General features: G+C 37.3%; 1 protein-coding gene across 2 annotated transcripts; it reads left to right on the top strand.

Moving 5' to 3' along the window:
* The first annotated feature begins 10679 nt into the window (after window positions 1-10679).
* On the top strand, window positions 10680-34841 carry LOC105061396 (DExH-box ATP-dependent RNA helicase DExH6). Of its 2 annotated transcripts, XM_073251536.1 has the most exons (15): window positions 10680-10954; window positions 16195-16285; window positions 19111-19426; window positions 19553-19627; window positions 20395-20439; window positions 24414-24504; window positions 24600-24658; window positions 26197-26358; window positions 28875-28927; window positions 30474-30507; window positions 30635-30724; window positions 30816-31820; window positions 31904-32980; window positions 33640-34043; window positions 34532-34841. In XM_073251536.1, the coding sequence occupies exons 1-15, from the start codon at window positions 10834-10836 to the stop codon at window positions 34608-34610; spliced, it is 3702 nt and encodes a 1233-aa protein (XP_073107637.1). In that variant the 5' UTR covers window positions 10680-10833; the 3' UTR covers window positions 34611-34841. The 2 variants fall into 2 exon arrangements, with proteins under 2 accessions (XP_073107637.1, XP_073107636.1); XM_073251535.1 differs by lacking the exon at window positions 34532-34841 and having other exon boundaries at window positions 33640-34271.
* Window positions 34842-59205: the final 24364 nt, after the last annotated feature.

The following is a 59205-nucleotide window of genomic DNA, read 5'->3' as shown; positions in this document are numbered from 1 at the left end:
TACCTTGCCATCAAAAAAAAAAAATCTCCATACTCGAGATCCTACCCCCCCCACTCCCGATCCCCAAACCCTAGCCCCCTTCGTTCCTCCATCTGCCGCTCCCTAGCAGCACGGCCCACTCTCTCCAGCCTCCTCCCACAATCTCTCCTCCCCATTCCTCTCCCACGGGCCCTAATCCCCTCTCACCCATCCACCACCGCTGTCGCTCCCAAAACCTTCCCTCCCCCTCCCCCTCCTATTCCCCTACCAGCGCTCCTCCTCCCAGCTCTACCCCTCCGACATCCATCGGCCTCTCTTGGCTTTAACCTGTTGAAAATTGTGTCCCAAAATCAATCGTCAGCCTGTTGACGGTTGTACTAATTGATGCAAATATATATGAATTAATCATTAATAAAATATTATTTGATAATTTTTCATCATAAGCTTGTTCATCTTCTATATCGAACTCCTGTGTTATGATGAAAGTCCTTAGGACTATTTTAAATCGATAAAATAGGATTTATCATTTAGTCCTTAAATGAATTCGCAACCAAACGATATGCTATTACTAGGACGATAGCTGTATCAAGTGTAAGTCGTTATGTGCCATATGGGTTAGTTGTCCTCTTAATCAAGGAGTGTGGAGATACTGATATGGCAAGCGGATGAGAAGTAGGAGTACACCTCACTGAACCTGACCAACTCTAGAGCACTCTGCTTTCAAGAGTTACTCTAAAGGGATATGGGTATAAGTGTTCTTCTAATCTGAGATCACCATAGTGACTTACAAGCTACTCACTGTGCTTTGGTGCTAGACTACCTGAATTTTTAATCAAGATCGAAAGATTTTTGGATACAGTTAAATATTTGTGAAGTCAGTGTGTGAGTCAAGATGGGATTGACCACTCCAAAAGATTGGAGAGAATATTTTTTGTTTCAATTAAGTAAGACTTGGCCAGGATAATCTTTACGAGGAATCACAAGATTTATTAGGTTGAGACACATAATGAATGTACTGTTAAGAGTTGACAGTTTAAACTCTAAGTCATCTCGAGCATCAAGGGTCAAAGAGATGAATTATACTGTAACGATATGTCAGTAGGTTCTGAGTGTTACTTTACATACATTCAGTTTATCTGGATATCGGGTACCATTACTAGATGGTCACTTCGATTGATACAAAAATCTATTTTTATGCTACTAACTTAAGTTCAAATCTATGGAGTTACACACATTAGAAGTTTCTCTCCGATCAATTAGTAGATTGATGATTGAGAATCGTCTGAGGGTAAAATCATCAATACGATGGATGATTAATCCTGTGTAATAGTTGCAATAACATTATTCATTAAGTGTTAGTAAAATTTAGAAAGATTAGTTAATAATTAGATTGCTAATTAGCTTAATTTGATAGAGTATTAAAGTTTGAATTAAGTCTAATTGAATTAGATTCTATTAGATCGAATCCGATTAGGTTATGGGATGACCTAATTGCTAAGAGAGAATTAGCCCCGATTTGATTAGGACTTGGGTTCAATCTATTCTTAATTAGATTAAAATTTTAGGTACCTAATTAGATTAGGCTAACTCATCTTTATTGGAATCTAAATTAATTGGGTATGGATGAAACCTAATTAAGAAGCAAATAACCAAAACCCTAGAGTCCAAATTAGTTGGACTTCCTCCCTTGCACCACATCTCTTCTCCATGCCACTTCTCATCGTAGAAAATAAGTATGTGCATGAGAAAAACTCTAGCAAGAGCCCCTTGTTGTCGCCCATCATGGATAAGGAAGAGTTGGTATTAATTTGAATTCAAAATCCTAATCCCTATCCTATTCAAACCACCCACTGGCCACCTTGTGAAAGACTCCTTTTGTGCGACAAAAGGAGAGTGCTCCCAATAATTTTTCCATACACCACAACTCTTATTCAGTCCTTCTTAGGATGGGTTTGGGTGAGGATAAAATCTGATAGAGTTTGAACTCAAAATGGTTTTGAATTCGAATTCAATTTGATCCCTATCCAACCTCTTCACCTTATGTTCGGCAACCATAAAAGATATGATCTTTTGTGCACCAACTATTCTGAGATTTTTCACCATGAGAGGGCTGAGAAAGAAAGGAGTCAAACCTCTCTTAAGGGCGTGAGGTTTGAGGTGAGCTTTTATCTTTTTGGCGTGAGCATTGGAGGAGAACCAACTCCTCTCTGGGTGAGAGATCTAGAATCGTTCTAGAGTTTCTGGATGAGAAAAAAACTAAAGAGAAAAGAGTCTTCATCTAATTTTTCTCTACCATTCAGCAACCTTCGCTAATCCATTTTCGATATCGAAAGGGTCCAACTTGATCGAAGAAGAAGATCAAATCAGATCTGCTATCAGAAGCCATCTATGTGAGCTAGCACTCCCACAGAAGGTTGATCAGTTTGAGGACTTCGTGTGGACAATCCGTAGAGGTCGGACATTTTGTACGGCTACGAGCGATTAGCAGAACTTCAAATCCATGAGTTTCAGTTGCAATGTTATCTACCAATGCTCAGGTATAGGGTTCAGAACCCTAGTAGCTGTAGATATGATCTATTGCTTGTACAGATTTTTTTCACATGCTTGCTGATTTTAAATTTAATTTTTTTTATGCACACTATATCATGTCATAGATTCTTCTATAGATATTTTAAGATTTGATCTTATGCATGTATTTATAGATTAAAATATTTAATCTATCTTTATTTCACTATAAAATTTTTTAAATACATACATGAAATCCTACACTTTTTTAAACATATCCCTGACATGAACCCAACCCCAACCCCTCTTCGATGGTCGGCGTACTTCAAAACCTCCAGATCGATTGCCTCTTGCCCTCCACCATCATCCCCCTTCTCCTCTCTCATCTTCCCCTTGGCCCCATTCCCACCGCGGCCAACATCCCCGTTCACCGACTACACCCCCTCGACCTTCGGACTCTGCCCCCCCATTTCCTTTCCCCGCCCCTACTGCCGACCCGCCACCCCCTATGTTCACATCACCCCCCCGCTTCCTTTCCCTACCCCCGACACCACCGCCATCATTGTCCTCGTCAGCTCCCTCCTCCACCATTCCCCCTCCCTCATCTCCACCGGCATCCACCCCATGGCTGTCTCCGACGTCCTCCACTGCCTCTCCCTCCGTGTAGTAGACATCATCCATCGCATGGCCATCCACCTCTGGGTCTCCATTGTTGCCTTCCTCCCCATCGGTGCCGGCACAGCGATGCAAGCCCCCGAAGCCGACCCTATGCGGAGTAGTCAAGGTGCTGTTTTTGTTCTTCATCCCTTATCTAATTTTTTTTTGTTCTTCATCTCGATCCTAACCCTATTGCTTTGTTTCCTTTTTTTTTCAGTCTCTTGTCTGATCCAACTCTTTCTGCAACTCTACCATAACCATAATCCCTCATTTATTATTTATTTTCTTTCTATATTCTTTCTTCCTCTTCATTCCAATCCAAACACTATCCCTCTCTTCCTCTTCTCAACTGTTTATTTTTATTTTTTTTACTATTTTCTTTTCCAACCCAACCCTATCTGCAAGCCTACCCTAACTCTAACCCTAACCGTAGGCCCCCCTAACCCTAACCAGATGCCTGATCATAATCCTAACCCTAACCCCCAGTAGTAACTAATCCTAGTCCTACCTTAACCAAAACCATACCTAGCCCCCTGACCCTAACCTAAACCCTAGCCGGACAACTAATCCTAGCCAGCCTAATCCTGACCCTCGCCCTAACTCTAGCCTAACCCTAACCCCTATCGAAATCCTAAACCTAAACCTAACCAGACCCCTAACCCTAACCTAACCATCACATCTGACCAGAATATAACCCTTATCCCAATCTGATTCTAACCTAACACTCAACCCTAGTTTGTTTCCTAACCCCAACAGAACTAATTCGGGCTCGATGACCCATTAACCCAATACCCACAACTTGATTACTGGACCCGATAACCCACCAATCCATGTTGAGCGATCACAGATTTCTGAACCTGTTAACCCAATCATCTATAATCCATTTTCTGCACCCGTTAATCCAACAACCCAATTCTACCAATCGAGGATCCATAACCCATTTTCTCCTCTCTCTTTCTCCTCATCAATCCATCACTTGATGCTTCCCAACCCCGATCCATGTTTTCTTCCTCATCGCTGGAAGGCTGCTGAAGCTAATCAGCAATCGTGGTACTCTTTTTTTTTTGATAAATTTTTTTTATTTGTATTTATCAACTTAAGTCAAAGCAACTGATGTATTTTTTTTCTTTCATATGGACTTTGAGGAAGGCTACCATAGCATGGTAGGAATCTTTTGTCCCTTTCCTCTCTCACATGATATTTGTGAACAAAGGAGTAGAAGAATGCCAAAATATGGTCAGTAGCCCTCTTGCATTCTTGACAAAAGACAAAACGATGCTTCTGATGTTATAGTGAAGAAAAAAAAAACTGATGAGGGAACTCACCTTCTCTAGCCCCGTTTCTCCAATTTTCTCTTTGCTGTCAACCTCTTCAATTCTGATCACCTTCTCTTGCTCTTTTTGCTTGATTTTTCTTATCTGCTACCATCCTTTTCGACCTTTCCTCAATAAGTCTAATGAAAAATAAAAGAAGTAGCTATCAGAAACAGACCCACTAAAAAGAATACTCCCCACCTCATTTTTTCTTCAGTATATATAGGCTAAAGTACAGAAAAAAATTGATAAGACAATCAATGCTTTGCCATCAATATTTTCTATTTTTTCTCAAAAATCTTCTATATGAGATTTTTTTCATCCGCCCCATTCCTCGTTCTTTTTTTTTTCTTGCATGCACCTCTCTTATGATAGATAATGGCATGGGATGGGAGAGTCAGCACACATAGAGCTCCATCCCATTCTTTTTTTTTTTTGCATGCGCCTCTCTCGTAATAGAGAATGGCATGAGAAAGGAGAGCCAGAGCAGAGCTAGCCTGCTCAGCCATTAGGAGCATGACCCATCCAATCCAGATGGCTACATGCTGGATGCACGCCATCTGTCCACAACGCGCCGAACAAAAAGAAAAAAAATACCAAGGGAGAAGACTTGATGGGCTGCCATGTGGCATGTTAAATATCTGACAAATGTCACATCGAGAGAGTTTTGGTCTCCACTTTAATGCTTTGTATAGATATTATTATAGCATACTGGTCGGTACCAAAAAATGAAAAAAAATATAAAAAATATTTCAAAGCTGGGTACAAGGTCTGTATGGATCATTTCAAGATAGTTTATACTTACTCAAGTTGTTCTATCCATAATTTGATTTGATAGGTCACCAAATATTATAATCTACTTAATATGTTACATCTTGAGATGGTACTGATCGATATTTGAATCATTCTTTTAAGTATGTTAAGATTATAATTAAAAGTAGACCTTTTTGTTCAAGTTAAACTAAAATATTTTATGCATTTGTATGAGTTTTAGAATAGAAATTAAGTTGTGCATCTTTTTTATTTTACAAAATAGAGCTGTTACTATAGCTTGGGTTAGCAGTAATTGAAGATATGGCTTATAGCGGTTGAAGACTTGCTTGGCCCAACTCAACTCTAATAGGATAGATTTTACCTAACCCACAATGGATTTGGGGCAGTGCAGGAAATGACAAACTTGATTTGGATATATGTATCTATTCACAAATCCCCTCTTCATCGATTGTCGTAGTCAATCCACTCATGAGAAAGATTAAACATGAAAGATTGCATGCTATGATGCTTAGTTATTTATTTTTTAGTTGATTACCTTTTTAAGAGCTATTTGGCTTCTTAAAGAATAATATTTTCATTTGTTATATTGCTATTCTTGTTGAAATTTGGTTTTATATAGTATATATCTTTAATTTTTTTATTTTATATTATTTGAAGTATTGAGATTTATTTTTATTTTTTATTTATTCGAATTGTATGCAAAAAAAAAATAGTTTTCTAAACTAGATCTGTCGAATCCATCCATCAAACTTTACCCATCTTACCCCATCTCGAGGTGATTATAAGATGTATATGCAAATTGACCTACCCAAGCCATATCCATCTTGTTGCCATCCTTAGGTTGAAGTCTTGGTTCTATGATATTTCCTATGCATAACTTTTCTTTCGGCAATGTAGAAAGCCTTTTCTATCGCAAATAGTTTTGGTTCCCTAAGATAATCATTTAAAGTGATTCTTTAGCTCTCGTTCATATTTTCAAGCAAAGTTATATAATCCCTTAGATGATTACTTTGATAATCTTGGATATAGCGGCCATGTTTTGAGCTATAGATTATAGAGAGGCAAATCAAATAAGTGACTAGTTAGCAAATGATGCAAGAATTGAAGGTGCTAATCATGACTGCACAGCCAACCTTCCATCTATTATCACTCATGTGTCGCATATGGTTGGAATCACCATTAGATGTATTCACGGCTCAGCCCATTGCTTAAGTTTGAAGTCTTTTGGACAGGTCTGATTTTGAATTTTAAGCTCAATAGGATAGGCTGAGCAAGGCTTCATATACAAGCCACTAGCTAAACAGGCCAAACTCAAGTTTAGGACTTGAAGCCCTACCCACTCTAATATATATAATATATGCCCTAGCCCAATCCATAGGCCATAGGTGAACCAATTTTTAGTGATCCAGCTTGCCAGCCCATAAGTGAACCCTGTGTGAATTTGATTCACTTGATTAACAGAAGAATAAGGTGGCTAGGGTTGTCGAGTCCTTGCCTTTGACCTTGGTCTGCCACTATTGAACACGAGAGCTTTGCTTCTCATCTCCTTCTCTTTGAAATTGTCCTTGCTTCTCACCTTAGTCCAAATCCCTCGGTAGGTGATAGTTGACTTCTTGCTGTAGTGAGCAAGCTTGGAAGCCTGTTGGGCGAGCTTCTTGAAGATACCATTGATGAAAGAGTTCATGATTCTCATAGCCTTTCTTGAGATCTTGATGTCAAAGTGGACCTACTTCAACACCTTAAAGATGTAGATCTTGTAGATCTTGTAGATTTTTCTTATTCTTCTTCTTGTCACTGGTGCCACCATCTTTGGTCTGGAGGTGCTTCTTAGCCTTAGGCTTCTTCCCAATTGGGACTTTTCCTGCCACCACCTTCTCTTTCTCCATTGTTGGCTTACTAGAAGTTAACTTCTCCTTCGTAGGCTTCTTAGGCACCATAGGGAATCAAAATTGAAAGGGAGATTTAGAAGGTAAGAGATTTGTGTGCTTGGAACGAATGCAGGAGAGGTTTCTTGCAAAGAAAGACAGACGGCCTTGGAGGTCATGTGGATGTTGCATGTAATGGGATGAGGGTGGGGTTTAGTATTGACACATGTTTGATTAGTCATGTGCATAACTGACATGTTCAGCTCCTCTCTCTTGAGATGGGGAGGATGCCTCATACAGTGGTCCACCTAATGAGACACGATCTAATAATGTATTGTGGTTTGCTGAATTTTTTGTTTTGATTAAGTTTGATCAATTACCAATGGCTTAATTATTTTTAGCTACTACTTCCATCTCACATCCATGATGAAAATGATCACATACTGTCACGTGACATGTAGTGAAAGTTGATATGGCATGAAATAACTGATGTGAAATCTTCTACTCTTTTTTCCTTCTAGTTATGGTTTTTGCTTCCCACTTCATCCTTTTCTCTTTATCACTACCTCATTTAAAACCTCACCACCTTCTGGTAGAAGGTTTGTTGGTAGTGGCTCCCTTGTAAGGCTCTTCTGCAAGGTAGGCATCTCCTTCATCATCAACACCCGTTGTGTGATTTGTGTCAAAATGCAATTGAGGATACTCAACATTGCATGATCTCTTGTCCCCATATAGCTGGGATATGGGCGCTTCTTTAGAGAACTCATCTTTCAAATAATGTTATTAATTCTTTGGATGACCTTGTCAATCTCATTGCTAATCCCAAAGTTCCTCATCCACAAAAATCCATTATATGTTATACCGTATTGTTGATTTAGAACTCAAGAAATGACTTTATTTTTAACCAAAGAGAATCCAATGTCAGCCATATTCATCTCTCTACTCTCAGGTATGCTCATGAATACCTTCAAGCATCCTATACTTCATCCTTGGCTAACGAATTACAGTGCTAGGTTGCTGGTGGCTTAGTGAGCCCACTGCGCCACTCTCCTCTTGTTGTCTCTTAGGCACCCCCTCCTTGTGATCGAGTCAAGGTGAACTTCGATGCTTCTTGGTCCAATAGAAGAGCAGGCCTTGGCTACATTATCAGAGATCATCATCGTATTTGTATTGTGTGTGGAAGCTATCAAAATATTTGCCTACTTTGTCTCTGAAGCCGAACTTTTGATAGCAGGAGTCCTCTTACTATTGCAACCTATTATCTTGGATTCCCTCGGATTTGGTTGGAAAAAGATTCATCTACTGTTGTCAACTGGATCATTGAACATCTTAGAAGCTATGTGCAGTTTTACTCCCTCCCCTCCATTCATCCTCTACTGGCTGATATTATCCTTTATGCCGCCTCCCTAGACTCTTTTAAGATATCGCATGCTTATCAGGAGACAAATGAACCTGCTGATAGCTTAGCTGGGTGGCCTTTAGATGGACTTTCTCGTCCTTTTTTTTGCTTCCCTCCATTATTATAATGCTGGTAATGGCGGATTTAGCTGGTTGTTTCTTTTTACATTCTTAGTTTTCTATTTTTGGGGTTCTTCTCCCCCTACTTTTGTACCAAAAAGAAAAAATTCACCACCTTCTACACCACAATCGATACCTTTATATCTACCATCATCAACTCCAAAGCTCCACCATGACCACCATCGAGGTTATAAAACTCCTTCAACCATACTAAGCCAATGTGCTGATCTCTTTCCTAAACATCTAGAAGAGGAGGTACAAATGGTGTAGGTTTTGAAGGAGGTAGTGATGGATGAAAATGGAGAAAAATGAGAAGTAGAAATCCTAGCTAGAAGAGGAGGAAAAAGAGAAAGAAAGAGTAAACCTTAGCTAGAAAAGATGGAAAAAGGAAAGGAGTTTAAACCCTAGTTAGAAGGGGAGAAAAAAGGAGAAGAAGAAGCTTAGGATTTTACATCAATTAATTCCATGCTATATCCGCTTCCACTAAGTGTCATGTGATGGCACATAACCATTTTCAACATGGTTTTTAGATGAAAGCAGTAGTCAAGGGAGAAATTGCAATATTTTAAAAATTCAATAACCTGATTGTAATGAATTAAAATTCAGAAAAAAAATAAAATCCTCCAAAAAGTTTGAGATTTTTAAAGTAATTAGGCCATTACCAATAAAGACATATTTTGATTTGATCTAGTATTAATTTTGTAATATTTAAATTTTAAAAAAAGTTTCAAAAAGTTTGAGGTTCGATTGAAGCCTAAAGTTCCAATAAGTAATCGACTTTAGCTTAGGGAGTAGGTTTCAAGATCAGGCTTGATCAGGTTCGAATTTGGCTAATTTTAATTATATCTTCAGTCAAGCCTAGCCTACCATATAAGCAAAGGGGATGGAACCAATGTATACTTCTGGTCTAGACTGATCCGGTCCAATGTGCAATCCCTATTCATTGTGATTTTTTTTTGTCCCTTCTTTATAAGGCTAAAAATAGATTGGGTTGACCCGTGACCCAACTCGGACTGCTTTGTTTAAACCCGATCCAACCCATGTTAAAGAACTAATGTGGCCGAATCGAAGTCTAAAATTAAATTCGTTCTATTTTTCAAGTTGAGTCTGGATTTATTGAATTCGGACCAATCCAATTCGATTTGAACTTGGTATATTTTTATGATTTGAACCTATTTGAGCCTGAGTTATAATTTAAGACTTGTATGGATAATATCTTTAATATAAAGATAGATTTAAAATTATTTTCTATTTTAATTTATTTTGAGTATAATATTATTTATTATTATTGTGGTTTTAATAATGTGGAGGATACTAATAGTCCCACATCGATTGTGAGTCAAAGGGGACTCGTGGTTATAAGAAAAAAAATCCTTCCCACACGAGGCATCTTTTAAAAGAACAAAATTGTGAGGTCCATACGTCGGAGCGGACAATACCTCACGTGATAGACCGAGCCCTTATCCGCAATAATGACATGTAAGATAGGGGTTGAGGTTCGCATCGACTGACTGTGGGGCTTCTCGGACTATACACATCTGATTTTCCTTTGACTGGGGGGCTCTCATGTGGTTCTAATAATGTGGAGGGCATCAATAGCCCACATCGGTTGTAAGTCAAAGGGAGACTCACGCTTATAAGGAAAAATTCTTTCTATGTGAGGCACCTTTTAAGAGGTAAAATCATGAGGTCTATGGATCAGAGTGGACAATATCTTATGTGATGGGTCGAGTTCTTGTCCGTAATAATTATATATATTATGTGATTAATGATAGTTGGTTATGCGATAATTAAGACGTAGTTGATTATGTTTGATTTGAATTCAATCCAGAATCGTATTTTTTGAGTTAGAACCGGATTATACGCAGACTTCATCTGAATGGTCTATGGGACCGAAAATTTTGACTATGGATTCAATCTGGGCCGATCCAATTTTCTATTTGCATTGGCTCTGGATTCAACGTTAAGATCCGGTGAAGAAATTGGATCGGGTCAGGATGAATCGTGACCCGGTCCGACCGACTCATTTGTACTATAAATTGCCAAGAGAGAGCCTCCCACGCTCTCTGAGACGAGACGACGGGTCGTAAAAACCCTCGAATTCGAAGAAGCAGCCAAGAACCTAGCAAGCGAGACTATCAGAGCTCCCCGCTCTCCTTTTCGTACTCGCCCCAGCGGCGAAGTAGAAGAGAGGAAGAAGAGGGAGAGAGAAAGTGGGAAAGATGGGGAGGAAGGGGCAGAAGAAGGGGAAGGGAGGGGAGCAACAGCCGGGAGTCGTCACCGAGGCCACCCTCATTCGAATAGGCAAAATCCTCGAGGGTTTTCGAGTCTCAGATGCCGAAGGTCCTCTCCTTCTATCCTTTTAAAAGAAAACGTTTGATTTTTCATTCTGGATGTAGTTTTTCTTGTACTTGGTTGGCTGGATTTGGTATTGGGTATTGGAATTCACCAAGGAAATCCGGCAAGTTTGGGCCTTATGAGTTACTCGAATACTTGTTTCAGAGTTTTTCTTTTTGTTTAGTTTCGATGGGGATTTTGTAGATTTGCGGGTACTAAGTTTATTTTTCTGGTAAAGATTCTTGCTCGAAAATTCATTTTTGTTTTTTTATTTGTTTAATGGAATGTATCTTTCTTACTTTGACTGTGTACTGGATGATTAATTTGGTTTTTTTTTTCTTTCCCGGTTTTATTAATCGCATTGTATGGGGTTTGAATTAAGAAATTAGAACATTTGGTCATGTGGGCGTCTGGCATATTATTGCTTTAACTGTGTTATTGCAAGGGGCAGTAAGAAAAGTGAATTCCTTCTAGTTAATGGTCGGAAAATGAGGATAGTTGTTGTAAATTGTAAAGCAGTGCATTCCATCCTCTGTGATGAAATTTTGTGGATATATGCTTGGGTGATGAGAATGAATTATCGACTTCAGGGTATTTTTGTATTTTTTTATTCACATAATTTACTTATTGATATTGTAATAATCAATAGAAGGTTTATGCACTTAGAAGTTGAATCACAGGTTATGTTGATGTTTAGAATGTCATTGATGTACTAAGAACCTTCCCCCTCTAAAATTATTGACCATTGACCAGTCTAGAGAAGAAGGCACATTAAAAAGTGTGGAAAACGTCTAAAGCATTGGCTTTGGTGGACATTGGATCTGAGGTGTAGGTTCAAAAACTATCATGCAGGTGGGTTGGGTGCTAGTATTGACACACTTGTAGATATTGCAGGGAGACTATTGAGATAGTACGTTGTGTTTGGCAGTTTGAATTGGTTAAAACACTTATCCATTGTTGATTCACCCATCCCACTCAGTTGTTGGTGGAATGACACTTCCCTCCAAGTATTTTTCTTGAGAGGTGGTCTGCCAATTACACACATGTATATGCACTCCACGATCAACTTTTTTTGGAAGACCAAGCTGGCCATAGTTAAAGAACCATAACATCACAACTAAAGTGGTGTATCATTGCCTTGCGTTGTTCATTCAAGATTCACCTACTTAGATTTGTAATATGTTGTGGTTATTCGTTATCTATCCAAGATATTTTCCTACAGAAATGTTTCCATGTCTATCATAAGTGCAACTATTTTAGATTGAATTGCTCCAGATGCTACCTGTGTTTTCGAGACTACTACCCATATTTGTTACCATCGTTGGGCCCCTTCATGTTTGGGTAATAGTTTTGAATGAGGTTTGTGGAATCGGTATTGGAGGTCGTACTAACCAGCGACTTGTTTGGTATAGTATGCATCCATACCATGCTGTTCTAAGGCATACCAAAATCAAGGAGAGGTGGGAAGAGGGGAAGGAGAGGAGGAAGAGAAAGAGGGAGGGAGGAGGAGGTAGGGAGGAAGGGAGGGGGAGAGATGGGGGGGAAGGTTAGTATTTGGGGAGGGCCACCATGGGCACGAGGGAAGAGAGAGTGGGGAGAAGAATACCTTATACTGAACCCTATATCATCCCAGTGGCAAAGAAGTGGCCACACAAAGCCATGGCCACGGGAGAGGCGAGAGTGAGAGAGAGGAGTGGAGAGAGGAATCCACAAGTTTTTTGAACCCTAGTTCTTTTCGGTGGCGAAGAAGAAGTGACAGCAACGAAAGAGGGTGTTGCTGTGGATGTAGAGTGAGAGAGAGAGAGAGAGAGAGATAGGGGGGAGGTTGATTGGTGAAGTGAACGGGGTCCAGCAGAAAAGAGACCCTAGAAGCATCGAATGCGAACAAGAGAGCGCTTTGAGAACCATCGAATGAGGCAAGGGGGACGAATTTATAGCCAAACCGACCCGACTTGTTGACTCGTTCTAGGTCGGTGTTGGTTCGAGGTGGTTCACCAATCATTGGTCTTGAATCTTATCTTCACCTCCCTAGTTGACCTACTTCCTTTTCCAGTTTCCTCCAGTAGACTTAGACAACAACCAATGTAAAGGACTTCTTTTGGTGTGTTGTAGGACAGGAAATTTGAACACTATGCAGATCAGATCTGAATTTCTCCTTATTGGGCAACCTCCTTTGTTCAGGAACGACCTGAGGAATCCTTTCCATGTCTAATCTGCACCAAGAGGATCTACATCTGGCATGAGAATGAGATCCGTCCAGCTATAAAGTTTAGTTGAGTTGCATTCCTCCAAGGGGCTGTGCTTGATCAGTATGTGATGGATCTTGCAATTATCGCACCAACTAGTCTGGACTAGGAAGCATTATATGAGCTGAGGCAGGGAGCCATACTGTGGGACGCAGGGAGCCATACTTTGGTATGTGCTGACTGATTCGAAGCATAGAATTTGTTGGAGGCTGAGGTGAAGTCTGTAGTCCAAGGAATGGAGTTAGCTCCTGGAGCCTGTTTCACTTATCTATAGGTTGGAACTAACTACCCTTCCATGGCATGTAACACAAATTCTGGTTAATGTTGCAGCCATGCTCTTGTTGCTTTACAATATCTTGTCTCCATAATTGAAGCGTGTGGGAAACTTGTGGGCTGACTTACTAATGTGGGCTCACTTATTTTGTTATACAGAGTTTCCTTCCCTCCTTGTAACCCAAAGAGTTAGTTAGGGGAAGCCTGTAACTTATCTCCAATGTTGTAATGAAAGCATAATGGCCACTTTGTCAATAAAAGAAGGGGATATCCTTACGGAGAGGTGTCATCATGACATTAGCATCTATTGACTGACTTGTTAGCTAGAGGTCAGCTCAAGTGTCCTCATACTAATCTTGGATAAAATAAGGTTAGAACCATGGTTTTCAGAACCATCCCGAATCGGACGGTTCGGGATGACCCGAATCGGACCTGCGGGGAATTGGGATGGTTCCGGCGGAGAAAATGGCACACACCAATGCCGGAGAAGAAAGAGAGGGAAACAGAGATAGGGAGAGAGAGGAGGAGAGGGAGAGTCTGTCGGAAGCCGGCGGTGGCCCTTTGCAGCCGTCGGAGGGTGGTGGAAGTTGCCATGGCTCGGTTCGCCTGATGGGGTTGCCGTGACGAGCGAGAAAGAGAGAGGAGGGGAGACCATTGGAGATGGGAGGACGGGACGAAGGAGAGGCCATCGGAGGTCTTTTTGTGGTCCCCGTGGCCATCGAACGGCAGAAGCGGCGTGGGCGGAGTCGCGGAAGCAATGGGTGTGGGCCTTTTTTTAAAGGGGATGAAGAATAGTGAAGTCGGTGCCTTGTTTGCCGGCTTCACTTTTTAGGATTTTTTTTTAAAAATTAAAAAATAGTAAAGTCGGCAATCAATTTACCGGTTTCACTATTTCAATTTTTTTATAAAAAGATCAGAAACAGTGAAGCCGGTAAACCCATTGCCGGCTTCATTGTTATTAGGCTTTTTAAAAAAAGTCTGTGAAAAAAGGGCGATCGTCCTTGTTTCACATTGCGGAGCCGCAGGCTGCATTTACACCGCCCGACGGCCACGGCGGTCAGCCGGAGGCCCTCCGATGGCCTCTCCGATGGACTCCCCTCTCTCTTTCTCTTCCTCTCTTTTTCTCTCTTTTTCTCTTGCTCGGAACATCCCTTCCTCCCTTCGTCGGTTCGCCCTGATCCGATCCGGTATGGAACCGTACCGGACCATGCCGCTGGCCGACCGGAACGGCTACCAGTACCGGAACTGAGAACCTTGTTTAGAACACTTCGTGCAATTCTGGAGTTGCTAACAGAGTAGGAGCTAAATCCTGCTAGTCAGATGTCACTAGGATCCATGCCAATCTACCATGTTATAGTATTTTCTGATTTAAAGTCAGCAAGGGTTACCTCTTTGAAAGATTTGGGTAGATTTTCTTACTAGTTGTATGAGTCATAGCACTATAAACAGTTCTTGGAAAACCATAGCAACAACATTATTATTTAGTTTAAGAGACTTGTTAACTGAAATTTAGTTTTGCTTCGACACTATATCAGTCTTGGATATAGAGGGCTCTTTTTAATTGCTTTTTCTTAGTTTGGTTTTGATGTTGTATTGCATCCTTTTACATCGGTAATGTGATTGTGCAAGAACAACTTTGTGCTAACTTGCATCATGTAATATTAACTTTGTTAGTATGAATTTGCTGTAATGGAGATCTCAGTCCATCTGCTAAATAAAGAATGCAAGAAAGCTGCAGAATTCATGTCTCAAGGGATTTAAAACTTGGAGTCCAGTTGGACTGTGATTAGAGGATCAGATAGAATGGCATATAGGCTGGCTTTTAGAAATTTTAATTTTGTTCATGTGCCCATATGGAATGGCTGTAATTTAGCTATCATGTCATTTCCATGTCACGTTGATTATTTCAATGGTAAGGCTATATAGATTCCACATGTGACTAAGATACAAGGTTCTCCATTTAAATTTGACTCTCAAGCTTATTTATGTATGCTTTGATATGATTGTGACTTAGAATTTTTGTTGAAGCAGAGTTGATGAGGCCCTGAGAGTATTCTAGTCCTAGCTGGAACTGTATTTGTTCCTTTGTATTGGGTATTGATATCAATTTGTTCATATATACTGAGAATAATGGTGAGAGTGTAACCTATCAGAATTACCTAGGCCTAACTCTTAGGAAACACTATTCAGAATTAAAAGCTAGAACCTTCTTTCAAGTAGAGGGATGCAACCATTAGGCTATAGTCCAGTTTTAATCTAATAGAAATATTCAGTTGATTATTCTGTCTTTGGACATAATCATGATGCATGGTAGGATGCACACCAATCCTGCATATCCTTTTGTTTTTTTCAGTTTGAGGTTCTTTTGAGATATTCTATTTTAAATTTTTAATAATTTTTCCCTTTTTTTTTGGTGCATGTGTGGATCAATTTTCTAAATCCTCTTTTTTTTTTCTTCACAAATTCAAAAAAGATCTATTGTTCTATCACATTTAGGATGACTGTACTTAGTTTGACCTCTTTATAATGCCTATGCTACTAGTTTTGCTTAGACCATTAGTTAGTGAATAATTTTATATGCATATGCATCATAATGCATGAGTTTATCAGGATTGCCATTGTATATAGAGATTTTAGTCTTCTAGATAGCTTATTATACAATTCTACTTCGCAAGTCCATATTTTAGATTACCAACTTGTTTGTATGATGCAAACGTTGCCTTGCAGTTTACACATTTGAACCTGGTTTGTCGAAACATGATCGAGCTGCAATTCATGAAATGTGCAGAAAAATGGGTATGATATCAAAAAGTTCTGGGTGAGTATTAGAGTGCTTTTATCAATCACTTCTGTATGGAAGATGTCATACACAACATCACCTTTGAGCAATAACATGTTTTGTTTATTTCGACAATGCATTACCTGACTTGCACCAGAATCTTTCATTTCATGGTCACACTTTGGATTTAGTGATGAAGCACATTTCTTATCTTTATTTTCCTTGAAGTTTGATTTTCCTGCTAACTTTGAACCTTTATGCATATGTGTTGGGAATCCCTGCATAATTTGCACTGCTTCAATTTTGGAAAATTTTTAACTTAAACACCTGTATATTAAAATTTGTGGTCTTAATTCAGGAAGGAGTCCATTTCATTTTACTTTATTCTGTGCCCTCAGACTAGTTGCCTATTTCATTCCACAACTTAATTGTGTAAGCAAAGAAATCCATGATGCTAATTTACTATACTTTGTAACATATAAATCAACTAAAGGTTAGGGGATCATACTAATCTCAGAAGAATAGATAAGATAATCGAGCACTTTGAACCTCAAACATGCTTTAAATGAAATCCACCATAAAGTTGTAAGAAAACGCATACTCGTTGACAGACGGTCTCATGGTTTTGGTTCTGTCTTGTAATATATTGCTAGATTTGTGGATGAAGTTTTCAATATTCAACCTTTCATTTTTCCCTCTTTTCTTTCTGACTCTAGTGCATCTTAGATAGTTGTTCAATGATTTCAACTGTTTGGAACTTTGGCGCCACCATGTTTTTGCCTATGATTTATTGATATTGTCAAAGGCAGCAGCCTAAGCACTTGCCACTTTCATGGTTCTTGAGCAGGAATTTGGTCCCACCTTGGTGCTTAAAGGCCATCTAATGCTCAGGCTGCAGCTTTGTGGCTGACTATTTAACAGCAGCCTGGTAACACTAACTTTTGTTTTTATGAGGATAAAGCAACTTGCCTCCCTTTTGATTCTCTCTAAATAATGTTTTGGAAAGAGAAGCAATTGAAGTATATAATTCAAAAGTGTGTCAATTAATCCATAAATTATTGGTTAATGAGATATTGTTATCAGAGCTATTTATAAAATTCTCCTGTTTCCCCTTTTCCTCCTCGAATAAAAGCTATTTCTTTATTATCTGCATGTGAAATATAGATTACAATTTTAACATAAATTTATTTGCCACATCACATTTTAACACACCGGTGCTATAGATACCACGTGTTTTAATACTCAGCTGATGTATAGGGTAGCGACAACCAAAATACATTAATTTTTGTTTCTAGTAATTTGTTGTAGTCTATATCATTGTTGAATGGTACGGAACTTCTATTTTTTATGTGCATGTGTATGTATGTGTGATGTAGGCGTGCCTTGATTAGGGAAAATTAAGGATGCTTGGTGGGTTGTTTTGGACTAAAAGAGTAGGGAAATTGTGTAAGAAGCTAGGACTTATTTTGGTATATGGATGGGGAGCAACTTGGGTGTAAAATAGAGTCAAAAAGATGAAGTTATGAGGGTTTTATGTGAGCTGGAAGAAGAAAAAGAGGATTAAAAAATTGTTTGTTTTGTGAATTTGAAGGCTGATTGATGGATGGGTGGCTATGGATTTTGTTGCTTTTGGTTGCAAGGGTTTAGTGAGGATGGAATCAGATTGATTTTAAGATTTTAGGGTGCTGTAATTAAAGAAAGGAAGAAAAAGAGAGAATTTCTTAAGCAGCATGCCTGTTCTGCAAGCATCACACCTAGGGTTAGAAGTGCATCTCACAACTTTAAAAGAAAGTATATCTGCTTGGAAAAATTCTCTAAAATTTTGATAGCCTTTTTAATAATGAGATATTACATCCCCATTTATAGAGTTCTAATACTCATACTCCTACTAGGACTTGGAGTCCAAATAGCAAATCTGTAACTTTGATTAATAAAATCCAACTAAAGACCATAAATAAAGCCCCAAAATATAACAGACCTAATATCCAAGCCATGAACCATATTGCGCATGTCCAGAAAATCTGGAAAATTAGAAAAATCCCCCTGACTCTAAAAATTTAAGAAAACATTAATAAAAATGAACTAGCATTATAATGCTGCTGAGAAATATAAAATTAAGATTCTATAATGACTAATTTGACCCTAAGGAAGGTCTTAAGAGGGCTCCACATTATCCAACACATTCTAAATCAAGGCTTGACCATTAGAACCAGCCTCAGGATGCCTTCTATGGGTTTTCAGTGGGCTGCCAACGTCCTCCATCAATATGTATATACTTGCATTCATGTATCTATTTGTATATGCATGTATAAAACTGCAAGTTCGCACCTAATTGTGTGTTTCCACTATTCTTTTACAAGGGTCACTGCCTATGACAATATAGGTGATTTGATAACTATGTGATTTATGACTAAATATAACAGTGCATCTTCTAAAGTCCCTTCACACATGAAACTAGAATGACGCTTGAGAGTTGAGGCCAATCTTTGATATAGGCTCACTTTAATCAAAGTCTCCTTTTTAACAGCTACTCCACCTGCTTCTGCCACCTTGAATGCACATTATTGTTGATGTTACTTTTTGATGGACCTTTGCTTGGTGCTTGAAACCTTTCTGGGAAATAACCTGCTTCTATAAACACAAATTCTGTATATTTTTTACAATATTAATTTTGAAAGCAGAGATTGTGCATCTATTTGGAACTAATCCACATGTTTTCCCCATATGCAAATTGGCATTCTGGTTTTACAGATGGGAGGATGCTAGATTTGCATGCCTTATCTTTTGGATTCTATAATTCAACTTTTATTGTGGAAGATTGCTAATCAAACTTTAAATTGACTTATCAACATAAATTTTGATAGGTATGGGGAGCGTAGATGCCTTTCTGTATACAAAAAGAGGAAGAAACAGGGAGCTATTAAGAATGAAGAAGAAACTGTTACTTGCTTGAAATTTTCAGAAGAAACAAACAATGTTTTACGGGACCTATTTACGCGTTTTCCTCCTGATGATGGAGAACTGAGTGAAGAAGCACTCAGGAATTCTAGCAAAAAGGCAGGTAAACGACAATGGAAGCAAGATAGTAGCTTTTCCAGGCCATCAATGCGCAAGTCTGAAATTGCAAAGAAGATGGATCAGCTTGCATCTAAAATAAATGAGTCCGCACAGCTGAAAAAGGTTATCCCCTTTTGCCAAACTTAATTGGAAATTCCAAGTTCACCTTCTGCTTCTTATCTCATGTGATTATTGTACACAGCTGTTCAAGGTTTTGATTTGACCAACTATGAATGGATATATATGCAGATCATGGAAGACAGAGCTAAACTTCCAATTGCATCATTCAAGGATGTCATCACATCAACATTGGAAACTAACCAGGTCCCTCTATTCCTGTTGCAATCTATCTTCTCTTTTTATGAAGTTCGACTTTGAATATGCAAACCTCTCAAATTGATTATGACACCAATCTAACCTAGTTTTTGATTGGTAGTATTAATTGGTCTTCATATTCTTTTCTTACTAGGTGATGTAGTCACAAAAAGTTGGGAAAACCCTGAGTAAATTTTAGCAAACAGTTTGTACATGATGTAATTCTTTTGTATGAATAAATCATGAAACAGTAGTGCTCCTTGAATTATTATTTGTGTTTTGTGTTACCAAAAAGAATTTAAAAGATGCTCATCCCTGCAGCTAGATTACATAGAGTTGTGTTAAATAAATTTACTAAATTGTACATGTGGTCCATCAATAACTAATGAATATGTACTTAACAGTTAATACTTTACTCAAGAAAGTGCACATATATAACATAGCATATGCATTTACGCAAGCTTTCACAAGCTTATGTGGCAACAGAGATAGATAAGCCATTAATTTAGAGCATCATCACAATTGAAGTATCAAATGGTGAATAATTCTGTAGGTGAGGACAAAATTGATTGATCACACTTCAACAAATTCATGATGTTGTTGTTTCACAGTTTTATTTAACTGGCAACTTCTTTGAGCAGTTTTTTAGCGTCGTATTGCCTGAGGTTATACTTTTTTCTTTTTATATAAGTTTTAGAATATGTAGGAGGATTGATTATTTGAACTTTGTATATAGCTGATGACAAGTCTTTATTTTTCTGTTTTTCAAATTCCAGGTGGTGCTGATTTCTGGTGAGACTGGTTGCGGTAAAACTACTCAGGTTTCTGCTTATTTACTTTGTCTTCTTTCTGGCACATTTGTCATATCTTGCATAGGAAACTACAGCCAAAATTGTTTCTAGTTACTTCAATACCTTGTTTTCATGCATATATCTGCATCTCAATGTTATGTGAGTTATATTGTTCTGGTCCAACCTGCATTTCTGAGTTTTGTAGTTTTTTCGGTATTGCTTCTTCTTTACATTTTTTTTTTCCCCAAAAAGTATTGCTTCTATCAAGGAAATAAGAAATTCATTGTTTGAGTTTCTAGTTAATTCTCCTCCATGCTAGATCGTTAGTCTTGTATGTATGTAGGTATGTATGTATAGACACATGCACGCATGCACCGTGCGCACACAAAATTTGTTTCAAGTTACTTCAATGCCTTGTTTTCATGCATATATCTGCATCTCAATGTTATGTGAGTTATATTGTTCTGGTCCAACCTGCATTTCTGAGTTTTGTAGTTTTTTCAGTTTTGCTTCTTTTTTACATTTTTTTCCCAAAAAAGTATTGCTTCTATTAAGGAAATAAGAAATTTGTTGTTTGAGTTTCTAGTTATTTCTCCACTATGCTAGATTGTTAGTCTTGTATGTATGTATGTATGTATATATATAGACACATGCATGCACGCACTGCGCGTGCACGTGGGCATATGCATATACGTGCATACATGTAGACACACACATGCACACATGCATACATATATGCATATACATGCATACATGTAGACACACACACACACACACACATACATACATATATGCATATACATGCATGCATGTATATATATATATATATATATATATCCATGGAAGATAATGACATTCAGATGGCTGATGATGATGGCAGAAAATTAGATATTTCTGTCTCAAGGAATGGTTCATATCTTATGTTAACCAACAGGATGATCACTGTCATCTTTGATCCAGGAGGATCATGAGACTTGTTGTGGACTACTTCGGGTAGGTTTGGACAGGGTTCAAGAGCAAGATCCACTACATTTGAGGCTAAATTATGTATTGAAACTTCTGGAGGCCATAACTTACATGTACAACATCCTATTAAGGTGTTCTTTTCTTGAATTCGGGCAATAGGATGGGGGTGTCCTAGTTTCCCATCGAATGGGACGCCTCGCATCCCGCCCTATCCCAGCGACCATCCTGGTTGAGCTTCCTGGTTGGTGATCGAACCATCTTTCTACCATTGAGGTGGGGAGGGAGGAGGGGACATCTTTCCACCATTGAATCATCGATTGTTTGTTTTGAGATCTATGTAGATGGATGAATGGAGTTTTAAGCACTTTGAGATTTGTGTGGTTGGTGATCAAATGATAAAGGAGAGTTCTTTCGCATGAAAGATACTCTGATCTTGCATCATCATGAAGGGAATAAGAGGCATGTGATTTTCTGGCTTTCCCATGATGGGCTTGAGTCGCATCCTATTGGAGGAAAAATGGAGGAAGAAGAAGAGAAAGGAGCCCTATGAACCAAGCCCCTCCCACCCTTTTGATGATGACATTGACTGGTTGTGCATCATGGGTAAAAAGGTAAGACCAAACCGATTTTCCCTTCTTTCTCCCTTCCAACGATGAGCCAAAATGTCATCAGCAGAAAGGGTTGAGGGCATGCCTCGACTTGGATGGCTATATCAATGCGTGACCCAACTGGGATGAAGGCAGGCTGGCCGAGATGGGGGGATGGAAGTGTGTTTTGGAATCCTACACATCCCACACACCGTAATCTCACTGGAATGGGATGGGACAGTCGGAACAACCCCTGCTCTGTTGGGACTTCAATCCTTGGGTACAATGATTCACTGCACCCATCTGACATGGTTGATGATAAGATTTGGGCCTCAAAATGGGTTGGTCAATGTAAAAGTTTTTTTTTTAAAAAAAAATAATAAAACTTTGACCATGCATATTTTTCAATCCAGAAGGAACTATGTCACATGGTACTAGGGAAAGTTCATGTAGAAGCGAAGATCTGGATTTTTGTGATAACTTCCACTAGGGAAAATTCTAACCTCTTTTCACTAGAAAAAGTATCTGTAGTAGATTTCAAAAGGGACATGCCTCACTAGTAAAAATAAAGTACCTATACGATGGTTTTACTCATCCTTGATGGAAGTAGAGGTATTAAAACCCTGCTTTCAAAAATTCTTAATTTTTCTCTATTTTATTTTGAGAGATTCAAGTTGGATAGGTTGAAGAAAATTCTTTCATCTTTTTGATCAGATCAATCTTATGCTTAGTTTGGTGTGTGATGTTGAAACCGGGTTCATATTCTTTTGGGAGAAATGTCCTATTGCAGGGGTTGTCTTAATTATCTGCTAATTTGTAATGTGAAGAATTAATCCTATTAAAACTATTTCAATACATGCATGAATCTGAGTTTTAGTTAATAGTTCAGCTGTATTTTAATCAGTAATCTGGAAATTATATGGAAATATTGTTTGTATCATTTCATAATGAACTATCTACGTGCTAAATAGTTATTGGCATTGCTTGTGATGCATATTTTTAATAAATTTACTTTTGGAGGTAACGTAAAATTGAAGTGTTTTGTTGGTTGATGGGATCATCATCTTTCAACAAATACTCCTTAACTTGAATGACTCACATGCACTGCCTTGTGATGGGATCACCAAGTAAATTGTAGTTCTCAACAAGGTTTGCGATACCGGGTCGGTACCGTACCAGTATATGGTATTGTACAGAATCAGTATGCGGTACCACATTGTACTGACACTCCATATGCGGAACTTTACCATACCGTACCATGTATCGATACTATAATAGGATCGTACTAGTATAGGGTCTGGTATCCAAACAGCAGACATTGGTTCTCAAACAATTGTGGTATCTCATCAGCCTCAGGCTCTTCCTATGGTTTAATAGGATTTCAGTAACAGTGGAAGGAGATTCACTGTTACCCTAGTCATAGATGTGATGTTTGTGACATTTAAGCTGATTGGGTTCACAACCTAGAATTCGGAAATAGAAATAAGATTTTAAGCCTCATGACCACTCAAAACAACTTAGTAAAATTTATCATGTAGACATTTAAGCAATGTCTATGTTACGCTAGTGAAGAAATTCCAATGTTTTTCCCCCATAAAGCAATCTGTTCCCTTAACAAGTTTTGCTTTGAATTTTTGAAACAACATGAAAATTTTCCCTTTCAAAGATATACCTGAAACCTAACAACAAAAAGGATGTACGAGTGAGATGTTGCAAATATACCAATCATCAAGTAGATTCATCTTTTTTCTTTTCTTTGCGATTTCCTTAGATTACCTTCTTTAATGCCAAGTTTTAAATGACAAGTGACAGAAGAATGAAAAACTAGAAGATGATGTTGATAGACATACATGCTTTTGTTTAAATATCTCGGTGCATGCCATGTTGATATTTCACTACATAAATTTTATTCTCTAAGTGAAGCTTTCATTTGAGGGGATTTTCTCATAAGTTTTTATATTTAATCTAGTTTTTACATAAATAACTTTGAACCTTCCATGCGCTTATTAAGGTTGTCTGTTACATGTAGATGTATCTAAAATATCTTAGCTTGTTATAAATTGGTTCTTAGTAGCTTAAATTTTTTTTTTTTTTAATCTATGGATGTAGTAACTCGATATCAATAACGAGTACCATTTTTTCAAAACATGCCAAAATTCACTAAGGGCATGTTTGGTTGCCTATAAGTGGATGGGTCAGCTAGAGTCACTTCAGCTACCCACTAGTCGAAGTCACCTAGGGCATTTTTAGTTGGGATCCTCTAAAAGTGGTAACCACCCCACGCTGGGCCTCTTTAGGACAACCAAACACCAGAAATCAGTTCTTGCACAATGAAGTGACTTAGGTGCCCACTCATGAGCAACCAAACGCACCCTAAAGGTATTAATGGATCTTTGCTTTCTTAGATTGTTTTCTTTCTAGGCTGACTAAATTATCTCCAACAAAATTCAGGTCCCTCAATATATCTTGGATCATATGTGGGCAAAAGGTGAGGCATGTAAAATTGTGTGTACACAACCCAGGCGCCTATCAGCCATTTCAGGTACTTTCACCTTATGATCTCGTGTTCGATATAATTCTCTTTTAGATGTTGATTAGCAAACCTTGTGCTTATCCTTGAACTTATGGAATGTGCAGTTGCTGAGAGAATTGCTTATGAAAGAGGGGAAACTATTGGAGAAAATGTTGGATATAAGGTAATTGATTTACTTAATATATCTTTGAGCTCTACTAATTTTATGACCAGTATACTTATCTATGTCCTTATCAAAAGAGATCTGTGGAACTAATGCTCCAGTTTGTCATTTATTTAATTCTAATATTTGTGATACTAATTTGCAAGAGTTTTGGAATTTGTCCAGGAGAAGAAAGTTTTATTTATTTTTAAAGATAAAGATAGTAAGTAACTTTCATTATGTAAGATGAGCTAGAATTGAACATACCATTGCCAAGTTATGCCATGCATTTATCACATTTAAGTGGATTGTGCTAAAAATTGAATATAATGATTATATAGCAATTTAGCTTGACTGAAATTGTGTAATCAAGTATGTTATATGGCAAATGATCCTCATTGTCGCATTATGCACTAAGGTCACCTCAATTAGGAAGTGTAGGGACTCAAAGATCCCTGCCTGTAATTTTTAATGTTCAACGGGGGTTCAACTGTCCAAGCCTCAGGTAGATGGAACAAAGAAGAGTAGATAATAGGGGAAAAATGAGAGGAAGGAGAAAGCAAGAGAGGAATGGAGGGATCAGTGACACAGCAGGATGCCATGAACAGCTGTCTCCCGTGTAGTGGATAAATTTCTTATTTATAATGTATGAACTACGTAATTAAGTCTCAATGCACTAATAACTAATCTACAATCCTCTTGTGCCCATAATAATGTAGATTATCATCAAAAGAACAAAAAATGTAGTTGTAGTTGAGTGCACGGCTGTGAATTATAATTGCATGGTCCTGCTTTAGCAACTTATAACCATATGCCTCTTGATTCTATAAGTTCCCTTGCGTCCTATGGAAAAATCTAGAGAACTGTAGCTCATCTTTTCAAATCAACACACTGGGTACTCCTCGATTAAGTATAAGCTGCTGTCAAAACTAGGAACCTATTATTTGTGACCTGGGTTTCAGGAACTTGTTCTCCGTGGTTTGTCCCAGTCACCCCAGATTGTGCCTGGAGGAACCACATCCTGTGACAGATCTGGGTCCCCAGGACCTAGTAAAGTGGGCATCCTGGTTGATACTAATCTGTAGTGGCCAATGGCTAAAATCTCATACATCGATCACCAGGCTTCGTGAACTATTCTATATCAAGAACATGTTATTTTATATCAGTTGCCAATGACCAACAACTCCAGTGTCAACTACCATAAATTTTAAGCATTGGTATGAGACACATAAAATGCACTTTATTTTTATTCCTTCTTGGTACATTGCCCTAACAATTTTGAAACTTCTTTTGTTTAATTCATATATGCTTCTTGAGGACTCCACAGATAAGATCTAGTTGGTTAGTCAAATATCTAAGAAATGGTATTTTTGCATTCTGTCTCCGTTGAGAGGATTTTTCTCTAGCTGTTTCTTAAAAAAAGGTTCCTAGCATGTAATTATAGTTAAATTCATTCCTCAAGACTGATATAAAATGTGTATTTTATAACCATGCTTTGTACAGCTGAATCTGCAATTGACATATGCTCGGTTATTCAATATCTGTTTCAAAACTTTCAGATACGCCTGGAGTCTAAAGGTGGAAAGAACTCATCCATAATGTTCTGCACTAATGGAATTCTTTTGAGATTATTGGTCAGCGGAGGTGCAAATTCATCCAGGGAAGAAATGGGAAACAGGAAACTCGAGGATGGTGTCATGGGAATAACCCACATTATTGTGGTAAGTTTTATATCTATTTCATGTGAAATTGTGAAATCTGTTCCTATGAAGCTATTTGAATATTTGTTGTTATATGGGTTGGGATTAAGGCTTCAGTAATTTAGATTTATCAGATCTACGGGAACTTGATGGGGGAATCTATTTCTTTTATAGATGCTCAAATAGAAATAATTGGTTTCCAAGAGGGCCTTCTGCTTCACAAAGTCTTCGTGTTGAGTTCATGCAATAATCTTCTACATAAAATTTTGTCACTTCATCCTTTTACAACAATAAAATAGAGAATTAGATTTCTATTTAAAGCTTCACAATAAAAGGGTGAGGCCCATTTGGAACAAGTTGTGATATCATTTATATAATTGCCACACCCTATTCCCTTTCCTTAATAGGCATCATTGCAATAGGTAGGTAGGGCTGGAAATGGGTCGGGCTGGGTCAGCCACATCCCTAGTCAAGCTTAGTTGGAAATATTTTTTTGGGCTTGGGGCCAGGTTTAGGCCAGAAATTTTTTAAGAAATTCAGGCCTGAGCTTGGGCCGAACTTAGTTGGACTTGCCTGAATTACTTATTTGGACCAAATATTGGGTTGGTCCGAACCTACAAAAATGAAAGGATAATACATGAATAAGGAAAGCAAACAATAGTCTAAAATATTATAAATATTCTAATATTTTATCATCACAATTAGCTTACTAGCTAGGGATCAGGCTAACTCATGACTCATCTTAAACGGCTAAACCCACTTGATTAGGGATCGGGCTCGGGTCAGATATTCAGGCTATTGATCGGGTTTGAATTCAGGCTCGGGTCGGGCTAAAGGTATATCCGAGCCTGGCTTGAAAGACAAACGAGCCCTATAATTGGGCCCAAGCTTGGTCTGAATTGTTTCGGGCCTAGCCGAAGCTCGATCTGAAGTCGGGCCAATTTGATAGGCCTCGGGTCGGCCTGAGCCCAATTTCAGCCCTATAGGTAGGGGTGGCAATATATGACTAGACCTGCAACTTACCCACTTTAAATAGATTCATGTTTGGCATAAATGGGTTCGAGTCATAAAGGTGACTTGACCTAACCCAATTATTGAATAGGTCAGGTTTAGGTTTAGAGTCCATATCTGTTTAAACCCATTTTGACCTATTTATTAGTTGGGTCAAGTCATGATCCAACCCATTTAATGATCTGATCCATTTAAAATGCATTTGATCCATTCAAGTCCTGCTTAACCTGTTCGAACTTGTTTAACATACTTTAATCCATTTATTAAATGGGTAATCTAGGTCAGGTTGGGTTTTGTATTTTTGATCTGTTTAATGAATGGGTCGGTTTAAGCTTGATATATATTGGACCCGACCTGCCCAATTGCCACCCTTATTAGAAGGAAATGGAAAAGCTCTATAATATCTGGTCACTTGGGACTTAAAACTAGCTGATCTCATATGTGTGTGCATGTGCGTGCGAGAGAGAGAGAGAGAGAGAGAGAGAGAGAGAGAGAGAGAGAGAGAGCACCTTACCGAGTATATTTACATGAGTCATGTGATATATCCTTTTCTATACGCATTTTAATTTACCTATACTTATGCATCTCACTATGTGCTGTTTGACTTGTTGGTAGAAGTTCTTGGAATGTTTGTGTAATGGCTCGAAGCCTTTATATATATATATATATATATATTGATGTAGAGGAAATGAATGTATTTCTACACTATAAATAAAATTAAGTGGAATAGATAGAACATTGGATCATGCCACAGCATTTATTCTATTATATGGGATGTTACGGAGCCTATTCATGCATGACATGATTTGGGTATGATCATAGAAAAGATTCTCCTCAAGCGAACTTGCCAATATATATTGAGATGATATCTTTGGAAGTCTCACTTGACAATGATAAGGTCAGATAGTTAACTTTTTAAACAGATACACATCGTTTAGCAAGACATAAGCACAAGTTGTAAGTTCTATTTTTCCAAAAATGGGAGTGCATTATTGATGCCTAATTCCATTTAGGGGGTGTTTGGTTCGCAATCGGAATCAGAATGGATAGGAATTGGAATCAGAATGGCCAAATCCTCCGAAGCGTTTGGTTCATGACCGAAATCGAAATCAGAATGGAGATTTGAATCCTTAGGGGAGAGTAGGGATTGAGTTTTAGGTAGATTGGACCATTCCCATTTTGCCACAGAATCGAAATGGGACTCCTCCCAATCAAACGGTTGGGATGGGAGTCATCCATTCCCATTCCGATTCCAGACCCTAACTCCCCCTAAGTGGGGATGGTTGTCCAAATACCTGCAGATACAGACAACATCAATATGTGATTTTGCATTTGTGAATTGGTAATGCTCGTTTTAACAGTAGTGGATCTGATTTTGTTTGGTGACTTGGAAATTGTCACATTATTCCAGAACCATTGTATTAGCTTGCAAAATATTATGCCTTGATTGCACTATGTTTTGTTATCTTGTGATTCAGTATTCTATGACCATGAAAGATCTTTTTCTTCTTCTTCTTCTTTTTCAGGATGAAATTCATGAAAGGGACAGGTTTTCTGATTTTATGCTGACAATTCTCAGGTACTTGAAAAGGGACCACTTTATCTGGTGTCAGGTTACTTCACCATGGACACAAACATCACTGTTGGATTTTGTTCTGCATTTTATATTATGGATATATAGATGTGGCATAAGTTATCATTATGATGTAGAAGCTTAAAAGTTCTGAGGTTTAGTGGGTCCTTTATAGGAAAAGAAAAGGGACATCATGACATAAATTAATAGGATTTGACAAATACTATATATGTATGTATGTATGTATGTGTGTGTGTATATATATATATATATATATATATATATATATATATATATATATATATATATTTTTTTTTTTTTAAGATGAATGTCCTCCCTCCCTGGTTTGTATATTTGTGTTTAAAGAATAAGGAGTGTGATAATCACCAGGTCTTTGGCTAGGGGAGTGCATTCATCAAGTAAGAATTCTGTACTCAAGGATTCGGTGATCTTATATCAAATTCTGTATGACAAATTAAAATACTCTCAGAATGGCTGAATCATCATTGCACCCTTATGGGTTCATATACAAAATATTTGGGCAATGTTTTTCTTTTATTATTAAGATAAAAACATATTTAATCCACCTTTTTCCTGATCATTGAATTCATTGACAAAGCCTTGTGCCATTGATCTTCACTACTGAATCCAGATTGGGAAGGGTGATTTGGTGAACTTTTGGGTGTTCAAACACCATGGATGGCCCATTTGACATTAATGTCGCTGTGACTGCTGCTGCATTATCATTTTAAGCATCATGATGCTATACTCTGTATCCATCATTTGATCTGCTAGGTGCTTCTTTACCCCTAAGGTTGAAAAACTGGTTTAGCTTTTGGTTTTGACTATAGGCTAAATGAGTTATGGTTAATGGTTTTGGTGGTTTCAGATTCAGTTTTGGAAGTTTTGGTTGAAAATTATAAAAAAATAAAATCAATTGATACTACAGAAATGGTTAGCAACAATTAAAAAAGTCAAGAAAATAAATAAGATATCATTTCAATACATTGTTTCAGACCTTTAGATGTATAATTTAGTAGTATCTTCCCAAGGCAGTCAAAAATTACTATGTCTAAAGGATAGAGAAAACTAAAAGATTAACATAGAGAAAATAATATATCATTTTGATTTTTGATGACAATCTGACATATGAAAGTCTGGGCAATACAATATTGTGTCCAAGAATCACCAAACCTATGTCATGAAGTTTATTGTCCTCTAAAATCCTTTGAAACTTGATACTGCAATGGTTCTCAATCTTATCGGGACTTGCCAAATCTAAGTTTAACATAGAGAAAATGCTTTTCCTCAACAAACAATGAGAAATGTAGTAATGAGAAAGAATGACATGGATGGGTCATATATGTGAAGAATTTGGCCTCATAAACTGATTTCAGCCGAAATTTTAGTGGATCAGTTTCAGGCAAACATGTTGGTTTTGGTTTATCAACTTGAGCATAGGGACACAAGAAATGGCATGATTTTTAAGTTTCTGGTTAACAACAATTTTGGTTCCCTAACTTCTTTTAATACCATACGTGCTTATTTGCAGAGACCTCCTGCCTTCATTTCCTCATCTACGAATGGTGAGCACAATTCTTTTTATATATTAGTTTTCTTACTAGATAAGCTCATTTTATAATTTAATTATAATTATTCTGGTAAATTAAACTGCTTTAATGTAGTCTAATATTGTAAATGATCTATCCACAGATACTTATGAGTGCTACCATTGATGCTGAGCGATTTTCGCAGTACTTCAATGGATGCCCCATTATTCAGGTCCCTGGCTTTACATATCCTGTAAGAATCTTTCTCATGTGCCTTTCAACTATCTATTCAAGCTCATAAGCTATATTTAGTCTTTTGTAATTCTATAGTGTCTCTTTTTCAGGTCAAAACTTTCTATTTGGAGGATGTCCTTTCTATCTTAAAATCTACAGATGATAACCATCTGAATCCTGTGGCCACAAGTGGTGTGGAGGAAGGCACTTCATTGACAGAAGACTACAAAAATGCCCTAGATGAATCGATCAATCTGGCTTTGTCAAATGATGAATTTGACCCACTGCTAGAACTGATTTCTTCTGAGCAAACACCAAAAGTCTACAACTACCAGCATTCGTTGACTGGTGTATCATCATTGATGGTGTTTGCTGGGAAGGGTAGAATAGGAGATGTATGCATGCTCCTGTCATTTGGTGCTGACTGCTCTTTATGTGCCCAAGATGGAAGCTCTGCTCTGGATTGGGCTCAACGAGAGAATCAGCTCCAGGTCTGTGAAATTATTAAAAAACACATGGAGAAAGATATATCAAAGTCAGCAGAGGAGGAGGAGCTACTTAGCAAATACCTAGCAAGCATTAACCCGGAGCACATTGACACTCTACTGATAGAGAGGTTATTAAGAAAAATATGTACTGATTCCAAGGAGGGAGCTATCCTAGTGTTTCTTCCAGGATGGGATGACATAAATCAAACCAGAGAGAGATTGCTTGCATCTCCATTTTTTCGAGATCCATCGAAGTTTGTGATTCTCTCCCTCCATTCTATGATTCCATCTGCAGAGCAGAAGAAAGTTTTCAAATGTCCACCTGCTGGTGCCCGTAAAATCATTCTCTCAACAAACATTGCAGAGACTGCGGTTACCATTGATGATGTTGTGTATGTTATAGACAGTGGTCGGATGAAAGAAAAAAGTTACGATCCTTATAACAATGTATCTACTCTGCAGTCTTCTTGGGTTTCAAAAGCTAGTGCAAGGCAGCGTGAGGGACGTGCTGGTCGTTGTCAGCCTGGAAGTTGTTACCATCTGTACTCGAGAACACGTGCAGCATCTCTACCAGAGTACCAAGTTCCTGAAATAAAACGGATGCCAATTGAGGAACTCTGTTTGCAGGCAAGCTTTTACTTCATTTTTCCTGATCCATTTATGATTTAGACTAACATTAATTGATTTACCTAAACCTTTTCTCCTGGCAGGTCAAGTTGCTTGATCCAGATTGTGGAATAGTAGACTTTTTGCAGAGAACTTTGGACCCTCCAGTTCCAGAAACTATCCATAATGCAATCATTGTTCTTCAAGACATTGGTGCCTTAACAGATGATGAAAAGCTTACGGATCTTGGGGAAAAGCTTGGTTCCCTTCCTGTTCATCCATCAACCAGCAAGATGCTATTATTTGCTATCTTGATGAATTGCCTAGATCCTGCATTAACACTAGCATGTGCATTAGATTATAGAGAACCGTTTATTCTGCCAATGGCTCCTGATGAGAGGAAGAGAGCTGCAGCAGCCAAAGTTGAACTGGCTTCCTTGTATGGTGGCTATAGTGATCAGCTTGCAATCGTTGCAGCATTTGATTGTTGGAAGCATGCAAAAGACAGGGGTCAAGAATCACAGTTTTGCTCCAAGTATTTTGTCTCTTCAAACACCATGAACATGTTGTCTAACATGCGGAAGCAGCTTCAGAGCGAATTGGCAAAAAATGGTTTTATTCCTTTGGATATATCTAACTGTAGTTTAAATGCCCAAGATCCAGGCATCCTGCGGGCGGTCCTCATGGCTGGTACTTATCCCATGGTGGGAAGATTGCTCCCTTGTCGCAGAAATAGTGGTAAAAGAGCTATTGTGGAGACAGCTAGCGGTGCCAAAGTTCGTTTGCATCCACATTCCTTGAACTTTAATTTATCTTTTAACAAATCTACTGGTAGCCCGCTTATAATTTATGATGAGGTTACCCGTGGAGATGGGGGGCTGTACATAAAAAATTGTTCTCTGGCTGGGCCATATCCATTGTTGTTACTTGCAATGGAGATGGTTGTTGCTCCTGCAAATGACGATGACGAAAGTGATGAAGATGAAGAAGCTTCCAGTGGTGAGGAAGATGAGATGGAGATGAACACCTCTTCTGAAAAGAGGGGAGAGGAGATTATGTCTTCTCCTGATAACACTGTATCAGTTGTCGTTGACCGATGGCTAAGATTTGAATCAACAGCACTTGACGTTGCTCAGATTTACTGTTTACGAGAACGGCTATCTGCTGCTATCTTATTCAAAGTAAGATTTACTCGTCTGCACATAACTTCACAGTTTCTTGGTGATGCGAATATCTACTAGTTTGTCCTCTTTGATCACTGCTAACATCTTTTGAAGTTTCTGATTTTTGACAGGCTAAAGTGAATGTTAGAGAAATCCTGCTATTTTCCTGTCACATTTTAAAGTATTTTAAATGTTTTGTTTAATTTGAAAAAAGGTTTGAACTTATTTGTTGGTCCTGTTACATTTGCCAACTGGCTGTAAAGTACTACGAGAATGGTTATGGCAACTTTATCTGGAAAAGTGTGAACATTTAAACCAGTTGTATAACAGGGTGAACTGGTTGTGCCTTAATGGTCACACCCCCACTCCCTGGAGGACATTCCAGTTTTCAGTTTTATTTTACTTTTTGGATGATTCAGCTTGCTTTGTACCTCATTCTAATATCTGTCACTTGGTATGAAGCTGGTCATGGCAATGAGGCCATACGGCACCAAGTTCTAAATGAGTGTGGCTTTTCTGTTGTAATAATGATGACTTGTATGCTTTGATGAATTCAATTTACATGCATATCTGTACGATATTCTTGGCTTTTCTATGTATGTGTAGGTCTTTAAAGTTACACTGCTCTTATTTTCTCTGTTCGGTTGAATCCTTACCGAAAGTATATACCTTTGCAGGTTAAATATCCACAGGAAGTTCTACCTCCTGCACTTGGAGCATCCATGTATACCATTGCTTGTATTCTTTCATATGATGGATTGCCGAGTATGGTGCCTGTCGAATCGATGGATCCCCAAAAATTGAAGGCAGATGCCACTGACACGAAGCAGGGAAGAAGAGCAACTGGATATATTTCACCTGGCAAATTCCTTATTTCTTTGATCTCGGATAAAGGCAGAAAAAAATCTCATTTCCACAAGAACAGGGTATCAATGCATGGTAGTGCCATCTCAACACGCTCGCTGCCACATGCCTCAGTTGACAGGCTCCAACAACAAGGGCCTCCCTTAGATGGAGGAGGTTCTGGTGGTGCTGCATCAAGGATCAGGTCGTTTAAACGGCAGCGTGAAAGTGGGTCCCAGTGAGAAGGAAGTGATGGGTCTGAAGCCCATTTTTAATCATTTTCGACTATGTTGGCTTGATATCTAGGCCCCATTGAGGTATCCATATGATGTTAAAATTGGATAGGTCTACCCAAGGGTTAGCAATGGATTATTCTTCAATATCTAACCAAAATCTTTGGTTATCTTTTGAGGTACTGCAGGACTTTATTCAACATCAATGATCAAAGCAAAATGTTTGTGATGAATGCTTTGAGTTGTTCAGGAGACTGCCTGCTGCCACGTAAGCTATTTTGCCTTGGACATAAGTTCACCAGATGTGTTCTGCTCTATAGCAATTGATTTTTTACTCTATTGCTTGTTTCTTACTGATCCGGTGATTCTGACTGCACTGGTTAAGGACTCCATTTGGTGGCAGCATGCTAGAGGTCTTGAGAAGTTGGTTCAGCTTTCCACTTTATTTAAGAAAGTGGTGGGATCTGTACTGCTAATCAATGTGTTAATGCAGTGATACAATCTACATCTTTGTCAGGATTGTTAGCAGGTATGGAGCCTTTGAGCATGTCACAGAGCAACGAAAACAGTAGCGAAACAGAGCAGCAGAAGAAAGAATGGGGCAATTGTTGATTTCAACAGGGCTATTTCAGTTAGGAAAACAGAAATACTTGTAGAATAATATATATTTATTAATCCTTCGTCACTTTAGTTTTTATAAAATGATCCTCTTGTCTGGTGATTCTTAATATGATATTTATTAACCTAGACATTCTTTGGCCAAAAAAGCTTGGTCTGGACGTTATCATTTTTCAGATAGTGTTATTGAAAAATGTTCTACTAAGTTTTGATTGGGGTCATCTGCAACCTTCTCAGACTTTTAACCCTTGTGCATCTGCGATGCTCCAGTAATATTGGGAGGTGCCGTCTGGTAGGTTGTAATGCTAGTACGAAACCGGTGGAAGCTTGAAGCTGTTTTGTGGGATTGCCATATGTATAAGATGCTCTGCATTGAGATCTTTTCATAGAGACACTCAGGGACAGGCATGGTGCATTATCTCCATATCGGTCTCATGGATATATTCTGATTCAAATTTGTGAATTATTATAGAAAATTTATTGACATAATGGAAGGAATTAGGAGATAAGGGGTCTATTGGAAGTGAATAGGAAGATCAGAAATGAAAGGATTTTTTTTGTTAGACATGGAATCAATGAAACATTTTATTTAAACAAAAGTCGAATCAGAAATTCCTTTCCTCCACCGAGAAAATGGCATATTGACATTCATCTTCCTCTCGAAGGGCTTACGACGCTCGAATAAGCATCCCGTCGAATCAGCTCTTACTGTTCTCGAATGCCCTGACCTTTTTTTTTTTCGGAAGGCGGCACTTTCAAGGCGTCCGTTAATCACTGCAAGACCTACTTGAGGCACTTGAGGGGTTTCGGGCCTAAGAAATTCAGGGAAGGGGGATACGGTACGGGGTACAACCGTCCTACACCTTATGCTATGTTGATTGGTTTCACACTGGGTTTAGTGTCTCGTATTTGTATTCGCGCCTTGCCCGCGTTCAAGGGCGTTCACCCGCGTGATGCTTTTACAGAAGGTCGCATCACTAACCCTCAAGTGACTCTTCCCATACCCCGGAGAAAAAACGCTGTCGACCATAACACGAGAAAGTTAGGCCAACGAATACAAGAGGGGTTTCCCGGGGCGGGGTGCCCCGACTCAAAGCCGTATTCCCCAATTTGCCAGCCAATGTTGTAACCATTAAGCGCCATGGATGCAACACAGAGAGAATCGTCAATCTCAGCGAGTTTTCTAGGTTTTTTTTGGTCTGGCTTTGTGCTTATTAGTGGTTATTAAAAATGTTGAGACCAATCATTGAGATAGATGATGGAGGGTGAACTAATGAGTTTGGATATTAAAAAGTTTTTATGGAAAAATTATCCATCGGAGCAATATTCTTATCAATCTATTAGCAGGCTCGGTGCTTCAACGCTTGTTCGTAACCTTGGTATGTGGAAAACCTTGTAGCTGGTGTCCCAGTCTATCTTATCTATCTGCAGGAAGAAACACATGGTCAACCCTTTCCAAGTTTCTATTACGTGCAGTGCAGACCCTACTTAAGCTTCCAACCTTTTCAATTATGCATCACCTATGCAGATATATCCTGACATTTTCTAATGCTTTTGCTTTCAATACCATTGGTGTTGTCGAGCAATTTATCCCTCCATTTTGGATAAATCGATAGAGCCAATTGAATAAACCTTAGGTTTGTTTGGTTAGGATATATCAGATTATTCCTCCATTTTGGATAAATCGATAGAGCCAATTGAATAAACCTTAGGTTTGTTTGGTTAGGATATATCAGATTATTCCTGAGAATTATCTATCTGGAAAAATGATTGTATGGAAATAAATTATACCATATTTGATAGGTGGAAAAATTACTCTACAAAATGATATTGAAAAAAAATTATGATACTTGGTTGAAGATAATTTTATATGAAAATATTATCAAATTTACAACAATATCCTTAAACAAACAATTCAGATAATAACTTTTTCTTTTTGCAGTCCATTTGTTGGCTATTTATAGCCCACTTATATAAATACCATTAATATTGGTTATTTCAAATATTGAAATATATTTACATGAGTTAATAAATAATTTTGAATTAATTATACATATATTAAAAAAATATTTTTATTAGAAACAAATATTACTATATTTTTTGAATATATTCATTATTAATAAATCCAATGTTATATTTATTGATAATTAATAGATAGTTTTCAATTATTTATTAATTGTTAATATTTATTGATAAATATATTAAATATATTATTATTTATAAATTAAATACATTATTATATATATATTACATATATTATTATTTATAGAAATTATTAGTCGATATATTGGTATATTTATAATATATTAATATGATATTAGTATAATATAAATGAGTTCATTTTTGTCAAAATATAATATTTTCATATTACCTCTATTCAGTAATTCAATGTGAGAAAATGAATACCATATCACGTGGTATTTGTTTTACCTTTTTTTTTTTAAAAATAGATATTGAACACATTATTTATTTTATTATCTCTCTCATCGACTTTGTATACTAAATATGATAATCTAATATTGAATTTATTTTTCCTTGTCCTCAACCAAACAGGCCTTTAGATCCATTCCATCACCTTGCTAATGAATCTCTGGTGATTCCAAAAAAGATGTAATCCCTTTATGATCCTCTACCATATAGAGGATATTTTGTATGTACTTCCTACATAATTTTTGTGAAGGCCCTCCTCTCTCACTACAGCAACAATGATCAGGGATGGCAAAATCGATCTGGGCTGATGGGTATGCACTCTATCCAAATCCGGTCAAATCCGAATAATAGAGTTTGACCAGGTTTGGATAAAATCCGAAAATTGTAGCATAGGTATGGATAGGGTATTGGTAGTGCTGTTTTCTATCCGAATCCGAACCCGAATCCGATCCGAACCTACGGGTATGCGTAATACCCGAACCCATACCCGAATATATATGTTTATAATTCTGTTTTGGTAATTCTGTTTTGGTTGATAATATGCATAAAATTATTTTGGTTATTTATATGTTCTATGTTGAATTGTAATTCTATTTCTATTTTTGACTTCTATAAATCTGGATTTATAAATTATGTTCTATGTTGAATTGATAATTTTGTTTTGATTGATAATATACATAAAATTATTTTAGTTGTTTATTTTTTTTTGGATATGGAATAGGCATGGGGCAGGTATAGGTTGGGTATGGAGAAATGGGCTACCCGTGGGTATCTCTGAACCTATTGGATATGGAGATGGATATCTCTTTTCTTACCCGAAAGGATATCGGGTAGGATTTAGATATAGGATATTAAGTTCGGATTTGAGGATGGGTAATACAATATCCGATCTAAATTCTATCCATTGCCATCTCTAACAATGATTTATCATTTTGCACCACGACAAGTCTTGAATTCTCTAGCAATCTCCGACAGCGCTGGTTGAGCATGACCCTGATAAAGGTGTCAGAATCCAATACTCCCATACCATTGTTATGTTTTGCCATGCATACCACGGCCTAATTAGCCAAGCATGAGAAGACGTTGGCATGTGTTTTTACTTTCCAAAGAAAGGAGCAGCGCGGATGTCATCTAAATTTTTGCAGAACCTTGGTAGAGTATAAACAAATAATAAGAAATGAAAAGGCACACAGCGGAGGTGTTGCCAATGTCAATATTATTTGGGTGTTGTATATATGAAAGAAAGAGCATAAGAAGTGTCAGAGGTAGATGATGGCAGTGGAGGATGGTGGGAATGATAGAATATATAATGGTGGTGAAACATACAAAATAGTATGAGAAACTATATAAAACAATGGAACAGTACAATTTTTTCTCACAAACCCTCTCTTTTCTTTTTCTATTCTTTGATACCACTTCACCACACCATACATTCTATAACAACCACCTATTTATAGGTATAAGAAATGACCTTTTGACTCCCCTAATAAATTTATCATTTAGATTTCCCATGTGACTCTTGGATTTTCCATGTGACTCTTGATTTTTTGCCACTTCAATTAAGTTTACAAAATGACCTTTCGATTTCTTCAATACATTTAATATTTGTTTTTTCCAACACCCCCCTCTTAAACTTAATTGTTCTTTTTTCATCATGCCAAGAGAACTTTTAAACTTGGTGAGGAGCTCTGCTCCTAATGGTTTAGTGAATATGTCGGCAATTTGATCTTGTGTCTTCACATACAGTAGCTCTACTTTTTTGTTCTTCACATGTTTTCGGATTGAATGAAAACGCACATCAATATGCTTGCTTTTTTGATGATACACTGGGTTCTTTCCTAGTACAATAGCCGACTTGCTATCAATACTTATCTTGGTAGGTTCCTTTTGCTCAAAATGAACTTCCTTCAGCAAGCTTCTTAGCCATATAGCATGTGATACACATGCGGATGCAGCAACATATTCGGCTTCACATGTAGCAAGAGTAACATTAGGTTGCTTCTTTGACATCCATGAAAAAGCTGCATCTTTCATAGAAAATACAAATCCGGAAGTACTCTTTCGATCATCCATGTCTCTAGTCCAATCATTATACGAATAGCCGACAAGTTCCAAGTTACTATAATGAGAATAAAATAGTCCATCAGTAATAGTACCTCGGATATAACGAAGAATTCTCTTCGCTGCCTTCCAGTGCATTAATTTGGGCTCCTCCATGAATCTGCTGACTAGGCTGACTGCATATAGAATATCCGGCCTAGTACATGTCATGTACCTCAGACATCCTACCAAGCTTCTATAGAAAGTAGGGTCCACAATCTCTCCTTCATCTTCTTTTGACAGCTTTGCTCCACAATCAACAGCGGTGCTTATAGGGTTACAATCTTTCATCTTGAATTTCTTCAAGATTTCTTTGGCATAACCTTCTTGGGATAAATTTTTTTTTTTTTGATATTGTTTGACCTCCAAACCTAGAAAATATGTCATTAACCCCGTGTCTGTCATCTCAAACTCCTTCATCATGGCATGCTCGAACTCCTCAAACACTTATGGATTATTACCTGTAAAAATAAGATCATCCACATACAAACACACAAGTAGAATGTTAGAATTTTTCTCCTTTACATACACAGCATGCTCATAGGGACATTGCTTGAAGCCATTTGCTTTGAAGTAGCCATCAATTCTTGAGTTCCATGCTCTTGGAGCTTGTTTTAAACCATAAAGTGCCTTCCTTAGCTTTAAAACCTTCTCTTCATGTCCCTTCTTCACGTACCCTTTGGGTTGTTCAATATATACTTCTTCTAGAAAGCCATTTAGAAATGCCGACTTCACATCTAGCTGGTAGATGTTCCAATTATTCTGTGCAGCCAAAGAAATCACCAGGCGAATTGTCTCCATGCGTGCTACGGGAGCAAATACCTCCTCGTAGTCAATTCTGGCTTGCTGCTTGTACCCTTTAGCTACTAATCGAGCCTTATATTTCTCCACCTTTCCTTCTGCATTCTTCTTTACCTTATATACCTATTTCACTCCAATGGGTTCATGACCTTCTGGAAGAGTAATAAGCTTCCATGTGTTATTCTTCTGGATTGCCTTCATCTCTTCATTCATGGCCATCCTCCAGTTTTCATTCTTCACTGCTTCTTCAAAAGAGATTACATCCTCATTAGCATATAAACAAATGAGATTAAGGGGACTCGTTACCTCATAGAGATCTTGAATGCTTCTTGTCTTTCTGGATTCTTTATTTGAAGATGGAGATATCATGCTAGGTGATGAAGGTGGTGTGGGATCTTCAACTTGAGCCTTCACTTGTTCTTCTTCTTCTTGCACCTCTATCATGTTGGTGCTCCAATTCCAGATTCTTTCTTCATTGAACTTCATATCACGGCTTATGAGGATCTTCTTCGCCTTTGGATCATAAAGTTTGTATGCCTTGGATCTCTGATCATATCCTATAAAGATGCAAGGATAACTCTTGTCATCAAGCTTGCTTCTCCTTTGATCTGGGATATGTGCATAGGCAATGCAACCAAACACTCTCAGATGAGATACATCTGGCCTATATCCATTCCATGCTTCTTGAGGGGTCCTTCCTTCAAGATTCTTTGTTGGACAGCGGTAGAGAATGTATACCGCACAGTTCACAGCTTCCACCCAAAATTCTTTTGGCATTTCTTTCGTCTTCAGCATGCTTCTCACCATGTCAAGAATGGTCTGATTCTTCCTTTCTGCTATGCCGTTCTGTTGGGGTGAGTATGGTGCAGTCAAAGTCCTCCAAATGTCTTAAGATTTGCAGAACTCCTCAAATGCCTTCGAGGTGAACTCTCCTCCTCGATCTGATCTCAAAGCTTTGATTTTGCATCCGGTTTGGTTTTCCACAAGAGCTTTGAACCTTTTGAATGTCTCCAGGGACTCACGTTTCTCCTTCAAGAGATACACCCAAGTTTTTTTGCTGAAATCATCAATAAATGTTAGAAAATAATGACGACCTCCAAATGAAGCCGGTGTGATGGGACCATAAATATCTGTATGGATGAGTTGCAAAGGCCTTCGGGCTTGATGAAATGACTCTTTTAGGAAGCTAGCTCTTGAGTGTTTTCCAATAATACATCCTTCACATATTCCTTTAGGGGTATCCTCAATAAAAGGTAATCCCTTCACCATCGCCTTCGAAGATAAGAGTTTCAAGGAACCAAAGTTTACATGCCCGAACCTCAAGTGCCATAGCCATGTGTCATCCTTCATGCATGCACTCAAGCACTTTGTCACAACATACTTGATGTTCAATATAAACATTCGGTTCTTGGTCATAGGTACTTTTGCAATCAGCTGATCATGTTTTCTTAAATAAAGATATCTACCTTCCATAACAACATCAAATTCTTTTTCTAATACTTGACCAAGACTTAAGATATTTGTTTTCATATTAGGCACATAGTAAACATTAGAAATGAACTGCTGAGATTCATCCTTGAGTTGAATTAAGATTTTACCTATCCCCTTCACTTGAACTTCTGAGGTATCACCGAAAGAAACATTGCCTTCCACTGTCTCATCTAACTCTTTGAACATGTGTTTGTACTCGCACATATGATTGCTTGCACCGGTATCCAAGTACCAAATATTTTCATTGGAAGCTTCTTCTCCCTTCTCTGCTAGTAGCAAGATATCATCTTCTCCTTCCTCCTTCTTTGCATAGTTGACCTTCTCATGCACTTGGTTATTCTTATTATGGTAATATTCTGAAGAGTAATGACCATATTTACCATAAGTATAATATTTAATTTTACTTCTGTCATACCTTCGTCCTCCTCTTGAGAAACCTTGTTGCCTTCTTCCGCCAGAGGGACCTTGTGTGCTTTCTTCATTAGGTAAGACTCTTGTGCCTCCTCTTTTTCTACTATGTCCAAAGGAACCTCGTCCTCGTCCACGGCCTCATCCATGACCGTATCCACGGGTATAATTATGACCGCAATTTATTTGACTACTTTCGCTAGTTGGGCCATCCTTCTTCTCATTGATGGTGAGCTTGCACTTCAAGGCTTGCTCCAAGGGTTCTTCTTTCCGCATCAAGATCCTCTGCTCATGGACTTGTAGAGAACCCATGAGTTCATCAATTGTCATAGTGTTCACATCTTTGGACTCTTCAATTGCAGCCACAACATAGTCAAACTTCTGATCCAAGGATCTTAGGATCTTCTCCACCACACGCTTGTCCTCTACATTCTCATCATTTCTTTTCATTTGGTTTACATTAGAAAGAACCTTTGTGAAGTAATCCGAGATGGATTCTCCTTCCTTCATCTTCAAAGTCTCGAACTCGCCTCTCAACATTTGGAGGCGCACCTTCTTCACTTTCTCAACACCCTTATGAGCGTTCTCGAGGATCTCCTAAGCTTGCTTCGAGTTGGTGGCACAAGCAACCTTCTCGAATCTAGCTTCATCTATCCCTTGATAGATGAAATAAAGGGCCTTCTTATCTTTTTTTCTTTGATCGACAAGTGCCGTTCTTTGTGTCGCCGTTTGTGCGCAGTCATCTTGAGGTTCTTCATATCCCTTTTCAACAACCTCTCAAATATCTTGGGAGCCTAGCAATGCCTTCATCTGGATGCTCCAATTCTTATAATTGGTGGTGGTGAGTCGTGGAATGGAGAATTGCATGCTGTTGGATATATTTCCAACCTTCCAGCTCTGATACCACTTTGATAGAATATGTAATGGTGGTGGAACATACAAAATAGTATGAGAAACTATATAAAACAATGGAGTAGTATAACTTTTTCTCACAAACCCTCTCTTTTCTTTTTCTATTCTTTGATACTACTTCACCACACCATACATTCTACAACAACCACCTATTTATAGGTATGAGAAATGACCTTTTGACTCTCCTAATAAATTTATCATTTAGACTTCCCATGTGACTCTTGGTTTTTTGCCACTTCAATTAAGTTTACAAAATGACCTTTCGATTTCTTCAATACATTTAATATTTGCTTTTTCCAACAGGGAAGAGAGCCAGACGATAGGATGATCAAGCCAAGGTTGGAGGAGGAAGACTATGAATCTTTGCAAAAAAAGAAGGTACAAGGAGATCTGATATCAGAGTACTATATATACAAAGCACGACCAGGCTTTTATATTGAAGTTGCACCTCTGACTAGAGCCAAACAAAGTTTCACTTGGACTCGACCACGGATCTGAGCTGAACAATGATGGTGCAGTTGGAAAGCAGTGTTTCTTCAACCCTCCCCCATCTAAACCAGTGGAGAATGAAGTTGTACAAGACGGTGCCTCAGTCACCCTAGAGGATTATGGTTGCGCTTATTTGTGGAAGTTGGGGGAGGAGAACCACTCCAGAGATCTAAAATCTGAGGTATGGAGCCTTTCACTTTCTAGCTACTGTACCATAATTTTAACAAAATTATGAGACAGACTATATAATTTATCATATTTTTTGGATAAAACTTCCATGATCGGACAGACTATGGAAAGAAGTATGGTCGGACCGCCATTACCTGCCACATTTTCGAAGCACACTGCGCATGTTAAAATACTAAGAAAATAGGAATAGATAAACCCTAGAGGTATTTGAATAATTTTGATAAACATCGCACAAATCCTTAGGATTTATCCATTCCTATTTTCTTAGTATTTTAATGCGCACGCAACGTGCTTCGGAGACGTGGTAGGCGATGACAGTCCGATCATAATTCTTTTCATGATCGGTCTGACTATAGAAGTTTTATTCATATTTCTCTTAATATCAATTTTAAAGAATAAATTTAAAAGTCAATTTTTTTTTATTAATAGAGCCATCAAGTTCATAATTTTAAAAAAATATTGCATTTTCTCTTCTTCGTTTTTAGCATATACTCTTTAACGATATATATTACATGGCTATATAATACATACTAAATAAATTAATAAATAAGTAACATGAGTGCATATTTATTATGAACTTACAAATAAATTGATTCACAGTTTTCAAAATAATGAGTTTACTAATATACAATATATAATCAAGTGATACACATCTAACAAATTAGTTATTTAAAAATCCAATACATACCTCTAAGTAAACTAATACATAATTTTTGGAACATCATATTCACCAGTACACATTATATAGCTTGATGACATATACTCATTGATTTTCTGATATATACTATAAGTTTTTTGATACACATCCGGTTGTGATTTAATTTATATCTTTAGAAAAGAAGTATGTTTTAAAAATTGTGTATCAATTTATCTGGAGGTGTATTTTGGATCATTACTATGTGTATATCAAAAAAGCTTGTAGTATATATCAGAAAGTCCATAAGTGCATATTACTATATCATGTAGTGTGTACTAATAAATATAGTATTTTGGAAACCATACATCAAATTACTTGGAGGTATATATTGGATTGGTAGATGACTAATTTGCTAAATATGTATCATTTAACTATGTAACATGCATTGATAAACTTCATATTTTGAAAACTATATATCGATTTACCTAGAGATATATATTGAATCATTGCTAGATAGGTATCAAAGAAGCTTATGGCATGTATCAGAAAGTCGATGAGTGTGTATCACCATACCATATAGTATATACTAATGAATATAATATTCTAAAAACTATGTATCAATTTACTTAGAGATGTATATTGGATTCCTAGTGATTAATTTGCTAAATATTTATCATTTGGCCAGGTATTATGCATTGATGAACTCTATGTTCTGAAAACTATGTATTGATTTATTTGGAGGTGTGTATTGATTTACTTAATGGTTAATCTGCTTGGTGTGTATTTAGGGATGTCAATGGGTAGGATAGGGTATAGGTTTTGCTAAATCCATACTCTGCCCATCCCTTATCCCTCTTATCCACCACCCGACCCTACCCACCATGGTGGGTAGGGATTTTAAATTTTTATCCTACCCATGTGGGTGGTGGGTAGTTTCCTACTCTACCTATGCCCTGCCAAAGCAAATGCATAATGCAAACACCATCAAATTAAACCTGTTTCAAATTTATCAAATTTCATACTTATTTTAAATCAAATAAGTTCTAAAATTTATTTCAACTATCAATCTGTATAATACAGACAGATACATATTACAGAAAGTCATTCTTTAATTCTCTAACAACAAACAAGAGAACAAATAAGAAGAATCAAATAAAATAAGTTCTCTTAAATCTTCAACAACAAACAAGAAGAGGGGAGAGATTGGAGAGTTGCGGTGGCAGTGGCTACTTGAGGTCAAGGATGGAGAGAGATTAGAGAGTAGAGAAATCAAAAGAAATCCTAAGTCCCCAATAGATTTGGTATATATATGTTGGTATATTTGTAAATATGCTATTATGGAGGGAGATATTTTAGTAAATACATATACAATGGGTTAGGTAGGGTTTAGGGGTAAATTCATAATCCAACTCTACTTGCTGCGGGTTTTCAAAACCAAGACCCCAATCCGATCTATGATGGATTTTTCAAAAAAAAAAAAAAAAAGCCGACCCTACTCAATGGGTAGGGGCGGGTACCCAACGGGTAGGGTATCCATTGACATCCCTATGTGTATCACTAGAATATATAGTACATGTTGATAAATATATATTATAAAAATGAAAAAAAAGAGAATATAATTTTTTTTTATTTTTAATTATAAGAATAATGTCTCTGAGAAATCTTTGATTTTTAGATTTTTTTTTTAAGATTGATATTAGGAGAAACATGACAAATGATGAAGTCTGCCCCATAATTTTTCTTCGGTGCCACCCCATATGACTGTTTGTTCCCCTCCCAACATTCCCTTCTCATGTTAGTGGAAAAAGAAGCCTTAGACTTAGGCACAAGAAGCCGAAAATACTTGGGATCGGAGATCAGATGCCAGAGGAAAAAGACATATTATTCATCAACTCTGTGACAATTGGAGAGCTTGTTGAGCTAGGGAAGAAATGTTGAGTTTGGGGGGAACATGTGCCAAATAATATCTATTTTTATATTCAAACCTATCCCTATACGAATAGAAATTATGGATTTGAATAATATTCATATCCACATCTATATTTGTCAAAGAAAAATGAATATAAATATAGATAAATAACTATTCGATCCGTATCCGAATATCTGATTCTATTTGTAATATTATTTAATTTTATATAGTACTTATGAATTTTTTAAAAAAATATATCATCATATTAATATACTATTAATTTGATTTACCATATATTTAGTAATATATTTGATTTTATAGTTATAAAGTTTAATTAATTATCTGACTTATATCCATACATTCAGTATCCGATTTGTATCTTTATCTATTTAGAATAAATATGGATATAAATTTTTGCATCCGAATAATATCCATATCTATATCTATATTCGTTAAATAAAATAGATATAGATATAGATATACTAGTATCCGATCCACATCCAATTCAGTTTTAGTCTTTTATGGAGTTGCTCTCTTAAGCAACAAACTGGCCACCTCAACTATCAACTTGAAAATTAAATGTAAAATTGCTACACTGCTGCAAGGAGAAGGCATCCAAAGACGCCCGATCAAAGTTTGTTTGGTTTGTGGGGGCTAAGCAGATGCAGTGCAATCAATTGGTCATAGCCTTTTGTAATGATAATCAATATATGTTTCTTAACTATGGGAAGCTTAAGCAAAGGGTTCTCATTTTGCTTCTTATGGTGATGGATCCTCTGTATGATCACGGCCTCTCAACTCTATTATTTTGGGTTTTGGCTTCCTATGTCTGCAACAAAAAAAAAAAAGAAAAAAGACATCCATGTGTCGACCCTCGGTGAATCTGGTCCTAAAACAATATTTTGCACCAGGTTCAAGCAACAATTTCTCCTAATACGGTGTCTCCAATTCACCAATGGCAAGCCATGTGAATGTGCTCAAGTTCATACTATATGCTTTTGAGCTTCTAATGAGCCTAAAAAAAAATATTGGCAAGATTCAGAACGTGAGACCGGGCATATCAGAAGATGAAACACTGAACTTTGCAACAATGCTTGGATGCCATACCACAAAATTCCTTATCACAACTAAAAATGGAAACTAAGCGACTGGAGCTTCTCCTTGGAGAAAATTGAAAAAAGATTAGTTGGGTGTAAAGTTTTGTCAATAGCAGGCCGTCCGATGTTGATAAACTCGGTACTTCAAACCTTACCTATCTACTAGATGTTAGTAACCTAGATACCAGAGTCTGTAATCAAAACAATTAATTTGGGAACCTTCTAATCCTAATCTTATAGCAATTAACTTGGCAAGGCGGGATCATATCTGTAGGCTGAAAAAGTTGGGAGGCCAATGCGCAGCAAACTTGAAAACCCTCAACTCTAGCCTGCTGATGAAGTGTTGGTGGCTATTTTTCAAGGACACTGAGATATCATAGAAAATAGTGATAAGAAGACTCAGCCACACTAATAGAGTCCCACTTGAGCATTCTAGCAATATGACTGAAATATCATCGCCATTTGGAGCAATGCCATTCACACTTTAAAAACCTGTGTTCAGAGGGAATTGAAAACTCAAAATTCTCTCCAACCAGTTCCAACCAACTCTCTAACTCTTTGTTTTATTTAGGCTTATATTGGATGGGAGAAAAATTGAGAAGGAATTTATATTGAAAACTCTTTTCTTGGACTTTATTAAAAGTTTAAGAGGTTTTGAGCCAAACCACACATGTGTGCATGGCTCGGCCAGGTTGGGCTCACGCCCGCGATTATGGGGACCATATTTTATTTTTTTCTATTTATTCTCTCTTTTATGACTGTTTGTCACCCTTTTTTTTATTTAATTCGGGATAAATATGATTAACATTGCTTAATATTAATCGCCTAATTTATAGCTTTTCCTGTTGGTTTTTGACTCGTTGCCTTTCTACCTGTTAGACCAGCTAATTACATGTCTAATATTTTTTTAACATTAGATTAGCCCAAATGGTTAGTTCTTAGGCCATTAAATTGGGCCCTTGGTAGGAGTTGGGAGAGGTGAGAAAAAACTTTGCTCTTTCCTCTCCTAATCTAATCTCTTCTTTGATTCTCTTGTTCTTTCCTAAGTTCTCTTTTTAATTCATTTCTTCCAAGTTCTTTTGATCAATTCTTTGCTGCTAAGTTGAAGCGTCGTCATTCTCTCCACGATCGTACCTATAGAAGAAGTTTTCAGTTGTATCTTAGGGTGGAGTTCTTGAGTTTGATCCTGCATCAGAGTCAGAAATCGTCTTAGAACAGTACTCTATATACCTCCACTCTGTAAATTTTTAGTTGAATTTAATATTAAAAAAAATAACTAAACTTTAGTTGCTAGTTTAATTAGATTACAATCGACTCTCGTTAGGAAACAAATTATATTACATATTCCCAACACTTTTGACCAGTTTTTGGAAGGAACAGTGGCAAGGAGGTGGCTCTTTCGAACAATGCTTCACAACCTACATGCCCTCTCAAGGAGCCAAGCTACAAGCATTGCCAGTTTCATCAAGCATGTTGATTGATCCATAAATCTTAGAACTCCAGTGACATTTAAGGCAGCAAATGAGTTTCAAGCCCTACGCAACACCCTAAGCCAAGTTCAACTCACAAACAAGAATGATAAAAGAGAATGTAAGCGGTCTATATACAGTGAAACGGTTCTTGGTTAACCATTACTACAACTTCTTGATTCATAGAGTCATATCTTTCTTCGATAGGATTATTTGGAAATTGGCCATTTCGAATAAGATAAAAATTTTCAACTGGCTGTGTCATTATAATAAAATACTCGGTGCAAATAACTTTGAAGGGGCTTTGCATTTCATAACTGTTGCCGCCTTTGTGAAAACCATGAGGAGAAAGTGGACCACCTGATGTTGAACTACAACTACGCTTGAGAATTTTGGAATCAACTTCTTGAAGGAATTCAAACACAATCTATGCCAAACAACCTCTTTGACCAGTGGAAAACTATGGAGTCTAAAGCAGGGGCGGCTCAATATTTTTGGAGGTCTAAAGCTAAAAACGAAGGCGGGACCGGGGAGGGACCTTCTTCCGGACTCCGGCTTTCGAGAAACGAAGGCGGACCGGCGGGCCGCCGGCCCGGCGCACAACCAGGGCTGAGGGGGAGTGTCGAAAAACAAAAAAAAATGAAGAAACTTACCGATGAAGGCCTGGGGTGGACCGGGACGCCGGAGGCGGAGGCTGGACGCCTGGACCGGGACGCCGGAGGCTGGACCGTGATGCCGGATGCGCACAAGCGGGGGCCTCCTGGGGGCGGGGGCCTAAGGCAAGGGCTTCGGTGGCCTTGCCCTTCAGCCGCCCCTGGTCTAAAGAAATGGGAGCCACAATGTATGCCCTCCTTGAAGTGGGATTCTGGTGCATATGGAAGGAAAGAAATAGAAGAATTTTCAGCTTTGAGGCTTACTCATATATAGAGGTGGTCACGCAAATGATTTATCTGTTGAAGGATTGGACATCACAAACATAAAGAGACTCCTACTCCAAGTTGCTCAGAGTGCTCACCAAGAGAAAAGGAAGCAAAACAACAAAGCTTCTAAAAAGTGAATAAGCACACAGAAGGTGATAACAATACCGATTTAGATGTAAGTGTGTGGGTGGGCTTGAAGGAGTCGCTTAACGTGCATGGGACTGTTACTCAACGAAATGTAAAGGGAACACAACTTTTAAACTAGTTGGGACCAATGCATAGGCTGACCATGGACCAGCTAGTGGTCCCTCCCTTGTAATATTTTTTTATACATGCTTATAAATTATATGGGGGGAGGTTTTCTTACCTCCTCCTTTACACTCGAAAAAAAAGAAGTGAGAAGGTACGGAGGATATGATTTTAATAGAGATTCGTACCTCCCATCACCAGGATATTTCCTTTCTAGTCTGATTACTCGCTGTCTGGCTTATCGATAAGAGGAACCCAATCACCTTTGGCCAATGCTTTTCCTCTAAGCAGTAACTCTAAATACTTGATAGATAGTTCTTTCTACTTATAGCTGAGTAGCTTGGCAAATGTCTTCCTTGCACTAGTCTTGTCCAATGTAAACTACGATACATTAAGTAATTAATGTTTAATACATGGATTCAAAAGTGATTTGATTAGAGAGAAGGAAGATAAGCGTCGATCAAAATTATTTTCGAAAAAAAAAAGTTTTGGTTTGATCCATACATTTTGAAACCCAAATGATAGAATTTTGGTTTGATTTTGCATTTTTAAGAGCTAGTTTAAAATTATAGATCTTGAAAAGATACTTAAGTTCAAAAAGAAGATCATCTCAATGGAGCATTGTATGACTAAGTTATCATCTCCTGAAATTTGGCATGTGATTCGACTACTTGATTTAATAGATCTTACTCTTGAATTCTATCTAACTCTACTCATAGTGGCCAATATGATTTACATCAAGTTCTTGTGTAGCGAAAATGATCCATATCGAGTCTAGTGATCCTCTTAGATATTCATAGTGGTTAAAATAGTCTATATTGAGTCTGATGATCCACCTAGATTAGAGCTTTTCTTGTTTAGTGGATTTAGCTTTTGCTAAATTAGAATTGAAGATAGGAGACACTTGCTTCCCTCCCTCATAGATGAACTATTTGGCTTTATTTGGAGATTGTTTCCAGCCTTGGTGTTTCTTACTAGATCATAGATTTTGATTTCTAGATATAGAAGACAACTTCTATAAGAGTTGCTGGTGCTTATGTTGAAGGCACCGTCCATCAAGACATGGCCTGGATGAGTTGGATAATCTTCTCCTCTACTTATGTGAGATATTTTTTTTTCATTTCATCATCCATCGAGGTAGAATTAGCAGCCATACTTGCCTTTTGTCCTTCGATATACTTCAGACATCAATAATCTTTCTTCCGATTGCTTGTATTATTTATATGTTTGAACCTCCTATGGATATAATAGATCGAAGCTCTGATAACAACTTCATCCGATCGGAGAGAAGAAAGATAACAACAGGTCAAAATTTTTTTCAAAAAGAAAAATTTCAATTTGACTGGTCCATTTTGGTCTAAATGATCGAATTTTAGTCTAATCTAGTCCCTTTAGGCACTAAGTCAGAGTTATAGATCTCGAAAAGATGTCCAATTGTATAAAAAATGATCATCCCAATCGAGTATTGTATAACTAAGTTATCGGCTCTCGAAGTTTGGCTCACGATTTGGCTTCTTGTTGTGGCAGATCTTGCTCTTGAATTCTATCTAGTTCTACTTATAGTGATCAATGTGATCTATATCGAATCCTCATAGCGATGAAGGTGATCTATATCAAGTTTGATGATCCTCCTAAATATTCATTGTAGTTAAAGTGGTCCACATTAAGTCTAATGATCCATCTAAATCAAAAAGCTAATAGTTATGCATGGAAATCTGCATCGCATAACTATTTCCTGATTATGCCGATTTTCTCAAGCATAAGACTTATTCGCCAACCAAAAACCCTGGTGTTGGCCATCTTGAAAGTGCACCATATTTTAATGTATCGACAAATTGATGAATGGTTGTGCAAAGAATATCATTTAAAATTCCTCACTAATTTCCATTTTCTCATGGTGGATAATAAGAATAGTGAATGGAATTATACCCAGAGAGAAAGGGGTATAGGACATGGAGAATCAATCTTGACCATAGATCATGGTGATGAAGGGCCACCCTAGAATCAGGAATTCCACCCTCGCACATGCTTTCTCTACTACCATCTGCGGCTCCCTCCTTGACAAAGACGATATCTTTGACTTCATGCTCCCTATCTAGTGATCCCTCATTGCCTCCTCCACTATCGTTGTCAGTGATGGTACCACTACGTTGCTGAATGATATCTCCTTTCAGTGCTGTGGTGAATGGCAGAGACTTGGCTCTGACTTGGCCTCCCCACTTTCATCAACTCTACACCCTCCTATCAAGTGCACCTCAACTATCTCCTCCACCTAGCCTGCTAAACCGATGCCAACATAATCATTTTTGAGTGCCAACAATCCAACGAGGCCGAGTGGCACCACTATTTGGAGGTAAGTAGGGCTGCCATGCCAATGAAGAAGGATGCTGGATTAGTGAGATGATTGATTCATACCAACTATTCCAAGATCTCATATTTTAATAGCGGCTCAATATTTTCTTACTGAAATTATGCTACTAATATGTCACAATAGCAAATCTATAGAGGTAGGTCATTGGTAAGTGAGAACTTGAGTCAACCCATCCTAGTAACGTGACTAGTGCATGTCATTTATCTCCAAATCAATTGAGATAAGATTTTGACCATTATTTCTATCCTTGAATAATACTAATTGGATTCAGTAAGATATGGATAAATTGGAGAGATTATTTTGTTATAACTAGGCTAAATAATAACCTATGGCTAGTTCGGTCAAGAAATATTGGACTAGGCCTTGACATAAGCCCACTTGGACTAGGTCCAACTAGTATGTTGCCACCTAAATCGGGCACCCCTACTTTTCTATCTCCTTATGCTACGAGAGGGCATTTTCTCTTTGAGGAATATATGACAAGAAGTGGGAGGAGGCGCCTTGGTAACGGCCACCACCTCTCTTGCCCAATTCAAGTCCAAGTAGGACTAGGGATGGCAATTCACTCTCTACCATCAAGTACCCAATCCAACCCAAACCTAACATGTGCAAGTAATGGTAAAACCTATTCCGAATCCGATCCAAGTATATGTAACTCTTCACAAATCCTTTTCCTTAGTTGCTCCAGTTATAAGAAAGATTGAACATGTAAAAAGTTACATGCCATAACACTTAGTCATTTATTTTCTTAATTGATTGTAAAAACATTTGACTCCTTAAAGAATAATATTTTTATTTATTATATTTCTTTTATTATTAAAAATTTAAATTGCTAGGTTCAACTCTTATTTTATTTAATGTTATGAGAAACACTAAGATTTATTATTACTATTTTATTTATTTAATTTATATATAATAAAAAGTTATAGTCATATTTGACATAATCCATCCAGCCTACCCACCTAACTCTTCCCACCTCATCCTATCTCGAGGTGAGCATCGGATAGATAGGGGTAATGACCTACCCAACCTATACCCAATCCGTTACCATCTCTAAATAGGACTCTAAGAAAACTACTAGAGAATGCCCTAGAAACTCTAGCAACCTTACTCTCCTCCCCTCTCTTACATATTCACAGAGGTGAGAGGATATGTCACTTGTCTTTGCCTCCTTTTGAAAAAGGATCTTTGAATTTCTCAGATCCGATGGTATAAAGGCCATCATAGGCTACCATCGATCAAAGGAAAGGATTAAGTATTCAAAAATTCTGCATTGAGATAACAAGAATTTAGTGAGAGTTTCCAGGATAATAAATTCTCAAGATAATTTATTCTCCGTGGTGTTGTTTGGCTGTGGAATATGGGATATCTCTTGCATTTTTAAAGAGATAGGTATGTTCTACAGGATATTGGTGTTTTGATGTTTAATTGAGGAATAAGTGGAGTGAATAGATAGAGAGAATAAGCTGATTTAATATGCATCGAATTTGTGATATTTGGATTTACACATAAACCAAATTATTCTTTCACTTTTTGAGAAGGGATAAGGGCAAAATGATAACCGATGGGATCAAAGACAAGCTTATTTTATGGTATAAGTCTATCCAACAATTTTAGTAGAATATATTTATATCATGAGGAGTGATATCCACCACCACAGATAAGCCCAATTATTTGGTACTTGCGCCTCCACCCGAAAAAAAATGTCCTTATTATGCAACCAAAAACCATCTTTAAGATTTATGCAATGTAATTTTAGTTATAATCTTAGTTTTAAAAATATTTTGTATTTAATTAGTGCAGTAAAGAAAATTAAATTTTAAATTATGGATATTTCAATATTTAAAATGAATGGGCTTTAAGTTTTGGTTTCAAAAGCGCATTCAAAATAAACGTGCACAATAATAGTACAATAATTATAAATAATTCAGAATTGATATGGCACATATGCAAGTCAAATTAGAGTATTTAAATATTTTTTTTAAAAGAAGGTTAGTTTTAACAGAATACCATTATATTATCAAAATATGTAAAAAATATATAAAGAACTAGAAATAAATTTCTATCCATACTTTCAACTTAAAAGTAGCTACCTACTTGAGTTTCAAGTAAAAGTAGCTATTCATTTAAAACATAAGTTAAAAATAACTACTCATTTTAGCTGAAATGATCATTATATCCTTATACCCTTATATCTTTTAAAATACTATAGTATTATATTATCATAATATAGTATTTCTTTACAAAAAATAGTATTACATCATATTAGTATAATATTATTTTATAATAATATAATATTATTTTATTATATTATATTAGTATAATATTCTTTTATAATATGATAGTATTATATTATATTAGTATAAAATTTTTTTATAATAATACAGTATTATTTTATTATATTATATTAGTATAGTATTCTTTTATAATAAGATAGTATTACATTATCATAGTATAGTATTTCTTTATTGTAGTATTACTTACAACAATATAGTATTATTTTATAATATTATACTATAATTTTATAATAGTATAATATTATTTTATAATAGTGTAGTATTGTCTTATAACTGCAAAGATAATTAGATCATTTCACCTCTATTTGGATAGTTGCTTTTAAGTTATGTTTCAAATAGGTAGTTACTTTTATTTAAACTCAAGTGAATAGTTTTTTTTAATTTTTTTAAAAATATAATACTACAATAATTGTGTGCAATAAATTTATTGCAGACAATTATCAAGATATATAAACAATATCAAGATATGTAGAAAATATAATGCTGAAATGTAAAACATACAGATTATCAAGATATGTAGAAAGTATGAAGAAATTATTTTTAAAATTATTAAATAATTTGAATTTATCTAGCATTTTTTTTCCTCTAGCTTTCTTGATATTCAATATTTTAAAAATAAAAATATTTTCAGAAATTCTTCTTGTTCATTATCAAATAAGAGATAATCAGTTAACCAAATTGGAAATAAGAAGTTGCTAAATGAAATTATCTAAGAACTTCTTAATAAGAAAGAAAAGCTTTCCTCATTAGTTAGATTTTTCGGGTATTAACACTAAAAAGTTCACTTAAAGTCACTCATACTTCTTATCAAAAAAAAAAAAGTCACTCATACTAGCATGATAGAATTCATAAGTTGGCTTATATTCATAATGTCCAAGACAAATATGTGGAGGAGTTTACATGCCATATATGTTCTCCTTATTGATTTGGGTATCTTCTTTACTGGCTAAATATCCAAACCTCTTAAAGAGCAAGCTCTTATTGATAGGTTGCAAAGTAACTCTACTAACAGTTGTTGGCTTCATATCAAGAAGCAAGCAACAAGTTTGCTAGCATCAACTTTTAGATGTAGGAAAATGTATGAAAGCAGTAGTATGAGCCATGTTCTTGAAGTTTTTATAGTATTTCTGAAATTGGATTGTCTTGCCTTGTGTTTCTCTCAACTCTTTATGGGACTCTCTCTCTCATAGAAGAGCATGGTATTCCATGCCATTGTTAGCAAGAGCAATGATTTTTATTAGGGATCTTCTTTCTCTCGGTCTACTTCCACACGATTGGGTTCTCTTCCACCTATGCATATTTCCTAGGGCACGCGAGCAGGCCGATGTAGTCTCTCGAAAATATTTTATCGAGAGAGAAAATGAGGTGCTCGTTCAACAGATCCCACTTGAGCACCGACATTGCCACCGACTAGTTGAGGTTGCATACTTCAAGTGAGACAATATTAAAATGCTCTACATAGTCATGTAATGTGTCGTCCTCTTCTTGCTAGATGGAGAAGAGGCTATCAGTATTCTTCGATTGGATTCGGTTGTTGCTGAAGTGGATAAAGAATAGCCTTCCAAGCTAATCAAATGAGTGAATAGACTCTGAATGGAGCCTTAAATATCATGTGCCTGTACTGATTTCTTAAGGATAACCGGAAAGGCGAGGCAGAGAAAGACATCCGAAGTGCCCTGGAGTATCATGAGGGCTTTATAACCCTCCAAGTGATCAAGAGATCCGAAGAGCTATCGTGTGGCTCTATCTGAGGCATCTTGAAATGACTCGAAATCGGTTCCCCAAGTTGGTGTGGGAGAAGGAGCGTCAAGAATTGAAGCTAAGACCATCATCGCTCTGGTGCACCCTATTCTGGACTTCATCGAGGCGGCACTCGATGTCTTGAACCTTCCACTCGAGGCCCTCTTTCCAGCGAGACTTTTCGAGAGGCAAGGAGTAGCTCAAGGTGGAGTCTTCACTGGAGGAGGATAGTGTTGGGATGCGCAGGGGTTTCATGCATGCATTTCAAAAATTTTCAGTGGAAGAATAATAGATTAAACTATTTAATCTACAAGTGCATGCATAAGATTTGATCTTAAAACTCCTACAAATGGATCTATGATATGAATTTATATGCATAAAAATCTGAATTTAAAATGACAAGCATATGAACTAAAAATAATATTTAGTAATAGATCTAATCTACCACTTCTAGGGTTCCAAACTTAATACCTGAGCGTGGGTAGTCGAACTTCAAGATTGAAAATGTAGATCTGAAAGTCTTTTCTGATCACTCACAGTCACACAAGCGTTTGACCTCTACAAATAGTCCACACGAAGCTCTCGGATTGATCAGTCCTCTGCGGGAGTGCTAGCTTGCGCAGTCGGCTTTTGATGGTAGATCTGACTTGATCTCTTTCTTCGATCATCTCAAATTTTTTCGATGTCAAAGATGGATTAGAAGAAGATGCTGGATAGTGGAGAAAAATCTGATGAAGATTCTCTTTTCTTTGATTTTTTTCTCACTAAAAAATCTAGAACAATTCTAGATCTCTCACCCAAGAGGAGAACGATCTCCTCTTTTGTTCACATCAAGGAAGAAAGAAAACCATCCAAACTTGATACCCCAAAGAAGGATTTTGGCACCTTTTTCTCTCTGATATCTCATGGTGAAAAGCTCTCTCTTGTTGGCACACAAAATTATGATCTTTTTATAGTTATCGCACAAACCAAGTAAAATAAGATAAGAGCTGAAGTTTGTTGCAATTCAAACCATTTTGAATTTCAATTTGACTCTAATTTTTTTCACCCTTATCTAACTTAAAGAGGGACTTACAAAAGGCAATTAAGTGTGGAAAATATTCAGAAAGACTTCTTTTTCTCGCACACAATGGGCCCCTTCAAAAATAGCCAACATGTGGAAGGATATGGATAAGATTTTAGGTTGAAATTCAAACCATTTTGTATTCAAATTAAAACCAATCAATTTCTATCCTTAATGGGTGATAAAAGAAGGGTTATCTTCTAATTTTTTCATGTACAAACTGATTTTGTACGGTAAAAAAAGGCATGAGAGAATTTGGATGTCGCAAGGGAGAGAGTCTCATTTATTTGGAACTCTAGGATTTAACCAATTGGATTTCTTTCAAACCCAATCCAATTAGACCCAAATAAAATACGATGAATCTAATCTAGTTAGGCTTTTATAATCTTAATTAAATTTGATCAAATCAATAAATTAATTGAGCCATAGACCCGATCAAATCAGGATCATTTCTCTTTTATCGATTAGGTCATCTCATAACCTAATCAGACCTGATCTGATTGAATCTAATTCAATTAGACTTGATCCAGACTTTAATATTCAATCAAATGGAGTTAATTAGTGATCTAATTACTAATTAATCTTCAATTAATGATAGAGTCTAAGTCTAGTTGGACTTTTCTCTAGAGTCTCCGTCCAGTGTGATTCTTCAATAGAGTCTCCGTCCAGTGGGACTCTTCACCAGAGTCTCCATCTATTGAAACTCTTCAGATTAGCCATGTGATCAGAGAGAAACTTCTAATGTGTGTGATCCTATAAGTTCGAATCTAAGTCGGTAGCATAGGAACTGATTCCTATACCAATTGAAGTAACCATCTAGCAATGGTGCCTGACGTCCAGATAGGCCGAATGTATGCAAAACAACACTCAAGAACTTATTTGGATATAGTTACCATATAATTCATTCCTTTGACCCTTGATGCTAGGATGACTTAGAATTTAAACTGTCAACTCTTAACAGTACATCTATTATGTGTCTCAACTTGATAAATCCTGTGACTCCTCACAAAGATTGATCTGGCCAAGGTCTTACTAAATTGAAACACAAAGCATTCTCTCCAATCTCTTGGAGTGGTCAATTCCATCTTGACTCACGCACTGACTTCACAAGTACTTGACTATGTCCAGAAACTTTTCGATCCTGAATTAGAAATTCAGATAGTCCGGCACCAAAACACAGTGAGTTGCTTGCAAGTCACCGTAGTGATCTCAGGTCGGAGGGACACTTATATCTATATCCCTTCGGAGTGACTCTTGACTGCAGAATGCTTCGGAGTTGGTCATGTTCAGTGAAATATACTCCTATATTTCACTTGCATGCTATACCAGTATCTCCATGCTCCTTGGTTAAGAGGACAACCAACTTATATGGCACACAACGATCTACGCTTGATATATCCATCGTCCTAGTAATAGCATATTATTTGATCGCGAACTCATTCAAGGACTAAACAATAAATCTTCCTTTATCGATTTAAAATAGTCCTAAGGACTTTCATCATAACACAAAAATTCGATATAGAAGATGTACAAGTTTATGATGAAAATTATCAAATAAATATTTTATTAATTAATTCATATACAATTATATCAAATAGTACAACCGTCAACAGGCTGACAATTGATTTTGGGACATATTTTCCAACAGATAGAGATCGTCACCATCGGTCTTCCCTCCTATTGCTACGATGGGGAGAAGACCAATTGGAAGTGGAAGCAAAAGCGGAGTGGAGGGTGCACCGGGGGTTTGATTCCAGACTCTCAGGCATGACCAATGACTATGCCGAGAAGGAGCTACCCAAGGTAGCGGCTTCGAATTAAGATTGGGGCTGCTTTGTTGCTCGATGGAGTTGCTGCACCGTGCAAGTCAGCATTTGGATCTGCTCGGCCAAGGCCTCTAGGGGTTGCGAATTGGTCGTGGTGAGTAGTTGAGCAACGACGGACTCTTGGGTGACACAGCTTTTGTTGTGGTAAGAG

Source organism: Elaeis guineensis, chromosome 2, assembly GCF_000442705.2.
Source record: "Elaeis guineensis isolate ETL-2024a chromosome 2, EG11, whole genome shotgun sequence".
Lineage (NCBI taxonomy): Eukaryota > Viridiplantae > Streptophyta > Magnoliopsida > Arecales > Arecaceae > Elaeis > Elaeis guineensis.
This window is presented reverse-complemented; position numbering and strand designations above follow the sequence as displayed.

Bases quoted from the DNA above. Each gene is read 5' to 3' on its own strand.
- LOC105061396 (XM_073251536.1), top strand. From the start codon at position 10,834: ATGGGGAGGAAGGGGCAGAAGAAGGGGAAGGGAGGGGAGCAACAGCCG. The intron at 24,659-26,196 runs GTAATTGATTTA...CAAAACTTTCAG, and splicing joins GAGAAAATGTTGGATATAAG to ATACGCCTGGAGTCTAAAGG. The intron at 30,508-30,634 runs GTGAGCACAATT...ATCTATCCACAG, and splicing joins CATTTCCTCATCTACGAATG to ATACTTATGAGTGCTACCAT.